This window comes from Podarcis liolepis (genome assembly GCF_965112155.1).
Source record: "Podarcis liolepis genome assembly, chromosome: 3".
NCBI classification, from domain to species: domain Eukaryota; kingdom Metazoa; phylum Chordata; class Lepidosauria; order Squamata; family Lacertidae; genus Podarcis; species Podarcis liolepis.
Genome location: NC_139557.1, coordinates 82,921,326 through 82,993,414, shown reverse-complemented (window position 1 = coordinate 82,993,414; position 72,089 = coordinate 82,921,326).

Genomic DNA, 72,089 nt, shown 5'->3' with positions numbered 1-72,089 from the left:
ATGCAACCATTGTTGTGCAGATGCTCCTTCTAATGCTGAAGGCAGTCGTAAACAACAGTGAAGCATTCTTCCTTTCTGTGCTGATTGGATTCTTGACCTTTGAACATGTTCCTTATGTAAGGCCATGGAACTGGTACAGCAAACAGAACCTGTATAAGGATATACAACAAGAGCAGACTTTAGTAACAACAAAAAGAAACCATATTTATTATTAACAGAGCTCTCCATACATTGTATGCTTGCTATTCATTTCACCCCCGTTTTAAGGTCACTCGTTCTGACAAGTCAAATTCAGTTCAGATCCCTTTTCTTTCCATGCTGGGCACACACAGTTCTTTCATTCTGCATATTTATTTTTCTGTGAGAACATAAGCTTACATCAAACCAATTTAATTCTACATTTTATAATCCTCCTTTTAAATATCGGAAATTGCCCTGCATGCTTAAACTTCAGATACTATCTGTGCTTTTTTTCTGGGGGTACTCAAAGGTACACATTACTAGCAATAACTCCCCCATGTTAAAGTTGTGGCACTTACTGTAACAACTTCAAGGTGAGTTGAAGCACTGGGGCATGATAAATTTGGGGGAGTGGTTTCAGGAAGGAATTAAGTATGTTTGTTTACTTATTTAGTATATCTGTGTAGGCCAGGCAATATTGTAGATTCTCTGGGCAGCTCACAAGTCTAAAAAGAATAAAATACAGTCATTCAGTATCATGAAACAATAAAATGCAGTACAACCCCCCCCCCCCGCTCGCAAAGTAGAGTAAGAAATAAAAACCAATTGGAAGCATAGATGTCTGTTGAATCAAATACCTAGAGCCTGGCTTTTAATATCACACGTTACTTTGCCTAGGTGAATAAAAAAAAGCAGTGATGTGGCACCAAAAATGACAACAAAGGGAGATTCATCTTGTCTCTTCCATGCAGCTAAATCTCCATCTGGGATGCCACCACCAAGAAGGCCTTCTCTCTACATCCTCCTCATTTCATCTGATGGGGGAACTTGGAGCAGGGCCTCTGAATAGGATAGTAGGTATATGCAATTTAAAAATTATATTTAGGTAACCTGGTCCCTAAGATCAAAGCCAGCACTTTAAAATTTCTAGCCCTACCTGAAGATGTGAGGAATTGAGCCTGGGATCTTTTGCATGCAGAACATGCCCTTTACCACTGAGCTACAGTGGTTAGGCTGAGGGAGAACGAGTGACCTAAGGTGATCTTTATGGCTTATAGCCCTGCCCTTCAGTCCAGTGGTGCGTGCTTATTACAGGAGCATTCCGTGTGTGCACATATACGCACAAGAGCTGGAGGTATTCTCCTCTCTTTTGCCTGAATGACTAAGGAGGTAAACATGCAGAAAGCAATTTGGCAAACAGATAAGTCTCTTGGGTTTGGGGCAATGGAACCAATTTGTGAGTCATCTGTTACGTGAAGGAACATGAAGCCAAACTGCAGCAATTAAGAATGAAGAAGAATACTGAGGGGAAGGCGAAGGCCAATACACCTTGTCAAAACCAACTAAGAGGCGATGATTGACTCGTGGAATTAAGGTACTGTAGTAACTTCAGTAGGTTCAGCAGATTTTCTCTTTTTATTCAAGGCTCAGTTGGCTGAAGGTCTAAAGGCAATAAATTCCACTTGTAGTGAATGGTGATAAATAGTTTAGAAATCTTCTGAGTCTCTACTTTGCTCGAGGCATTTGCATTTAGATGTTTCAAAGATCACAGCTGAATACATTTGCTCAGTGTTGGAAAGCAATGACATCATCAATAGGGCACATGAAAACCTAGTATGTAAAACGATTTTCCTGAGAATGGTATCTCCGATAGGAGAAGTTATTAATAACCCTCATTGCTTTTCCAGTATTACCACATTTCTCAATTTCCAATATCCACCAGAAGAAGATGGCAGAGCAGAAATATGATGATGATGAATGCATAGGTAAGCATTTTTTTTTAAAAAAAAGGAAATTAAAGATGACTCACTGCCAGGCGGCTCCCCCCCCCCCCGTAAAAAAATAACATTTGTCTAAAACTAAAACAAGGCCATTAAAAAGCTATTAGGAGAATAAATATCAAGGAAAACAAAAATGATTAGTATAATCATATAATGCAAGACAATTATTTTTAAAAGTTTGCTATATCCTGGAAATATAACATGTAAAATATCCCTCTATTTTTATAAAGGCACTGACATGTCTGCTAAGGAAGTTTATAACAGATGTTGCCCTTTATGAAAATAAGAAAAGCTCACAACAGGAAAAATCAAATATGAGAGAGAGGGAAATATGGCAGGACTGTATCATGTGTTTATTTTTTGGGTGGTGAGGGTGGGTGGGAGAAGTAGTGCTTTCAGGAGGGGATTTATTTCCTGGCACATGTTGGCACCAGTGGTGTCAGTGGAAGATTTCCCCCACAAGGAATTATCAGCTTGAGCGGTGCAATTTTCTTTAAGATTGCAGCAAAAGAGGACTAGGCTGCATCAACAGAAGTATAGTGCCCTGATGAAGGGAAAGAATAGTGCCGCCCTGTTCTGCCTTGGTCAGATGACACCTGGAATACTGTGTCCAAAATTTAAGAAGGCTATTGGCAGGCTGGAACGTGTGCAGAGGACGACAACCAAGATGATCAAGGCTCCGGAAACCAAGCCTTATGAGGAATGGTTGAGGCAGTTGGGTACATTTAGCCTGGGAAAGAAAACTGAGAGGAGATATAAAAAATTCCTTCCAGTAGCACCTTAAAGACCAACTAAGTTAGTTCTTGGTATGAGCTTTCGTGTGCATGCACACTTCTTCAGATACACTTCAGTTTGCATGCACACGAAAGCTCATACCAAGAACTAACTTAGTTGGTCTTTAAGGTGCTACTGGAAGGAATTTTTTATTTTGACTATGGCAGACCAACACGGCTACCTATCTACTGAGAGGAGATATGATAGCTATCTTCAAACATCTCAAAGGCTGTCCCATGGAATATGGTGCAAGCTTGTTTCCTCCTGCTCCAGAGAGTAGGGCCCAAACCAGTGGCTTCAAGTTACAAGAAAGGAGATTCTGACTAAACATCAAGAAAAACTTTCTAACAGTAAGAGCTGTTCAAACGGTCTTCCTCGGGAGGTGGTGGACTCTCCGTCCTTGGAGGTTTTTAAGCAGAGCTTGGATGGCCATCTGCCATACATGCTTTAGTTGAAATTCCTGCACTGTGAAGTCCCTTCCAATTCTACTAGTCCAAGATTCTATACTCTTCAATGCCATCTATAATCATATTAAACATGTGTGCTGATGGTTGTTGTTGTTGGTTGTTGTTGTTGTTAAGCCCTTAAGCATTAGGTACAAAATACATTCAATGTCATTCCCCTTAAAAGTAGGCAGAGGTTGGCAAGGCTCCTTTGAAAGCTAAAAGAGACAGAAATTTTTGTATCTTCAGCCCAGTCTTGTGGAATACTCTGTCAACAGAGAGTCAGCAGGTGCCTTCTGTTTCAACTTCTAGATGCTTGCTGAAAACTTTTCTGTTGTCAGGCTTACGCAGTCAATGAAGAATACATCTTTCCATAATAGTTAGCTGAGCTCTGATTTTATTTTTTTGTATGGTTTTTATTTTGTGCTTTTATGTACAACTGTTGCAAACTGCTCAGATTTTCTTATGAATAGTGGTATAGAAATATTATTATAAATAAGTATTGAGATCTGAGGTATATCTTATGCAGAATAAATGTTAGGTATTCCAGTATATTCCAGTTTTCACCCAGCAGAGATTCAGCAAGAAAGAAAGAAATCTACCATCTACAAATGACAAGTGATTTTATAGTACTTTTATTCTTTTTCCAAAGTGAATATTAGAATCAGGCAGGCCTATGAGCTTCCATTAACAAAGTACTTCCGGGATCTCTGCTTTTTGTAGGGAAGGAGAACATTCCAGAAATTGCTGAAATAATAGTGTTGTATCCAATTGATGCCCTTCTGTCAGTGCGAGGGCATTTGATCCCACTAACAGAAGTATGGAAGAAAATGTTGCTAAGTCCCCCATTGCACCCTATAGCCCCTGAAAATCTACTGTGGAGGATTTCCTACCATTTTGAACATATTTTAAGGAGTTGCTAGGGGCTGCAGGCAAAATTCACTTCTGTTAGTGGATGCTTCTGCTGCAGCCACTGTGCAAGGGTCACCAATTGAATCACCCTCATAGATATTCATGGGTCTTGGTTTCCATTTTATGTTTCTGAACTTGCAAAACTTACAGACAAGACTTTTGGGGTCGGGGACAATAATTTCGAGAGCCCTAATTAACCGGATTAGATGTTCATCTGATGGAGGTCAACGTGCTCCACTAGGGATGGCCTGCAATTGCTCACACCTCTGGTCCTGACTCAAGTACTTCAGACTCAGCTTCATATAAGGGTTCTCATGCTGGGACTACAGATGCAATTTCTCCTCCCCAGACAACAGGACAGCTGCTGGCAGCCAGCTTTCCCTGCTGACCTCTTCCCTCTGGTATTAAGTCTGCCCCCCATGCCTGGCTGCTTTGAGGATAATTAACATTAAGAGGCACTTATGTCAGCTTCTGCTTGAAACACCCACTTGTCTCCCAGAAATCTAACTGTCACATCTGCACCTTGCTCAGCACTGAGTACTCTTTTCAGAGTGACAAGTGGGTGCATCATTTTAATAGCCATGACACAGCAGACAATAAGCCCACCTAAGAACTCGCCGTTTGTGAAATGGACTGGAAGTGCTGCATAGGAAATGTGTTCATTTAGTTACTTTTCCCTGGTGTTGTGTGAGGATTTTGGTGCCCTCCCATGTACCTGAATTGGGAATCCAATTATTTTAAAGATGTGTTTTATTATCACATTTTTGTAGTGGATTAGATTGTTATAAGGTATACATTCTTTGTTTCTTCAGCTTGTAAACCTCCTTGGGGTATTGTAAAATAGAAAGATGGTATACAAATTAAAAGTGATGATGATGATGATGATGATAAACATCACCAACCCCCTTGTGCTATCAGGTGCATGCTATGAAATTGACACTTTTATTAACGGTATTGCATCTGTTCTCCATTTTTGTGCAGGTAGAATTTGAGCGGCTGTTGTCACTTACATCCATAATGTAATTTTTTTTGGGGGGGGGGATTTCTGTTGTTTCTATTCCCAGAAGAAAATAAAATAATGGCATCTCAAAATATTAAGACTACATAGAACTAGCCAGTATGACAGACAGATTAAGAAATAGATGATAAGAGAGTGAAAGAGGATTGGAGATTATATGCGGATTATATACGGGAAATTATTATAACAAGAAAATAATCATAACAGGCTGAAAAAAATATTCAGCAGATGTCATAATGTGAGATTATGCAAGGTAATGAAAATAATTTAGTAGAGTAAGAAAACACAGTTAAAAGAATACTAGATAGGAAAACATGGAAATAGTGGAAGGAAAGTATAATTTAAGATATAGAGGATTTAAATAATCTTGGAAGAATATAGATTTGTATAGATTATAATATAGATACGTTATTATTACTATCATATGTTTATGTTTTATACCTATGCTATCTTTTGTATTTGTAAACAGCCTTGAGCCAAATGGGCTAAACTGAAGTTTGTCATTTTGAGGAGTTGGTGGGATTGAGATTGAAAGCAGTTCAAAGATGTTTTGTTCATTCATTCATTCATCCATCCCTACCTACCTTTTTCTATAGCAGCAGGGACTTGAAGTCTGTTCCACAAATGTAGATTCCCTGTGTGATATTGAACCCTAGAATAGGCTTCGTAGAGCATGTTCCACACTGCAGATGGCTGCCCTCTAGCCCAGGGAGGATAATGTGGACATAGCAGGAGGCAAAGCTAGAGAATGCGCATCCTTGCTCCCCCACGTTGATTTAACTGAGAAAATGAACAGCTGGATGGGACTCTCTCTCTCCCTTCCTCCAAGCAGAGGTGGAGAAAGGAGGGTGCGGTGGGTGTAGTCTGCCCCGGGTGCCATCCCTGAGGGGGGTGACATCGTTGTGCTGCCCCCCGATGCTGCGCCCTCCCGGGAGGCTCATGGCAGTCAGCCGGTAAACCCCCTGGGATGCTTGCCCTGCCTCTGCGGGCAGCTAGCCCTGCCCCCAGGTGCACGCCACTCTGGGTGCTGGAGCAGCAAGCTCTGTTACTACCTCCAAGGGGCTTAGGGCAGCATAAATAGGTTCTCACAAGAACCTTGTCAAGGTTGATACACAGTGGCCGAAGACGGTTGGGCCAGAATTGGAATTCAGGGCTCCCCAGTCCAAGTCCAACACTCTCTAGCCACTCTTGGATAGATTCCAGATTAAAATTTGAAAAGTTGTGGGTATTATTACAGCATTTGCTGTGATTCTGTTTTATGCCTCAAAATAACCAGAGATATAAATGCTTATGTAGAATAATCACAGCAGCTGCACTTTCCCTGTTATGCAATGTCTTTGCTCTCTTTCTTTCTTCTGAACAAGACTGAGGAAATGATGTCAGAAAAATCCCTATTGTGTCAAGCACTAAAGGGCACACATTCACCACTAACCCTTTATTATTTGGTTTTCCTTAAATCCCTCTCATTTCTGAGTCCTCCCTTCTTGTTTTTCCTGTTCCACATTTGGCATCTTTTGTTCAAATTTCTCTTTTTCTTCCTTCATCTCCCCCTTTCTGTTCCTCAATTGCTCACTTAACGCCCTGTTGTGAGAAATCAACATTTACCTGGTGATTTTAAGGTACTCTGCACATTTCTGACTAGAGAAGGTGGAGAAAGCAAATTTTAAATTCTCGCAACTGCATACAGAAATCTACTACTTCAAATTTTGAACACGATTCTAGTTTCAAGTGTGTGTGAAATATAATTTCAGCTCTATATGTATAACCCATGGCAGCTTCTTGGAAACAACTGCTGATACTCCTTCTTCAAACAGGAGGTCTTACCTAATATAGTTTATGCTGGAAGACCTGGTGGAAATCCAAGTTTACTCCAGAACTTATTGGGATAACTTGGTCAAATCAATTGTCCTCAACCACACTTCCCTGTTTATATATGGAAGCAAGAGTAATCTGCAAATAAGATAAATGGGTTAAGAAAATAATGTCTCCTTAGGGTATATGCTGTATGTAACCTGAAGAAAATGAATAAATATAGACTTTCAGGAAACAGACGGATCCAAATCTGGGATATTTGCATAACTGCAGCTTGACTGATTATGGATAAGATATTCCTCTGCAGAACTTTTCTTCTCTAGGGAGGCATAATACTAAGAACCCCCAACTCAGTATGGGCTTAAAACATGAATCTGTACAAAAATCCGGAGATATTGCCTCTCACAAGAGTGCTACTTGTTCCTTTAATTTCCTGTGGAGGACTAGAGTAGAGAAATGTTTTCAATAATTCATCTTCAGCAGTTGTTGAAATACTTGCTTGCTATAAAACATTTTTATTGCAAAAGTGGGTGGCAATCTGGCTAACATACCTTGGGGAGTGTGGGATACATAAATTACGTAAATGATGCCTTGCAATTGACCCATACCTGTTTCAAAATTACAGCCATAAAATGTAACTTTTTCGATGATCAGTGAACATCAGCATTCCACACACACCCCTTTGGGAATAGACCCCTATTTTTATACAATGGATCAGTCAAGATAAAATTAACTTCTGCCATGCTACCGTGTCTTAAAATAATAGCTCAGTAACAAAGAACATGCGTTGGAAGCAGAAGGTGTTGGGTTCAGCCCTTGGCATCTCCACCTTCGAGGATCAGGCAGGGGCAGATTTAGGACTGTGCAAGTGCTGTGGTTGCACTTAAAGCACTTGCCAGGCTTCTGGAAGGAGAGGTCTCAGGGGAGAGCATCAAATGCCTTTGCACAGGGTGGCATATTACCAAGGTCCGCTCCTGGATCAGGAGACAGGTGATGTGAAAGATTCTTCCTGAGACACCCGAGGGGCCAGGGATCCTGCCAGGTTTGAAGGAAACCTCCAGGCCCCACGGTGTCTCCATGGAAACGCCATATAATGGATCCCACTAGGGAAAAAGAAAGAAACGGACTAGCTTGTGTACTTCATGGTGAAGCTGCAACACACCCACCATCACGGGACTCAGAAGAGTGCCCTACTTAGGCCTCAAAGCCTGGCTCTAATGGCATTTCTGGAAATGGATAAGCACTGCACATCTAAGTAGCAAATATGGGCCTAGATGGACAGACCTAGGCATAGCTGTCAATGATTCCCCTTTTTTAAGGGAAATTCCCTTATTCCGAATAGGCAACATCCACACCATACCTAAAAAAATGCTATTATACCACACTAATGACCATGGCTTCGCCCAAAGAATCCTGGGAACTGTGGTTTATTAAGGTTTCTGAGAGTTGTTAGGAGATTCGTATTTCCCTCACAGAGCTGAAATTCTCAGAGAGGTTTAACAATCAATCCCTCTTGTCAAGGAACTCAGAGAACTGTAGTTCTAGCAGGGGCAGCATGAGGGACACATGCCATACTGGCATGCCTGCACTGTCTAATAAACATTGTATTGCTATGTGAATAGTATTAATCACCATTTTGATATAGTCAAAATAAAAAAAATCCTTCCAGTAGCACCTTAAAGACCAACTAAGTTAGTTCTTGGTATGAGCTTTCGTGTGCATGCCCACTTCTTCAGATACACTGAAACAGAAGTTGCCAGATCCTTCTATATAGTGAGAAGGTGGGGAGGGGTATTACTCAGAAGGGTGGTGGGAATGGGAGATTGGCAGATAGCTGAGATGAGCCTGTTGACGACTCTTAACGACTGCAATAGGTCTTACAGGAAAAGGCAAGGGGTGAGAAGGTGAAAAATGGCTTAGTCATGTATAATGAGAATTTTTTTATTTTTTTATTTTGACTATGGCAGACCAACACGGCTGCCTATCTGTAACTGAAACATTTGGATATAGTTCACTTGTTAGTGATTTATGTTACTGTTTATTGCAGGATTCTGCAACCCAGTGCCCTCCAGGTGATCGGAACTACAATTCCCACCATGTCTAACCATTGGAACACCAGCTTGGAGAATGACAATTTGTTAAAAGGCAACACAAATCAGTTGGGTTTTTTTAAGAAGCCTTGACTGTTATACTTATGACAGCAAGTTATCTGATAAAAGAAATAAGTCATACATACAGCTGCCTGTATATTTTTAATGACTTGCACTCAGTTCAAATGGTATCACAGAGGTTATTATGTCTGTGACCCATTTCTTTCAGATTAAGAAAACTGAGGTGTGAATGAAATGACAGAAACTCTTGAACTCAAATTAGATTCAGATGCTTACATTTTTATTGCCTGCCCCAACTCCCAGGGAAGACTCTGATTGACTTCCTTGAGTGTTGCAGGAGGTTAACTGCTTTCATTTAGAGGAAAGAAACATATTTCTTTGGAGTCCTTTTAGTGTCAGATTGGAAGCTCATCATTTAACATATCTACCTTTGTCCCCAAATTGCCTCAGTCCCCAAGGACCAGAAATAACAGAGGCATTCCACATTACGAAGCAGATAATTACTACATCCCAATTTATATGAGATAAATATTTTCAAATGCTTGCCTCTTAAGGATGTGACTTGAGCCCAAGAGAAAATGGATTTACAGAGATAATCAGAAAGAATATGCCCTCATGGTTTTGAAAGAATTCCTTTAACAGAGAGTTCTTATTGTATAACAGAGATTCCTCAGCATTTGAATAGGAAGGCCCATAAAAAACTGATTTTTTTAATATGTTAAAAAAACACCTACCAAACATGGCAGTGGAATGGACTCCCTCAGAAGGTGGTAAACTCTCCTTTTTAAGCAGAGGCTGGATGGCCATTGGTCGTGGAGGTTTTAGCAACTGGAAAGCGAGAATTTAGTGCCCTGTGTCATCAGTATGCAGGTGACACCTAGATCATAGAATGACCATAGAATGATAGAGATCTATTTTACTTTTCCATCAAATCTAGGTGAGGCCATGTCGGTGGACAGGATGAGGGCCAATAAATAAGTACTGTTAGTGGGTAGTTCGTCTGCACAGTAGTGGAGGGGATTACACTCCCCTTAATGGACCAAATAAAAAAATTCCTTCCAGTAGCACCTTAAAGACCAACTAAGTTAGTTCTTGGTATGAGCTTTCGTATGCATGCACACTTCTTCAGATACACTGAAACAGAAGTGACCAGTTTAATAGCTTCATGGTGTTAATTGATCCATCATTGTCACTAGACATACAGGTGGTCTGTGTGGCTTCAGCCTAACCATGTATACTGAGAGTCAATAATAATACCAGGTAATTGTGGTTAGGCTTCCAGCCTGAGGCTGCCATACAAGCTATGATCCTGCCTTTACAGGAAAACCTTTGCTTCAGTGATAAGATGACCCGATAACCTCCCATTTGTATCTCTGCAATACACTGTATGCAGGGCTGCCTTTGAAAATTGCCCAGTTGGTATAGAAAATGTCTCTGAGATGGCTTGGTGACATTGGCCATCACAAAAATATCACAGCAGTGCTTTGTCATCTTCACTGGCTTCAAGTCCATCTATGCAAAGGGTTGTTTTTCAGAGGACTCTGGGACAATGCCATTGCATAGCTGTCGACCTTTCCCCCTTTTTAAGGAAAATTCCCTTATTCCGAATAGGATTCCTTGCAAGAAAAGGGAAAAGTTGACAGCTATGTGTCATTGGGTGCACACTCACTTCATGTGGTATATTGGTGGGGCCTGCTGAGACTCCCCAGAAGTCCATGTAGTAGTCTTCCATATGAACTGTACATGTGGAAACTATGAGCACTCTAGAACACATCTAACTCTCATTTGCATTGAAGGGCTGTGTGGTTTGCAGACTATCTTTCAGGAAAATCCCTGATAATCTCAATGAGAAAATCCAGATCAATTTGCAGCATGCCTCAGAATGCAGTTTAACCTCTGGCCCCAAGAGCTGATTAGCCATGCTCTCTGAGCATTGTGTCAGAAGAAAAAAAGTGACAGAGAAATGAGGTCAGCATTCATGTCTTTGTGCAGTTGTGCATGACCTTTCCGATCTTTAATCCAGTACTAATCATGAATTGCACCACATCTGGTAGCGCATGTTCTTGGTCTATTATTCTGGGATACCTGCTCTTGTGGGCTCTGTGCTTCACATCCTTGACCTCAGTTTGATTTTTCATTGTAGGGAGGCGTACATTTCCCTTAAAGAAGAAAATCATTGAGAATATTACACAAGAACTGGTTTTTAATGATTCTGCCCATGGATACAGTTAGCACTTGGCTACGGTTCTTGAGCATGAGGTAAGTAACTTATGGATTTATTAACAGTAAGAATTAAATGGAGCAGTACCAGAGAACAAGCCGTGTTTCGGTAGGAAGTGAAATACCCCTTCCTGCTGTGAATACACATTCTGGAGTTAAAAGGGGCCCTCGTTGCTGAGCAAGTTTCTTAAATATGAAGAGGGGAGCCATTTTATTGCACTGGGGAATAACCCAAAGATCAACCAAAGCTCAGCCAGTATCATCAGGATATAGCCATATATGATTGTCTACAGTGTGCTAAGGTATTAGTACATGCCACAGAGTGCAACAATCCCTGATTGGCTGGAACTTTCTATAAATGGGAATTCTGGATGCCAAGATCCAAGTTTTGCCAAATACCCTTTGGTGAAAGAACCCCAGCCAAGATTTAAAATCATGATATGTGCAGGAAAGCAAAGCATGGAAATATAGGCTGCAAAACCTTAAAATGTGCTCTTTACAGTGAGTTCCAAAGTGTACCCTTATAATGTTTCTTTCCAACGGTTAGGTTCATGTGCTTCAGTAAAAGTTGCACAGGCGTAAAACTTAGCTTACTTACAAATTGGTGAAAGTTCCTAAATTATTGTATAGGAACTCAAGAGTGGCTTGTGAGAGCCATGTGGTTGAGCGGGAACAAGCAGCTCAAACCTTTTCACACACTGAAATTCTCAGGTAGACTTGGGGAGAACAAAGTTTTGATTACCCAATTCCTTCCATGGTGAGGGAAAATGGACATAGCTAAGTCTGGCAGGACATCTTACTCCGATGTATTAACCCCTTCATGCATAAATTAGACTTAAGATGTTGGTTATATAAGGTGGTTATCCCACATTTTCAGGTAAGGAGAAAGAAACCCTGATCAGAAGAAAATGGCAGCAGCAGTACAGAAGAAACAGTGGTAATAAACAGTAATAAACTGAGTCAAAAAAGATAAATGTTATGGGGATAAATAAAAATATTTTGATCCCTCCCAATTTGACTTGAAAACCAAAGTGAGTGAATGGTGAGCACAGCCAAAACTATATCCCTATATCTATGTCTATATCTATCTATAGTTTGGGATATTAATTACACATTCTGATTCACAGTCTTGGAATCATTCTCCCTCCGCTGTTTACTTATAAATGACCGAGGGTTATTCTTTCCTCAGAAGCAAAACAGAAGCATGTTAAGAGGCTATATTTAACTTGGAGCTCTTTACTCAACTCACTTCAGCCTCTGATTAATTGTTTGGTCTTGGAAAGAATGCAGAATCAAGATCGAGTGTATTCTCTCCACTCAAGGCTTAGGAAGTGCTTGACGTGATTCAAGGCCAGATGTATCGCTATAGTTCGGCTGTTGGAAGATTGGGCTTTTAATGTTTTGATTGATGCTTAAGTGGATTTATTGTATTTCATATCTGAGCAGTAGAATGCCACTTTGGGATTCTGACTAATTAAGGGTAGCTAGTTAAACTGAACAAACAAATAACAAATAGTGCAAAGGCTAGACTGGATGAGATAGGGGAATACAGAATCCAGTCCTAATTCAGCTATGAAATTATTTCTGCTTATTAATATTTAGTATTTATAAATTCCTATGTATTTATTATGTTCATGAATACCAAAGCAAGGTATGATACCAATAAGACACAATAAAAGAATACAGATATTGGGTAAACAATAAAACAGGCAAGAACACACACACAAATATTCACCAAGTGCAGTGAGACAGATTCAGTGGAAAGCCTGGGTGAAAAAAGTAGGCCTTCAGAGGGCACTGAGTTTCTAAGACTCAGGGCAAACTCTGTTTAGTGGGGCAGGCAGGTAGGAGGGCGAGTTCCACAACTGGGATTCCTTCATCAAGACTTGTAATCTACCTCTTAGGCTAACCTATTTGGATTGCTGGGAGAGGATGCAGATGTGACAAATAAAACAGCTGGGGTGAGTTTCTCTTTTTTTTGTCCCTGAGGGCTATGTAGTCAACTTTCCATGGCTGCATGCCAATGGTGGGTGTGGCCAAATGTGGCTGTGGCCATTCACACTGTGGGGGAACACACAGAGAGCTGTGTGATCAGCCAACGTTTGTCAGGGTATCTGCCCTCCTCGCTCATAAAATGATCAGTCTTCTTATGACTACGGAGGGAGTGATTATCAGTTCAGTATTCAGTTCAGTATTGTCTACACTGAGTGGCAGAGGGATTTTAGGCTGGGAGTCTCTTCCAGCCCTACTGGGAGATACTGGGGATTGAGCCAGATGCTCTGCCACTTCCCTGCTGCAGTCCTTCCCTGCCTTCTGCTCTATTCCCTCCTTCGACTGCCTTGTTCTCTCTCCTGCTCTTAGTTCCTCCCTCTGCAATGCTCTTTCACTGTGGATTTCTTAATACGTGTTGTATTTGTTGCTACTAGTTATGATTTTAGTGAAATAAAGAATGAAAAACACATGTTGGCCATGTTCTACCCTGATGCTTACAAGGTTTTGCTGTGGTCATTTCCTGGGAATGGTGAAGAACAACATGGAAACCCTGATTTGCCATTTTGTGGAGAAACCTGATGTTTTTATGACCTTTCAACAAAATTAGGAAGAGAGGTAATTAAGACTACTGGAAAAAAGCACCCCCTCACACACACACACAAACACACACCAGAACCCTTTTTACTCCTTAGAATTTTACTGATAGTTTTACCATACACATGAAAGCAATTGATTCAGCAAAATGTGGTTTGTTTTTTTGGAAACCCACTTATAAAATCACTCTCTGCTTGCCAACACGGAAAAAAAAGTCTTTTCTTCACCACAGTTTCCATAATGACTTTAACCCAATTTTTAAAATTATGGTGAAACACACAGAAGGAAGCAAAGCAAATATTAAAAAACCCCACTTTGTGCAGTCAGTCAGAGATCTCTTCAGATCCATTTTACTCATGGACAGGGGTGAAGGGCCAAAAAAATCAAAGAACACTAACTCAGAAGAGCAAACAAAACCACTCCTTTGAATTAACCATGGGAAATGACAACATACTTTCATTTTCCTGCTTATGAGGAAAGACTTTCAAAACAGCTTGGATAAACTTCTCAAAAAACTACATTCAAAGAATGTAAACCACTAGATGCAAAAGAAAGCATCTAAGTACTTGTATTTAACAGTAGCCAAGTTTAGGAAATTCACTGTAACTTCATCCCTAATCTGCAGCTTTTAGCTAGTGTATATTGTTGCATGTTCATCATTTTTACAAGCAGCAGGAAGTCTCTGTCATGGTGCATCCCCTGATCGGCTGCTATTGTTATTATTATTATTATTATTATTATTAATAATAATTTATATTGTTCCTTTTTTCCAGACTAGGATTCAAGGAGGCTTACAGAAACTAAAACAACACAGGTAAAATACAAAAAGCTAAAAGCATATAAAAGAAAAAAATTCCTTCCTGTAGCACCTTAAAGACCAACTAAGTTAGTTCTTGGTATAAGCTTTCGTGTGCATGCACACTTCTTCAGATACACTGAAACAGAAGTTGCCAGATCCTTCTATATATTGAGAAGGTGGGGAGGGGTATTACTCAGAAGGGTGGTGGGAATCGGAGATTGGCAGATAGCTGAGATGAGCCTGTTGACGACTCTTAACGACTGTAATAGGTCTTACAGGAAAAGGCAAGGGGTGAGAAGAAAAGGCAAGGGGTGAGCATATAAAAGATTATAGTTAAAAAGCAATTAAACTATAATAGAATTAAAACAATATGAAAACTACCTTACCCTAACATCTGAATCAGGATATCTGTGGAAGTCCGGAACCTGGATGTGGGCCAACAAACTGAGCCTGAACAAACTACACTGGGCCATAGCAGCCCAATAGTTTGAAACACAATTTAAAACCCCAGGAGAGTAAAGTGGTCTTCATCTTGTGCCCAAATTACTAGGTATGTGTAATCACTTTGGAAGAATCCCAAATACCAGTCCCAGCCCCCCAAAGAATTCTGGGAGCTGTAGTTTGTTAAAGATGCAGAGGGCTGTTATGAGACCACTATTCCCCTCACAGAGCTATAATTTTCAGAATTCCCTGGAAAGAAAGGATTGATGCTACCCTGAAAATTGTAGCTCTGGGAGGGTAATAAGGATTTCTTAACAACATTCAGCAGCCTTAACAAACTACAGCTCCCAGGATTCCTCAGGGGGTATGACTATTTAAAATGGCTTCATAGTGCTTTAAATGTATGGTGTGAATGTGGCTGAGGTAGATAATTTAACCCCCCTCCCTCAGCCTGACTGATGCATGGCTTCACTTAAGAAAAATAATAATCATATGTGACATTTCTAATATTTGCCATGAAACAGTTGGGATTTATGAGCATATTTGGAACTTCCCCCTCCCTGCTTCAAGTTTTCTTAGAAATAATAATTATGCATGAAACACATTTTTCTTCTCCATCTTTTGCCAGCCTGAGTCCAGAGCAAACCTTTATAACTGTGTGGATGCCAAAGGAAGCAAAGAAACCTGCAATGAAAGGACTAAGCAACTTCTCAGATAACAATTCCAGCTCAACTTTTGGTCGTAAAGTCCCGTTAAATCGAAAGCTACCATGCTTGTGTAAAAGAGAAGTGACAGACCCAAATTACTGGTGCTTTTTATATTCAATTAAAAGCAACGTCCAGGTACTCTTTTTTAAAATAGATGTAAATGTAGAATATGCTGTTCTGTGTGTGCTATTTCCATCAGTATACTTGCCCAGGCAGGTGCATATTTCTGGCTCATGAGTGAGGTGGGACACCAATGTTGGATGAAATCAGGCCACAGCTTTATTGATCAAACAACAGGTAAGCGGGGTTGGCATGGCAGTAGGGTAAGGATCAGTTCCTTATTCCATTTAGCCCAGAGGCAGATTTAAGGGAGCATAACTGGTTTGGTTGCCTTGAGTGTAGAGCCTTGGGGGTACTACAACTATTATGTAGAATGGAAGGTGAGCGGGGGGGGGGGAGGGGGGGAGAAGGAGCACCGAATTTGAGATTGCTGCTGAAATTTGACAACCCAAGGTCTGCCATTGCTCAGTCCTTCTATTTTCCTTGGAATTGGGAAGCCTGGGAATTGGCCAGTGGGTCAAGCTAAGCATCTAGGATCCCACTGAGCAATGAGACAGGGAGATGCCAGCCAGTGGCCCTACTCATGGTTTCAGCATGCCTTGAGCCAAACCTGCCCTCTGGCCCCTTACAGGCCCCTCCTTTACTATGCTGTTCCCGCCCAGTGCCATTTCTGCACAAAGTTGTGGCAAAATTTGTTTTGCAATCCCATAACATGATGAAGCCTTTCACAGAGGGAAAAAGGTGAACCACTACCCACCAACCAAGGGCCGGCTGAGGTCGGGAGGGGAAAAGAATTTATTCCCTAGACCCTCCAAGTGTCACTATCTTTCAGGGACAGTCCTGGATTTACAGAAGCCATTCTGGTTTCTGATTTGATTCTCCAGTGCAGCTCTAACAGAGCAAGAGTGGGTGGGAAGCTGTTGAGGCGAAATGGCTCCAACCCTTCATGAGCCTTTTAAAGGCCCAAGTCCCTCCTCCCTCCTACAAGATCTCACGTGATGATTCCAAACCTGCAGGATCTCATGAAAACACTGTGGGGAGATAAGCCCCACCTCTCAACCACTCTTGGAGATCCTGCCAGGAGTGCCAGCTTGGCCCCGTGACCCATGACTATGGGTGCCATGCAGCGTGCATTGCGCTGGCACTGAAATTTGTGGGTGCCTGGCCCCTTCATGGGGAATTTTGTGGGTGCAGTGAGTTGGTACCTATGGACCCCGCACTGCCATACAAAGTCACCTTATGTTCAGGACTTGCTTTATTGAAACTCCTCTATTTTATTGAGCTATTACCAAAAGTCTTACCTTCCCTGGTAGCAAAGCATTAATGATACAGCTATTTCCCTGTAAGGGCCTGGAACAAAATCTTGTCTCCTTAAAGTATATTCTTTCCTACACTAATTACCAATTACTTTTGAAAATTATATAGACGTGAACAGTGCCTTGTGATGCAAATGTGACATGTCATGTGTTACTCGAGTCACGGTTAATTAACCATATGTGCAGAACCCAGGTAAGTGGTTATGAGCATTTAGCTTTTAGTCCTGCCATGGAATTAACAATATCATTCTCTCCTGCACTTCCCTCCAAATAAAAATAAAACAGGGTGTGTGTGGGGGTGTGTGTGTGTTTTAAAAGTTATGCTCTGCTGAGGCAAAATGTTTTTCAGTGAACACATATTGGTTGATTAGGGAAGAAGGGAAGAGAGGAGAACCAAGGATCTTTGCAAAACGTCCCAGTGAAATGCACACATTGTCACTCTGATATATCCACTTCATCATGTGCTGAGGAGTCATTTGGACAAGCCAGACAGAGAAGAAGGCCCAGCAAACCCAGGAAGCGGGGTGGAATCAGCAGGCAAAACGAATGAGGTGCAGCAAGCATAAAAAGAGATCTACTTATACACGATTTAACTATACTCAGTGCACACTGTATTATTTTATGTTGCCTTTCTCAGTTGTACAAGGGTGTGGCACTTGTCCTGCTACAGTCATTCATTCGTTTTATTTGTATTTCACTTTTCCACACACAAAAAATCATGCTCAAAGGGAAAACAGGAACACATTTCAAGCAAACACTGCTAAAACAATGTCATAATAATATAGCAAAACAACAGCACAGTAACAATTTCATAATAACATAGTAAAACAGTGCTTTTTTGAGGGGGGGTACTCAACGGTATGAGGACATGGGTGGCGCTGTGGGTTAAACCACAGAGCCTAGGACTTGCCGATCAGAAAGTTGGCGGTTTGAATCCCCGCGACGCGGTGAGCTCCTGTTGCTCAGTCCCTACTTCTGCCAACCTAGCAGTTCTGAAGCATGTCAAAGTGCAAGTAGATAAATAGTTACTGCTCTGGCAGGAAGGTAAATGGCGTTTCCACGCGCTGCTCTGGTTCGCATGACCCGGAAGCTGTATGCCAGCTCCCTTGGCCAATAAAGCGAGATGAGCGCCGCAACCCGAGTCGGCCACGACTGGACTTAATGGTCAGGGGTCCCTTTACCTTTACCTTACTCAAGGGTATGCAGTACCAGCACATTCCCCCCCGCCCAAATGTTAAAAGTGTGGCACATGCAGCACCCAATAGCAAAAATAGCAAGGAAGCTTCACAGTTTCACCTCAGTCCTAGAAACATGCCACTTATGCTGTAGCTCCCAGGCCCTCTCCTGCAGCAGCTTCTTGTAAGGCTTCCAAAAGGTGTTTCCAAAGGCTTTTCTAGTCCAACCCCCTGCAATGATGGCCCTATGAGAAGGGACTGTGATCATTCCAAAAGCATTAAGAGCAGAAGAAGAGCCGTAACGGGCCAGATCAAAGGCCCAATCCCAAGCCGTGATCTTTCCAGGAGGCATAGGATGAGGGGGTTGGCAGAGAGAGAGGATGGCCACCAGATTTAAATAGCTTTGAAAAGAAAAAGAGCTGCCACTGTGGTGGAAGATTGTGGCATTTTTATGGTGTGGAAGGAAAAAGGAAGCAGAAAATAAAAAAGAGAAGAAGCCGTTACCACCACAAAAAGCACACCAGCCTCTTCTTTGTGAAATCAGGTGACCCCGAGAACAGACATATACACTTGATGAATGATGAGTGGAGAGGGGGAAGGATGGGTTTGCTACAGCTCTAGATTTAGCAGAACTCTGATCCCGATTACCAACAAATTGCCTATGAAATCTAATAGACAAGCAAGACTCCTTTCTTAAAACCAGCCTTTGTCCACAGTTAGTCAAGCAAGGGCTATTATGATGACAATAGGGAGCACAGGACATAATTAGAAGCACATTGTTACCCCCTCAAACTTTTCCCCAGCAATGTTTAATCCTACTTCTATCATTTCTGCACTCTCACCTTTCTGCATCATTGTTATTGCTGTTAATTTCCAGGTCTGTATCTAGGCATGCCCACTGTATGCTGTGTATAATGCAATCAAACGCTCAATTATAGGGCAAAAGGAGAGAGCGAGTACCCTAATGGCATCACGTGTGCTGTCAGCAGAGAACGGAGACTATAAGTTTCCATAGCATCCTGCATACTTCTAGCTCTCGCAGTGTTTAATGGAAGCTAACGTAATAGGGCAAGCTCAGTGGAGGCCTTGCTGGATTAATAGACGTTGTGAGGCTTCTCTGCAAACACACTAATTTGCTGAATGTTTAAAAAAGAACTGGCCTCACGTGGATGTTGGGCATATTCAAATGGACTTGCACAAGTCAAGTACACACAGCCACAGATACAAGTCAGGTTAGATGAGTCCAGAGTGATCCATGACTAACCTGATCTCATTTTTTGACAGAATTACAAGCCTGGTAGATGAAGGGAACGCAGTGGATGTAGCCTACCTTGATTTCAGCAAGGCATTTGACAAGGTGCCCCATGATATTCTTGTAAAGAAGCTGTTAATTGCGGTCTTGACTATGCTACCACTCAGTGGATTTGTAACTGGCTGACTGACCGAACCCAAAGGGTGCTCATCAATGGTTCCTCTTCATCCTGGAGAAGAGTGACTAGGAGGGGTGGCTAACACCCCAGAGGACAGGATCACACTTCAAAACGACCTTGACAGATTAGAGAACTGGGCAAAAGCAAACAAGATGAATTTTAACAGGGAGAAATGTAAAGTATTGCACTTGGGCAAAAAAAATGAGAGGTACAAATACAAGATGGGTGACACCTGGCTTGAGAGCAGTACATGTGAAAAGGATCTAGGAGTCTTGGTTGACCACAAACTTGACATGAGCCAACAGTGTGACGCGGCAGCTAAAAAAGCCAATGCAATTCTGGGCTGCATCGATAGGAGCATAGCATGTAGATCAAGGGAAGTAATAGTGTCACTGTATTCTGCTCTGGTCAGACCTCACCTGGAGTACTGTGTCCAGTTCTGGGCACCACAATTCAAGAAGGACACTGACAAACTGGAACATGTCCAGAGGAGGGCAACCAAAATGGTCAAAGGCCTGGAAACGATGCCTTATGAGGAACGGCTAAGGGAGCTGGGCATGTTTAGCCTGGAGAAGAGGAGGTTAAGGGGTGATATGATAGCCATGTTCAAATATATAAAAGGATGTCACATAGAGGAGGGAGAAAGGTTGTTTTCTGCTGCTCCAGACAAGGGTACACGGAGCAATGGATCCAAAATACAAGAAAGAAGATTCCACCTAAACATTAGGAAGAACTTCCTGACAGTAAGAGCTGTTCGACAGTGGAATTTGCTGCCAAGGAGTGTGGTGGAGTCTCCTACTTTGGAGGTCTTTAAGCAGAGGCTTGACAACCATATGTCAGGAGTGCTCTGATGGTGTTTCCTGCTTGGCAGGGGGTTGGACTCGATGGCCCTTGTGGTCTCTTCCAACTCTATGATTCTATGATTCTATGATTCTATGATTCTATGATTCTATGATTCTATGATTCTATGACTGTTAGGGCATCAGACAGGAAGTAGAGGCAGCCAGGGTGGGAAAACCACAGGGGAAAGGCTAAAATTTAACAACAACAACAACAATTTATTATTTATACCCCAACAGAATATTAAAAACAAGATAAAACACCAAGCATTAAAATCTTCCCTAAATAGGACTGCCTTCAGATGTCTCCTAAAAGTCAAATAGTTGTTTATTTACTTGACATCTGAAGGGAGGTGCCACTACTGAGAAGACCTACCTGACTGACAGTTGTGTCTTCCTAGAAGGACTGTCTTGTGGCCAGCAGCACACCAGCTAAATGCACGACTATCACTTGGTTTTTTAGCTTTGGTGGGCTCAAAACCAAGTTTTTCCTTACGTACTTGACTGATCACCAGAGAGGAGTAGCATTCTGTGCATAGTAAGTAGATATAAATTTGATGGAGCCACTCTGAAGTAGCTGTGTTGAAGTTCATGGAAGCTTTCCCATTGCCAGATCCTTCAAGGAATAAGAGCACTGTTTCTGGGACAGTGCTTGGCTTCCTCTGCTTAAAAAGTTTTTGCAAAATGTTGGAATTAAACTTCCCTTAAAGGGTGCCTAGTACACAACAAGTTCCTTTCAAAGTTTTAATGAAAAGCTTTTACATAAGGAACATTAAAACAACTACTGACAAGCAAGCCTCAAAGACTTGGACATTTGATCTATAAATAAAATGTGTATTCTCTTATTCATATCAAATCATAAGAAAAGATGGCCCATCTGTTAAGAAGCTTGAAATCAAACTGTTGATGATCAGACCCTAACTTCATAAAGCATCAAGGTTTTGAGTTTAAATACCCCCTTGGGGAACTAAAATATCTTAAAATGTTAATGGTGCATGTAGTATCACTAATGGTATACATTAAAAATAAAATACATAGCTATAAGTGAAACCGTATTTCAAGGAACTATCTAGGATGGAAACTGCCACAAGCTTTGAGAAGTGGCTAGCTAAGGTTATGCTGAAACCTACATTCCTAATTTACAGGATGCTGGACCCTTAATATTGCATGAGAGAACATTTGTAAAAGTGTTCATATCCTTGCATATTTTAAGAAGAAAGTGAAAAAGAAAACTGAAAGCCATTTTCAATTATGTATGACTTTTGGTACTTAGCATGAATGCATAGTTGCTCAGCTGGAATCGTGTTGTTTTATCTATCTGTGGCTCCTGCTGCATATTCAGGGGTGGTACTTGGACATTTGGAATTCATGCATACGATTTAAAAAGCAAAACATTGCTTAGAGAATATGCACAGCCATCACTAGTGATGTAAGAAGGCATCGTTTTTTGTTCTGGCCTGTAACTGTCTCGTGCAGCACTGCTTCCATTCTGCTGCAGTTTGTCTTCTGCCAAGAACTCTGTTGTTCATCTCGTCCCTTGTTACATTGTTATTATGTTATCTCACACCACTTCATTGCGAAAGAAACAATGCAAATTTTTTTTGGGGGGGCACACGCAATCAATTATGTATCGTTTGCAGACTGAAAGCAGCAACAGCAGCGAATGGTATTCACTGGATTGATTTCTATTCCGGGCATAGCACAAATAAGCAAACACTGGCAATTTCAGTCCCCATTTCAGTTACATGGACTATTGCACTACAAGAGCAGTGGTGTTTCAAAATATTTTCAGTGGAAGAATGTAGATTTTTTTCAAGAATGTTAACCAGTGTGTTAGATTTTTCTAACTTCTTAATAGTTCCTTAATGATTAGATTTAAGTATGTGTGTCCCTATATCCATACATTTACTATAATCCAGAGTTTGCCACCATTCTTGGTTTTTTAATCATGAAACTTAAAACCTTTTCATAATGTATGATTTTTAAAACTGGTTTTAAAATATTTGTGTGTGTGTGTGTGTTTTTGTAAATCACACTGACTTATCAGGCAAAAAAAAAGGTGGCTAGTAACTAATAATAATAATAATAATAATAATAATAATAATAATAATAATAGTAATAAATAGGGACTATCCAAAGGGCTGTTTTTCATTTGCAATGTGATACAGTACTGCTATACCAGCAGGTATCATATATAGGAGTGCCTTTCTTAAAAAAAGAAAATCCAAAAAGGGTGATTTCAGTTAATAAAAACAGTCCACTTCCTGAAGAAAAATAGCTTGTGGCTCCTCCCAATTGACCTTATTTGTCGCGAATCATTACACAAACCCTACAGCCTCACTTAATAATGGAGGCTTTTTAAAAATGTGAATGACTGCTTAATTGGCACCTGCTTCATCAGCCCTACTTCTCCACAGCATCTTCTGTTGCTGCATGTTCACACACACACACACACACACACACAGAGAGAGAGAGAGAGCGAGAGCAAGAGAGAGAGAGAGAGAGAGAGAGAGCGAGAGAGAGAGAGAGCGCAAAGAAGTCAGTGCTGAAGGTAACAAGCAACAGCTGCTGTCATGTTTTGCTTGCCTTGGCCTTTTTAAAGAAATGCAACACATTCGTTTCCTGAATTTTTCAATCCCACTCAGGCTGTAACTATATTTGACAAATATTTGAACTGAGTTTACTACACCATGCAAATCTGAAAAACAACAACTGATATTCACTATGCATATTAAGTTTTGCACTACTTTTGTTCTCTGAATGAAGTTCGAGACATAGCAGAAAATATATAACGTAGCTTTATTTCATTGTAACATTGCTGTGTTTGTGTAGTGCCCCCCCAATAATTTTTTATGGATTGGTACAAAATCACTACAAACTACATTTAAAGCACTATTGTGCCACCTTGACTGTCACAGCGTCCCCCAAAGAATCCTGGGAGCTGTCGTTTGCAAAGGGTGTGGAGAATTGTTATTGGAGAACTCTATTCCCCATACAGAGCAATAATGATGATGATGATGATGATGATGATGATGATGATGATGGTGATGATGGCTGGGTTTCCCTAGAGTTCACTGGAAGAGGAACTGGTTGTTTAACCACTTTGGAAGTTATACCTCTCTAAGGGAAACAGGGGTCTCCTGACAGCTCTCAGCACACTTAACAAACTACAGTTCTCAGGTTTCTTTGGCTGAAGCCATGACTGTTTCAAGTGGAATGATAATGTGGAACTTCCAGCAGGTATCATAAAGGTCTTGGTGCAACTCAGCTTCCAATCTGGCCAAGTTATACTGATATCAGAAGACAAAGGGTGAAAAAATACTAGGGTATCCCCATGGCACCTCCCCTTTTTCACAATTTTTTTGGTACAGAGGTGACTGCCTCTTTACCAAAGGGGGATTTCTTTTACCTCTTACTAAAGCCCTGTCACACTTTCAGGTGACAAAGTCTAAGCCACTTTGAATATTCTGTGATATATGCATTGTCAAGTTCCTGCCTTTCCTTTTAACCCCATTCAGTCACCTGCAGGCTATTTATATTTCCTGACTCCTTTTACCAATGCTTCAGTGTCTCTTTCGCAGCATCCTCTCCTTTGTCTTTTCAAAGAGAAAGCTATTTTGTTTGCAACTTAAGAAAGAAACCAAGTTATTCATAACCAATAGTCTTCGAAATCTATGTAAATGGCTCTCAGCTCCATTTTCTTTAAATAACAACAAACCTAGAACAGTGTGAACATTCTCCCACTGAACACAGCAGCATAGCAAACTGGAAAAGCTGGAAGGGCTGCCTTCTTTTTGCTGTTGGTCTTATTTGTTCTCCTGGGAAAATCTTCAGGACACTCCTGCCCTGAAATAGAAACCACTTGCACACCATCTGTAACCTCCCTGGGCTTCACTGATGCACCGCCATTCCATCCACAGTGTTAACATAGGCAGCTGAACCATGATGAACTCATTTTCCATGGAGACTACGTTGTCTCCATGACCCCAAACGCAGGAAACCATCCTTGACACTACAGCACCTACAGGTCAAACCAATGCCCAAATGCAGAAAGTTGGTGCATATTTCCATATCCTGGCTGGGAGTCTTTGTGTTTGCTGCATGGGAACATAGGAAGATCCCTATACCAGACCAGACTATCCAGCTCAGTATTATCTGGTCTGACTAGCAGATGCTCTGCAGAGACTAGAAGCACAGGTCTATTACATCACCAACTACCTGACCCTTTTAAGCTGGAGATCCCATGGGACATTCAGCATGCAAATATGTGCTCTATTGCCGAGTTGAGGGGAAAGGGACCTAGCTAAGTAGCAAAACATAATGCTCTGGATGGAAAAGGTCTCTCCCAGGGTCAGTTGCTAGTCTCTACGAGGACCAAGGCTGATCAGTGCAGAGAGTGCTGAGCTAGAGGAAACTGTTCTGTGGCTCATCCCTGAAAGGTGAAACCCTGTTTTGCCCCAATGCTTGGGCTTCTCTAGGGCAGCAGCTGTTGCAGAGCGTATAGTCCATTTGCAGTATAGTCAGTTTGGGACATGGCTTTTCAGTTTCACCCATCACCATCACCATCAGTCAGTGCCAGATTTATGTATAAGCTAAACAAGTGATAGCTTAGGGCTCCCCTCTCTTGGGGGTCCCAAAAAAAATTAAGGGAAAAAAAACCCTTGGATGTACATTTCCAAAATATAAGATAAAAAACAAATAAAATAAAACTTACATGCAGCAACAGTGTTTCGTTTTGTGTAGGCTCCTATGATGTAAGTAATGGGCCCTGCCTGCTAGCCTGCTCCCTAAAATATCGCTGATTAGATACATATTAGGTCCATAAATTTCCATTTAGCATGTATTCAACAAAAAACAAACAAACAAAAAAACCAGCTACAATTTGTTGTTGACAAATGACAGCTGGACATATAAAGGGCCACATTACCTTCAGTAGCTTAGGGCTTCTTCAAGCCTAAATCTGGCCCTGACACCAGCCCATCCCACTTCAAGAATTTCCAGATACGATGGCCACTTCTTTTTTGCATTTCAAAAAAGAAGGTATGTAGCACCAAAGAAACAGGACAAAAACAGATTTGCATAAAATTTGCATAAGCTAATGCATACGCCAGGATGCACATTTAGAAATGATTATTATAATTTAAGTAGAAATGCAATACATCACATCATAAAGGGGAAGAATGTGATCAAGTTACCTGTATGCCTGTGTCCATGTGCTCACTACTGATAGGCAACTTAAGGCTCTTTTTCTCTTTTCTTACCATGCTTTATCTTTAAGCCAGATAGGCCCCCAAAGAAAGGACAACTTCAGGGTAAATAGGGCACTAGTGGGGGCGGGAGGCGCTGTGGTCTAAACCACTGAGCCTCTTGGGCTTGCCGATCAGAAGGTTGGCGGTTCGAATCCCCATGACGGGGTGAGCTCCTGTTGCTCTGTCCCAGCTTCTGCAAACCTAGCATTTCGAAAGCACACCAGTGCAAGTAGATAAATAGGTGGCGGGAAGGTAAATAGCATTTCCATGCACTCTGGCACTCGTCATGGTGTCCTGTTGTGCCAGAAGCAGTTTAGTCATGCTGGTCACATGACCTGGAAAGCTGTCTTTGAACAAACGCCGGCTCCCTCGGCCTGAAAATCAAGATGAGCGCTGCAACCCTATAGTCGCCTTTGACTGGACTTAACCGTCCAGGGATCCTTTACCTCTAAAAAATAAAACAGGGCACTTGGCAACACCCTATTTGCAGATGTGTAAAGAGGGGGGCAGTAGGACATGCACAGTGCAACCCTATACACATTTCCTCAGGGGCTTAAGTCCCACTGTGCTCAGTATGGGTTGCTCCCAAGTAGTGGTGCATAGCGTTGTGACTCAAGTTAGCAAAAACTCTTCCAAATCCATTTGTGGGGAACTTGTAAAATCTTCATTGCATCCCTCCTCTCCTGCCACCTCTAGAATGCAGCCAGACCAAAGCCGGAGTCAAGCCAGGTTCAGTTAATATAGCTGAAATAATTTTAAACTCATTCCCCCAAGTGTGAAGGTTATTTACTTAACTTTTTTTGCATTTCAGCTTTCCCTGGAGCTTTGCACATGTTATTGTGTTCTTTTAGGTGTGTGACAAGGTGACGGGGTTGTGTGGGCTTGAAGCACTGTCACCAAACAGAGGAAACGTATCTCTTGGGAGTCACTGACCCTGGTGGCAACATTTCAAAGGATGCTGGAAATGCTGTGCTTTGCAGCGTTCCGCAGCCGAGGTGGTACATCATTTTGCAGAAAGAAGAAAGGAAAAATGCACCTATTTTAATTTTAGATGAAGAAGATACACGTGCAGAAATATAGTAGCAAAGAAGCCTAAAAATAATTTTGAAAGCATGGTGCAGAAATCCCTTGAGATGGAGTTAACATAAGAGATAACACTGACTGTCACAGTTAACATTTCATGGACCTTGGAAGGGGCATGTGTTCTCATCCAAAGATGTGTGCATGCAGTTAAGGGCCACTGCAGTCAACTTTTGGGCGTTGTTGGAGCAAAAAGGGGCAAAATCTGGCCTCCTAAGAGCTGTTTAAAAGCTATCACCAATTTTCCATTATGGACATGCACACGCATCAGGCATGCCAGCCCCAAAATATTTTTGTTTCAAGCTTAGGCCAAATGGTGCCCGTCCCTGCTAGGCCCAGCACTTTTTAGTGTTGTTGCACCATAAACAGGAAATGCACCTCTACGCCTTCATCACATTAAAAATAAACAGTTTGCAAAGCAAAGGAAAAAAGGGCATGGGTGGCCAAGGAGCTGCGTAAGTGTGCTTGTTGTTGTTGTTTAGTCGTTTAGTCGTGTCTGACTCTACGTGACCCCATGGACCAGAGCATGCCAGGCACTCCTGTCTTCCACTGTCTCCCACAGTTTAGTCAAACTCATGCTGGTAGCTTCAAGAACACTATCCAACCATCTCATCCTCTGTCGTCCCCTTCTCCTTGATCTCTCAATCTTTTCCAACATCAGGGTCTTTTCCAGGGAGTCTTGTCTTCTCATGAGGTGGCCAAAGTATTGGAGTCTCAGCTTCAGGATCTGTCCTTCCAGTGAGCACTCAGGGCTGATTTCCTTCAGAATGGATAGGTTTGATCTTCTTGCAGTCCATGGGACTCTCAAGAGTCTCCTCCAGCACCATAATTCAAAAGCATCAATTCTTCGGTGATCAGCCTTCTTTATGGTCCAGCTCTCACTTCCATACACCACTACTGGGAAAACCACAGCTTTAACTATACGGACCTTTGTTGGCAAGGTGATGTCTCTGCTTTTTAAGATGCTGTCTAGGTAAGTGTGCTTATGAACATGCATATACATTAGTGAAAATAATCTTTAGACTGCATCTAAATAGTAAAAATTACTTTGCAATAATGTGGATAATAGAAAAAAATGCATACGAAAATGTGTATAATGGGAGAAAGTTACACTAAAATGCTGATGAAGTTCCATGCGGGTTTTTAAAGAATATATACTTCAAAGTGCTGTGGAGATTTGAACTTGAAATGCATGGACTGAACCCCAGCTGTCCCTTGAAGTTCTCCGTATTTTGCAATACAGTTCTCTGAAAAATGCCTATCTTGGAGAAAGATACATACAAACATGTACAGTATGTACTAGCAAAAGTATTGTATAGGACAGTGTTTCCCAACCTTTTTTGGGCAAAGGCACACTTGTTTCATGAAAAAAATCTCGAGGCACACCACCATTACAGCCCCGTGACGTCAGCGCGCAGCGTCACGCCGGGAGGGCCATGAATTGCTAGCAAATTACATAATCACTTCCTTGAGGGCTGGCTCATCTTCTCCGAAGGCAGAACCCCATTAATTAACAGCACAGACTCACACCATAGCCAAGACGAGGGGGGAAAACCTCAGTCATGCACAGTCATGCACATGTGGGGGCTAAATGAGGACGAAGAACGGGCAGAGAGCAGGGTTCAAATCACCCCACCTGGCCAGGACAATCCCTGGGTGCTCCCTTGGGCCACTCGCCTGACCCACCTCGCAGGGCTGTTGTTGCGAGGATAACACGGGGAGAACTACGCGCCCCCGGGAGCTCCTTGGAGGAGAAAGCGGGCGATGAATGCAATGCACGAAATATATGAGAGGCGACCAGGTTTTGCAGGTGAGGGGCCCCCGCCAGCCTCCGCTTCCAACACCCGGCGCAACGACGCCGAAGTTTCCCCCCGGGCTCGGCTCGGGGAGCAGCGCTGCTCCCCCCGGCTCCCCTTCGCCCTCCCGGCTCTCTCTGCCACCCACTGGGGACCCCCCTCACCTGCCAAGTCCGGAGCGCCGGTGGAAGTTGCATGCATGCATGTAGGGCGCCGCGTTGCCATTGCATTGCACTGCACTCCATGCAACGCCTGCACACATGCATTGCCTTGCACGCCCGCCAAGGGGTCTTCCCACGGTCCGATGCGTCCCCTCCAGCGCGGATGCAGCATTGCAAAAATAAAAAAACCCCGACGCAGCCCTACCTGGGGGGCAGCCTCCGCCTCCGCGGGGATCCCCGGGCTCCATCCTGCCGCCCGATCTCCGCGGGGGCGCAGGTAGGCTGCGCGGGGTCTGCGCGGAAGAGCCCTTGCCCGCCCGGCCGCCGCCGCTGCGCTCATTCCATGGCCGGGAGAATAGCGCTTCAAACAAAACGCCAGGCCCGCCAGGCCACGCTGGGAAACGTAGTTCGCGCACCCCGCGTGAGCGCGGAGCCCAAGGGCGAGGGGACTACGGATCCCGGCAGCCCCTGCGCCGGGGACGGAGGGGGAGAGGCCGGGTGCAGGGATGGAGGGACGGGTGGGCGAGCGAGTGAGTGAGTGGCAGCCGCCAAGCCTTGGCCGAGAGCCAGGAAGGGCCTCCCCGGAGGAGGAGGAGGAGGGAGGCGCAGAGCGGGAGGGAGGGAGGGAACCCCAGGGGTCATCTAGTGACGGCGCCCCAATCGAAAATTTGACTTTTAAAAAAAAAATCTTTTGAATTTTTTAATTTTTCCCGCGGCACACCAGGCAACATCTCGCGGCACACTAGTGTGCCACGGAACAGTGGTTGGGAAACACTGGTATAGGAATACTTATATTATGGGAAATTGCTTGCCAAAATCTGTGTATTAGGCAAATTTGCATATTTTATGATATGAGCATGAAAATGTATACAGACTGATGAAGGAAATACTGTGAATTGAATTTAAGATTGGGGGAAAATGAGAAACTGAGAGAAACCAAAATAGACAGATTCACACATCCCTGAGGAGCGAACATAAATCTCCTCATAGCCTCAGGGCTAGTTTCAATGCAGTTCCCACAATTGCAAGAGTTGTGGGCCTTGAAGGAAGTGTGCATGCCCATCTATGGGTTGGAGGCGCTTGGTGGGAGGAATGGGGCCATTCTAGCTGGGAGGAAAGTTTTGTCCAGACTGATTCCCTGTGAGGTGATTTGGATTTTCAGCAAAGTATTTTTTTCTGCTGAATTTCCTTCTCACCTGTTCAGTCCCATACTTTGCTACCTGGCCCCTGGCAATTAAAAGGTTTCCCCTCCTTTGCTGTTTCCCAGCAACCCGAATGAATCCATCTCCAATTGTAATTTTGTCAGTGAAGTGATATTTAGTGGGCTCTGCTCTCTGTCACCACCAAAACCATTGCAAGTAAGGCATTAGGCTCTATCTTCTCAGCTCTGCCACCACTAGGGGTGCGGGAGAAATCTGCTCCATTACATTTTCAGGAGAACTTAATTTGCACTTCCTCAGCCAAAAAGCGAACTGAAACACAGCTATGCTTTGAAAGTCACGCTTCTCCAAATTTCGTGATGAAGATTTACAACCTAAAACTATCCATAGGAATGCATATATTACTGAAAACTATATTATTATTATTATTAGTAGTAGTAGTAGTAGTAGTAGTAGTATTAACATATCCCAACCTTTTCTTCAAGGAGCTCAAGGCAGTGTGCATAGTTCTTCCTCCTCCTTTTATCCTCACAACAACCCTGTGAAGTAGGTTAGGCTGAAAGGCTGTGACTGGCCCAAGGTCACCCATTGAGCTTCATGGCTGAGTGGGGATTTGAACCCTGGTCTTTCATGCCACTAAGCATGATGCCATTCTCATCCTGACAAAACTGACATATTCATTCCTCCCAAGCAGCCACTGTTGCTAAGGAAGAAGTCCATTTCACCCATTACTTTGCTCAAGCAAAGTAGGGAAGAACCTTGAAGAAAAAATGGCAACTGGCCATAACAGAGGGAATATGCCCTCTCCTGCAGTTCCCTGAACCTACTTTCTTCTCCCTCCTAGCCACTGAACTAATACTTCCTCCTCCCCAGAATCCCTCCACAAGTTTTCCACAGGCCCCTGCTTGCGTTTCCATATGATAGAGTCGTGAGATGTGCAATTAAGATGCATCCTTGAGATTCATTGAAAAGAAAGCCTTTCTACATCTTTGCTTTCCTCTTGAAATATCTTCAGCCTGTATAGCATCATCTGCACAAAATGTGGGAGTAATTTATCAGAAAGACCGATTCACCTTTCTTGGTGTTCTGAATGCAAATCAGCTAATAAGAGTTGCAAGAAGCCACACAAGCAAAGCTGCTAGAGTTGTTTTGTTTGGGGTTGTTTTGTTCTTTTTAAAGATACAGCTGATTCAAAATGGTTTCTCTTGGGGTGCATACAGATGTTCCTGCAAACAGAAGTAGGTGTGGACTTTTCTGTGGTAGAATGAGCTTTGCCTTCCTCTTCTTCTTCTTCTCTCTCTCTTTCACACATATATCTCGATCAGAATCTCTCTCACAAAAACTTCAAGTGGACTATGAACTTTGTGTTTCAAAAGCCTTTCATGTTTATGTGCTCAAACACTTGTACTTGTTTTAAATAGGGGGGGGGACCCCATTGTTATTTTTTCACATTTCAAACACTGCTGAGAAGCTGGAAGAGGTGGTTTGGTGACTGACACAAGGACCAGCCAATCTTCTCTGGGCAAAACTAGCTTCTACCAAAAACTGGGGCGGGGAGATGGTTTTCCTTTAACTTTATCGAGGTGCTCAAAATGTGGTCAGTGCACTGCTGCAGTTGGCTCCCTGCTCAAATGATATACATTGATATACATCAAATGATACTCAGGTTAGGAACTTAATTCGTTCTGGAGGTCTGTTCTTAACCTGAAACTGTTCTTAACCTGAGGTACCACTTTAGCTAATGGGGCCATCTTGCTGCCGCCGCACCGCCAGAGCACGATTTCTGTTCTCATCCTGAAGCAAAGTTCTTAACCCGAGGTACTATTTCTGGGTTAGTGGAGTCTGTAACCTGAAGCGTCTGTAACCTGAAGCGTCTGTAATCCAAGGTACCACTGTATGCCCTTCCCAGCTTTCCCCAGGGAACTGTCTTGCATAGAGAAACTGACCAGAATTAATGCCCATTCATCATCTGTGCATTAAGAGTTCAAACCTCCTGAAATGTCCAAATGAGGCTAAATTCCCCACAGGAAACTGGCTCTGAGCAGGATATAATGGGGAGTTAATTCCTGCTTCTTTGGCTGTGCACACCGGTTACCTTCAAGGAAGAAGCACTGGTATGCACCCAAGCCCTGCCCATCAGCTGACATCATCCACCCATCAGAGGAAGTGTCACCAGCTGGCTGGCTGACTGGTAGACATGGTTTTGACCCTTGGGGCGAAAGGGAAACCCTTGGCAGGCCAAGATTTCCCCACAGGCTGCAGGTTTCCCACCTCTGAAGTAGGGCATGAATGCCTACAGCATGATCTGCTTTTTCCAGATAGGGATGCAGCTGGCAAATCAATGCATTGTTTGGGACAAGTGTCTAGAACAATATCTATTCTCAGTGTTCTCAAAATGTATGTATAGAAAGATTTCTTACCGCAGCATTCAAAATGCTGCACACAAAAGACTAAACATAAAGAGAGTTCTCAAAGCCAGGGAAGAGGACTGTATCAACATCTGTTTCTGAGAGTAAAGGATGCAGCTATTATAACTGTCACAGCTGATAGATATATTATAAATAGGACCTAAGCATATCACACCATTTTTTCCCAACATTTAACAGATCCCTTAAAGCAAATAGAGCAGATTTATTAGCTAATCTAAATATTAAAGGACAACTTTACACACTGTACATTTTTAGAATGTGACATGAATTCAAAGCAAAGTTGACCTGAAATTTGCAATCCGACGGATTGCAATCCTATTTCATTAACTTCTTTGCCAGTTAAACCAATGATGTGTGATAAGATCAGTTCTGGCTTGCACTTGAAATCTGCAGGGGGGGGGAATAACACACAACTTACTCTTCAGTAACTTCACACATTTCAAGTCACATTATATGTAAACGAATAAAATAAAAAGAAATATGACAAAGACAAGTGTCGCGTGTTTGTTGTGATATGTAGCAAGGTAATAGTGTATTTACCAGTACAAACTATATTGTTTCCTAACTCAATTAATTTAAAATTAATCGAATGTATTAAGTATGGTTGCATTAATTTACGTTTCATTTTCAGAAAGACAAAATAAATTCGTTAAACAAAGCTAATGAATTATAAAATCAGGAAATCAGGAAGTTGTGCATGGAATGAAGGTGAACAAGTTTATATAATTAGAAATCAGGAACAATATTATTTCATGATACATCTGTCATGATTGTAACGGTACCAAAAGCTTTGCCCCCCCCCACCTGCAGCCATATAAGCCACTCCCCTCACTCTACCACTTCCAAGGAAGGGAGCTATCCCTCGCCCAACAGAACTGGCCACCTTAATGGTGAGTTTCTGCTGCTGACACCAGTCCCAACAAAAGGCGGGAGAATAAGGAGGAACTTGGTGGAGTCCACCATCTGAGGAAAAAGCTTCTCTAGCAGACATCTGAAGTAGACGGGGGAAAGCACCAAAAGGGAAAAAAAGAGAGAGATTGATATGAGCCATTGCTTCTTGAATTCTGAATTTGTCCATCTGTGTCGCCCGAAGCAATGGAAGGAGGCAAACACACATTTCAAAAGTTCATATAATTTATTTAAAACTGAAATAACTGTCAGCTTCAGAAGTTAACTCTTTCTTGGCTGGTCCCAAACCCAACCGTGTGTGTGTGTGTGTGTGTGTATGTGTGTTGGGGTGGGGGGGATTTGAAGGAACTGAATGGAGAAATAAACTAGATGTGATATCTTATTCAGCCGCATCAGAGTTTTCAAATATTATGCATGCAGTCTGCAACCAGCTGATTTCTGAATTGCTCCAGTAGATGAGTTTCATAGACGTTTATTTTCAAATTCAGTTGTCAGCACACTGCCAATTCATAAAACTAACCCTGCAGTAATATCAGCCCATCGCTAAATAGGTTGACAGACTGCACTGCATTTTTTTTATAGTGGATCATTTAAATCATGAATCATTCATAGTCTCACACAGGTGCTGAAAACAGTGCAAAACCTGCTGTCATGCTAGAGAAGGCTGGCACAGGAGTGCAGCAATGGACAGAATAGTTCTGTCCTCTGCAGTAGACCTAATTATATTGGCTTAAGCAGACAAAAGGCAAGCAAACCATTCGTACTGCAGAAATAAAAGCCCCAGAAAGACTATTTTCATTGTATTGTATTTATACGGTGCAAGCAGTAAATATATCAAATAAATTGTAATTTATTCCAACTGGGGGAAAAGCACACACTCAGGTGTGAATCACAACCAGCCAGACTTTTATGCAATAATGAAATATATGTAGCTCTGTTCACCTGATCCCCATCCTTTGTATCTGGAGATAATTAGCATCAGAATAAGTCCCCTCCACTGGGTCTTGTGGAAATCACAAGGGGGAAAATGACTAGCATGGTTCTGTTTTCCCATAATACAAAGCATGTTTGTTGATGGCACTCTATCTCCACTCCAAAAAAAATCTGGCAATAAAGTATTTCAGAAGCCAGCAGGTTGCAAACCCTGCACATAATATTTGGCAGAATTTTCAAATTCCTGTTGGACATAACTGTTTTTTTTGGGGGGGGGGTAAAGATATGCAAGGGCCACCTTGCAGTTGTGATGGGAGCTGTTTCCTCCCACACACAAAAAACCCCAAGGAAAATATTGATTCCCCTTCTCCCATTCCCCCCCCCCCAGTTACAAGTGATAAAAATAGGACATTTGAAAGAAGTTTCTCTCTCTTCCTGCAACACTTAAGCAAGCATTTCATGCTTCTCTAAAGTCCTCTGACTGACTCTAGGGACAGCTTCCAGATGGATCCTTTAGCATTACAGAGTGAGTTGAGTGTGCAACAGACTTCTGAAGTAAATTTTGACATTGTGTTTTAAAATAACAGGGCTACAGCCAGGTCATTCTGCTAGAGATCCCTTGAACCCAATTCAAAGCTTAGCGATATTAGAGATTATATTTGACTGAGTTACTAGACAAGCAACATTCTTGAAATTGGGAAAGAACTTCCAAAAATTGCACACTATAGAGCAGGGGTCAGCAAACTTTTTCAGCAGGGGGCTGGTCCACTGTCTCTCAGACCTTGTGGGGGGCTGGACTATATTGGGGGGGGGGGATGAACGAATTCCTATGCCCCACAAATAACCCAGAGATGCATTTTAAATAAAAGGACACATTCTACTCATGTAAAAACACGCTGATCCCCGGACCATCCGCGGGCTGGATTTAGAAGGTGACTGGGCTGGATCCGGCCTCTGGGCCTTAGTTTGCCTACCCATGCTATAGAATATCTTCAAATATGAAAGCATCATCCCTCCAAAAACAGGCAAGGGGGAAACCAAAATGGGCAGATTTGACCATACCTAATTCCAGGAAGCTGATAAGTTGGCTGGTGAAGCGAGTGCAAAGTTGTGAAGAAGAAAAAATACAAGTGATAATGCACACTATTTGTCCACCTCATAATTAATTTAAGGGAAGAGGGGAGTAAAAACCATTTGCTCTCAGGATTTATTTATGTGTTAGGCATGGTATTCAAATGAGTTTTACTCACAGTAGAGCTATGGAAATGAATGGACCTCACTTAGTTATGTCTCTTCATTTAAATGAGTTTACTCTGAGTAAAACATCACTGAATGCTAGCCAAGATTTCTTATCTACTCTTCAGTATAAGGTCCAGGGTTTCCGTTTGATGCTAGGTCAAAATTGGCATGACACCTGTATGTTGCATAACATTGTTATCCAAACCAAGCAGTGCTAGGCCAGCACTACATATTGCATTCTACAAGGATGCTTTTGGGATGCTATAATGTGGATACACTGTTTGGACAGTGTTCGCGAAGCTACCAGCATGAGTTTGACCAAACTGGGGGAGGCAGTGGAAGACAGGAGTGCCTGGCATGCTCTGGTCCATGGGGTCACGAAGAGTCGGACACGACTAAACGACTAAACAACAACAATGTGGATACTATAGTTTGAAGACATATATAATTGGACTACAATTTGGGGTGGCTCTGGTCCTACTTGGGTGGTCATTTCCAGAGGGTAGTTCTTGGGGAGTAATGTTTGGCTCAATGAAGTCTTCAATGTGGAGTTCCTCAGGTTTTGATTTTATCCCCTGTGCTGTTTAATATCTACATAAAACTGCTAAGCGGGGTCATCCAGAGTTTTGAAGTATGTAGTCAACAATATGCTGACTATTTCTCCTTTACATCTGGAGGTGTGACAGTGGATGGGCTGGACTGCTGTCTTGTCTCTGTAATGGACTGGATGAGAACCAACAAACTAAAGCAAAATCTAAATAAGATTGAGGGACTGTTAGTGGGTGGTTCCCTAGATTGGATTGATGGGAGTTTGCCTGCTCTTGATGGGGTTACACACCCTCTGAAGGAACAGGTACACAGCTTGGGGGTACCTTTTATCAGCTTTGGCTGGTGACCCAGCTGCACCCCTATCTGGACACGGAGACCCTACTTCTGTTGTCTGTGCTCTGGTAACCTCTAGGTTAGATTACTGCAACTCATAACATGTGAGGTTGCCTCTGAAGACAATTTGGAAACTTCAACTGGTGCAGAATTCAGCAGCCAAGTTGCTCACTGGGGCATGAAGGTTTGAGCATATAATGCCAATCCTGGTCCAATTGCACTAGCTGCCAATTAGTTTTCAGGCCCAATTCAAAGTGCTAGTGTTGACCTATAAAGCTTTAAACAGCTGAGAACCACAATACCTCAAGAACTGCCTCTCCCCATATGAACTGACCCAAACCTCGCAATCATCCTCTGAAGCCCTTCTTCATGTTCCTCCTCTGCAAGAGGTCTGGAGGGTGGTAACATGTAGATGTCAGACTAACACGGGCTGCAACAGTCGTTTAAATTACAAATGCCTTCCCTCAGTTTCTGTTCTGTATTACAATGGCAATAAATTCAAATAAATCATGCTGGAGAGGCTCCGTAGGAATTTCAATCAAATGTGTGAAAATGTGCTTAAGCAGACCTTTCAGCTTCTGACCACCTAACAATCAAGATTGGAACTTTTGATGACCTAGTTTGGATCTGCAATCACATGCACATTTTAATTGGGGTTAAGTCTCTTTGTACTTGGTTTTCCTTTCATGGAAACATGCATAGCATCAGCCTGCCTAGAAATAAATGTGAACAGTTGAAGAATACAGCTTTCAAAATATCACTCATTTATTTGTGCATGACACCTTGCCGTAACTAATGCTAATCTTGTACAGGTTGTTCTGGCCTTGACAAAACAGCTGAATAGTGAATGATTCCAGTTTACAAGTACATGAACTTTCTAAGAAGGTTACCAAATGTCACCTTTCCTTTCTAGGTTTTTTTTTAAAAGAAAAACATTTCAACTAATGAGATGTGATGGTAACAAAGCTCTGATTCCTTGTTCAGCGTACCTACAGCAGTTCAGCCATTTTTATTAGTAACACCACGAGCCATCACTGCTATCTGACTTTGCATTTCAATGGTATGTCTAAATGTCATCCTGACATACTACAAAACTCCATATTGGGGGGCTATGCAGGTGGGTGGTATAAATCATAGCAATGAATTCACACAACCCTTCCTTTTCCTAACTCATTTGGGACCATAGATCACTACAAACTGAATGTCTTATAATCTGCTTGGCTCAATAGAGTCATTACAGAGACAGACAATGCTATAGCAAAAGAAGACTAAGGTCCACAGGTCTGGCATATTAGAGGCATTCTCTTGACTTGATGCTCAATCTTGATTACCAACAATAATCCTCTTCCTCTTCAACCACATATTCTGCAGGGATTTTTCCCCTGGAGGTGCCATCCCATGTTCTGGAAGTTGTTTCTGTGTTTACTTAATCTGTTTTAAGAGTAGAATATGCCACAGGGCCTTTTCTGCAGTAGCTCTGAATCTATGGAGTGTTCCCACCAAGGAGGCCCTCCTGGCGCTGACTTTATCACAGGTTCTGTGTCAGGCAAAGATGTTTCTCTTTCCCTGGGAACTTGGGAGTGCCAGTGAATGGATGTTTTCACTCTGAATGTGTTTTTAATATGTCTATGCATTTTTATTACTGCATTGCCGTATTTTATTCTGGTAAATAGCTCACGTTGTGAGAAGTGATTCATAAATTCAGTAAAGGAACTAAGCTAAGCTCCTGAAACAGAGAGAGCCTGACACAAAGGAGCCAGAAGAACCTGCATCACACCACTAACAAACTCAACATTTCATTCGGGACATAAAGGGACAATGCATGCTCCATAGCAAGGCGTGGCACAAACAGTGGGGACTTTCTTAGTGAACCCTCTCACAAAAATGTCGAGGCAGAAAGAGTTTGGGGGTGTTTTCTTCTCTGTGTTTAAGTGCGAGAATTGATGGTTGGTATAAAGCCAGTGCCCAGAAGTTCCATTTTGATGATCTAAGACAAAAGCCCTATGCAGTCATTACAATTAGGGCACTGTAACACATGAGATGGTGCACTGGGGAATGAGTACACTAGTTCTGGCCCCTTTCCATCACTATTTATGTCACCTTCTGTGGGGAGCCTTCTGGAAGCAAAAGGATCCCGACTTCAGACAGTCATCCTCAATGAGGTGGAAAGCAATATAAATGGTGGCAGAGGGAGTGTGTGGGACCAGCGCACTTGATTTGATACCATCCTCACAGGTTTACGCTGCCCTGGGCTATGGCACACACTGCAGTAATATTTGAAATACAGTGATACCTTGTGTTAAAGTCCTTAATTCATTCTGGAGGTCCGTTCTTAACCTGAAACTGTTCTTAACCTGAAGCACCACTTTAGCTAATGGGGCCTCCCGCTGCTGCCGCGTCGCTGCCACACAATTTCTGTTCTCATCCTGAAGCAAAGTTCTTAACCCGAGGTACTATTTCTGGGTTAGTGGAGTCTGTAACCTGAAGCGTCTATAACCTGAAGCGTCTGTAACCCGAGGTACCACTGTATTTGAAATGCAGCTGGCTCCAGCACAGAGGGTGGGAGGTCATTGCAGACATTGGCGTCCATCTTTGTCTGGATGAAGCCACGTTTCAGTTGGTGCAGAATTACTTAAGTGTACTTTGAACCCCTGCTTTCCTTTCAGGGAGCTAAAGAAGGAAGAATTCGCTGTAAGGAAACCTAATGGCTGCACAAACCAAAGATTCATAAACACAGTGCAGGCTACATCCTATATTTTCTCCTTCCAGTGCAACAATACTGATTTTTTTTTAAAAAAAGAAATATGGAAACAAAGGGGCAGGATAGTTGAAAAGAATGCCTGCATTGTTCTTTACCATCAGTCTTATTGGTCCTGACAGGGAAGTGTATTATCACTGAGGAGAGCACTTGGAGAAATTGCTGGATGCCCTAATGCAACTGAGCTCCTTCAGCTTGATGCTGATACATCTGTCTTTATTTTTGGTGTGGAGGCCTTAGTTTGGATAGCCGCTCCTTCCCCGTGCCCCGGAGATAAATGCTCCCTTTCTCTAATGTTCTCAGCAGCGGCCAACTGATTAACCGCACCATATTTGCGCGTAACTAAGACTGAGGAACCATTTGAGCCGTAGAGAGTTTAGTTTGTTTTGGAATGAGTTGGGTCAAATAAGGTTTTTCAAGCTCTTCATCAAAGTTAGGAAGTCTTAGTGAGGCACCTAAGGCACTTTACAAGAGTTGAGTGTACTCTGGCAGAGATCATCAAGAAAACGGTAAACTCAGGTGTCTGTTCAGCGAGGGTGGAAAACACACACATAGAAAATCTAGACTAAGCCTTTTATTCATTACCACGCTGGGATCCAAGTCTTAAATATAGCACTCTTGTTTAATTTATGGTAATAATATTTACAAGGATTCTTTAATACTTCAGACTGGATATCATTCCTAACACCCTAAAATGGGGAAAACATCACATGAGCCAGACTGCATAGAAGGTTTAGAAGCTCCTTCCTTCTATTAACTGGTCCTGTACCTCCCAGTGAATTTATATTTAGCAAATTTTTTTACAGTAAAAAGTATAGACATTTAAGAGATGTACATCCACCTGCAAAAAGAAAGGATCGTCAATTGTGTTAATTATAACTTTCCACATTTACTTTAATGGGTTTTTTAAAAAAGAGAAATGTAGCTGGTAGTAATGAAATGAAAAATGTGTATCTAGTGTTAAATGCCAGTAGCCTTGTTACCACAGCTGTGTCAATACTAGGGGGAGGGGGGGGTGCAGAAAAGTATCCTTTGGCAATACCAGCCACTTTGGAAAACTGTAGGAGTTGTGTTTATATCTATCCTGAAATGTCATGTTGTAAATTTTAGCAAAGGTGAAGGAAAAACTTCAATTGAATCCTTTTTTAAAACATAGGCAGGCTATTCCTCAGTGCTGACAGAGGGAGATTTAATGGCAACATGGTTGCGGGCTGTGCTTTATTGTACAACTCTGCCTTGTTGCTTCTGAGCAGAGAGCTGGGTATCTGCATCAATGCTCATTTCTTGCATTTGTTTTTTTTCAGATCCATTGTTGTGGGAAGCCCCTAAAGGGTAACTAAGATGAAAGAGGAGGGACAGTAAAGCAGCGTGTGATCTACACTTCTGAATCAAATATAACTAGGAGTCTTTAGGTATTTTTTTTTTTAATAACTAGGTTGGAACTTCTCAGAAAATACTTTTCTGATGCATTTCCTGATGTGGAGGGTGCCTAGTGATCCTATAGTTCCCAGGCCTAGCTGAAAGCAACATTTTTTTGTTCCACCTTCAGATATTCCTTCTCCACAAATTGTTGTACTTTCTTTTGAAGTACCTGCACCTGGAAAGCAAACTAGTCCCAGAACAGAAAACATAACATTGTGAAAATATATAGCATTATTTCTATTTGCTGCTTTTATCATACTTGCCACAAGTGGATTTGAAGACCATTCAAAGGATTCCCTTTGAGGCAATGGTGGAAACCTCCAAGAAGCATGAAACATGCCTTATCTCTGATGTCTTTGAACTGTCCCCATTAAAATTCAGGTAAGGTATGGTGAATAAATCACTACGCTTTGCCCTGTTCAGGAGTTCATCCTTCATGCTATTACGAAGTGTGTATGTGTTTGTGTGTGTGTGGCAGGACTGGGGTTTCTGGCCCTACCCTAATTCCTATTTCTTTGGGGAAGATGTGAAGTGAACCTTCTCTCCCTCTCTCTCTCTCTCTCTCTCTCTCTCTCTCTCTCTCTCTCTCTCTGGGAAACCTGATTGTAGTGACTTCTAAATCACATCAGGGGCCTGCATACCTAAAGCAGGCTACCCTCTTCAGACTTTCCCTCCACATATAGATGGTATTGCATGAGAGGGAAGGGCCACAGCTTTTCAATCCCTGGCATCTCCAGGTAGGGCTGGGAAAGACCCCTACCTGGAACCATGGAGAGTCACAGCCAGTCAGTGTAAACAACACTGGCCTACAGAGATGAAAGGTCTGACTCAGTGCAAAGCAGCTTCGCGTGTTCCTGTGAGCGGCAAATGCACAAATAGGCCTATGGTCCTTTAACCAAGATGCCGTTTTCTTGCTATAGCATGTGAATTTCTAATCACACTGTGAAAGTAATTACTTTATTAATAAGAGATGCAACAGAAAAAGTTATATTTTATAGCCAATTAAAAGTAGCTGTAACGTTGTGTTTTGACTAGTCTTGAGGTTTGTGTTCTGAAGTCGTCACATGTAATTATACAAAACAGGTGTTGATCAACTGAACACAGATTGGAGAAGGCAAACAGGCCTTCTAATGTGAGATATTTTTTTTTACTGAATTTGTTTTTTTACTTTATCTTTCTCCGCTCCCAAGTCTAGTACAATAATTAAAAGTCTACCATTTTGAACTGTAGGCAAATATACACAAAATCCACATATACAAGAAGGGATACAACAACAACAACAACAACAACAACAACAACAACAACAACAACAACGGTGATGTTGTCTTATTATTAATACCCCACCCATCTGGCTGGGTTTCCCCAGCCACTCTGAGTGGCTTACAGCATATATAAAAGCATAGTAAAAGAACAAACATTTAAAACTTCCTGATACAGGGCTACCTTCAGATGTCTTCTAAAAGTTGTGTAGTTGTGGAGAGGTCTCTGTTTCCCCATGGAGAAGAGGCTATATAACCAACAATGTGTGGGGGAGGAAGAGAAGCACATCCCACCAGCAACCTTTGGGGTTACAGGCTCCTTGCTGGGAGGGTGACATATTCCCCACACCCATCTTTCTTCCATGCTTCCCCCATGACCACTACCACTAGTACCCCACCACCACCCATGCCCTATGATTCCTGTTGTATCCCCCCCCCCATGGTAATGTCTACCTTTGTAGGAGAAGCATGACAACTATCGCTCTGAAATTGACAGGCGTCTTCCCCTCAGAAGGGGAGATCACGCCTGCAAACTGCATCCAATTCTGACAGGGGAAAAGTTATAGCCATTTTCTTTATTTTTTTGTAAAAGGTGCCATGACTGCAAATCCTTTGTATCTGCTTACAGTTTGATAGAATTGATCCACTCTGAAAGAGCCCCTCTGCCTGTAAATTTCACCCAAAAGAGGGGGTGGGGGGAGTTATGGCCTTTTTTTTGGATTTACATTATAGTGAATGAAGAAAAGAGAACTTTGTTTTATACACAGTGACTCAGAATCAGAACCCATGGCATGGATAGAACTGGAGAGAGCAGAGAACTTAAAAACTGATTTTTTTTTTACAAAATGTGCAAATTCAAACACAAGGCAAGTCTTGGGTCTTGAGCTTACCCCTACATTTTGTATTCTATGCAAACTTATTTAATATGTACGTATATATGATAAATGCCTTTCTCTTTTTCTTTATGATGTAAAAAACGAGATTTCCTGGAAAAAAGAATAAAAACACCAGAGTTAAACCATCATAAAGCTTGCTAAGATGAAGGTGGGCCACCCATGAGATCAGCATTTCCCCCCATACAGTGGTGCCCCGCAAGACGAATGCCTCGCAAAACGAAAAACACGCTAGACGAAAGGGTTTTGCGGTTTTTGAGCTGCTTCGCAAGACGAATTTCCCTATGGGCTTGCTTTGCAAGACGAAAACGTCTTGCGTTTTTTGCAAGTTTGTTTCCTTTTTCTTAACACCGTTAATACAGTTGCGACTTGACTTCGAGGAGCAACTCAGAGAATGCGGTGTGGTAGCCTTTTTTGAGGTTTTTGGCGATTTTTGAAGCTTTCCCAAAACTTTTCCGACACCGTGCTTCGCAAGACGAAAAGTTCGCTAGACGAAAAAACTCGCGGAATGAATTAATTTCGTCTTGCGAGGCACCACTGTACTTATAAAGCACAATCTTTCCAAGTAGGGATATTTTTATCCAGGAAAAGTGATTTACAATCCAGCTCTTCTGAATAAGTCACTGCATTCTGTGTGTGTGCATCTCTATATCTACTTGCTAAAATGGTTGGATGTTATTCCAAGTAAAATGAAAAGCAAATGCTGAGAAGGGAAAACATTCGGGTTATATGGAAAGTTACAGGTCATCCAAGGAGTTACACTGCCATCCCAATTTCTGAGCGCAGTGCAAGGTTCAAATGTCACAGAGAAAATACCTTCCTGTTTCTTCTGGATTTCTTGATTCACTCTTAACTATCTGCCATAACACTATTAACAGCTGGAGGGGGAGGCAAGCACAGATGGTGAAGAAAGAGCCGTGAGTGAAGGGGGGGGGGTTTCCTCATCCTTTGGGAAACTCAACAAATCTCCTGTACCTGGAAATGGGCAGTGTAGTGAATGAGTCTGGGCATAGTGTTATGTACTGAAGTTCTCACCCTGGGCCAGCAGGGAGATACTGTAGATAGTTCAGTGATTGGATAGTTTTAGAAAACTGTTACAGTTACGTTGTACTGGAGCTCTATATAAGCAGGCTGGCTGAACCCTTCAGTTCAGTTCTGTTCTGGCCTGTGAATAAACAAGAGCTGTTTGAAGAATCGCTGTGTCATCTGATATGTTCACCCACAATTTAGCACATTAGGTAGATTAGTTCATTAAAATGGAAATGGAAGCAAAGCAGATCCCTCATCCCTAGCTGGCCTCCAGGCAAGAGGCCCTGCTCCTTGTTCCAGAACTCTATGGGATGAAGCAGCTCCCATGCCACAGCTGTAACATCTTGAAGGCACCTCCGTTTGGGTTTGTCAGGTTGCAGTATTGTTGCCACGAAAGGCATGCATCATCATTCAGTGAGGACAACTGAATACAGGGGCAATGACCTAATATTTTATCAACACTGTCAGCAAGCAACTGCATTTTAGGGAATAACCTTGAGCCTTCTGAAAATGAAGTCCAGACTCATTATTTAGCTGATCAAAACAAACATCTTGGTGAGTGGACACGGGGTCAGTGGAAGGTGAGAGGCGCTGAGTTTTACTGTTAATCTTTATTTCAACACTTCTCATCAAGAAGAAAATTCTCAAACATTTAATTGCCTCTGGAGGAGGCTGGCTCATGGAAGCAGGGACTGCCTTCTGAGGAGTTTTGTCACACTTCTGAAAGAATGGAGCATATTGTCAAATCTACAGGATTAAAGGTGCAATGAACAGTAGTTGCCCAGAATTTGCCCAAGGCGGGAATAAATGCCACAACAACAAGACATGCCACAGAGGTCAGGAAAACAATAGCATTGGTATGGATGGAGCAGCAGTTGGAAATTGCCCAAATTGTGTGTTGTCCTTTTACTTGAAATCTTGCCTGCTTGTCTTTTGTCAGCTCCAGGAGCAGCAGATGTAATGGAGCAGCTATGATGAAGCTGGAAGCTGGAGTTAGGACCTTTGGAGCCATGTCTCTGATTAGAATCAGGACAGCTGGCACAGTTGTTCTGGGTGCAGACCATCTCCAAGCAAAAGAGCCTGCAGGCACCAGCAGTGGTGATGGGACCTTGCCTGGAGCAGGGAGGGAATGAGGAAAAGGCCCCACAATCATAATGACGGCAACTGGTTGGAGGTCTGTTGGTGAGAGACAGAGCATTGTCCACGCCTAAATGCATGCATCATTGATGCTAGGAAGGTGCCTGAGTACTTCCTGGGGACCAGCTGGTAGGGGAGGATCTAATCAAGTTCTTAAATAAATAAATAAAACATTTGTTTTTTAAAACTGATCGTGTTGTTTTTTTTAAGGAAAAAATGTCCATTTAGTGTTAATGAGCCCTTCATTTAATTGGAGAAGAAAGTAACCGAGAATTAAACCCCCCCCCCATTAAATCATAAATGCAACATAGTAAAAGAAGATCATTCAGTTATTTGATCATTTGGTTGCCACAGTGGGAAGTTCATCCATAAATGCAAATAGATGAAACGAGTCGTTCATGTAACACTTGCTGGGGTCTGGGTACCACCTGCTAATTCTGCTGATATCCTATGGAGCATTGACAAAGGTTTTCTTACCTAATTGGTGTGAGATAATAGGTTAACTGAAGGAAGAGCAGTAATATAATCAGTTGTCCAGGCCCTTGATAACGATGAGTTACTTTTCCTGTTTAAATCTTTGGCTACGATCCACAAAGATAATGCCTGTGGTTTCCAACCACTGGTATTTGAATATAACTTTTAGCATCCTGGTATTTATAGCATGCTATTTATAAAAATAAGTGGGTCATAATCAGAGATAGTCTATCTATTTGCTCAAGGTGAAGGGCCTTGAGAGCAGACCTCACTCACAACACAATAAATCTGGAAATACAAAAGAAGCTACTTTATGAATTATAGTTGCCTTCACTGTTGGCTGTTTCAAACTCTCTCTCATAACAGTAAATACATGAGGTTTATCTGTACAAATTTTAAATAGATTTATTGGGTATTAACCTCTTTAAAATGGCAGCCATATATCCACTGATGAACATACTTTTAGCCCAAATATTTATGCTGTACAATGTATCACTGTCTTCTAGCCAAGGATTTTTCACTAGGAAGAGCAAATAAAAATCTGCAGAAATAATAGCATTTTGGGAATGACTTACACAAAATCATTAAAATAATGCAATAACGTGTTTTGTTTCGTTTTTGGGCACAAGGAAAGACAGACAATGTTTGCCTCTTATAAACAGCTGGCAAAAACACCCAAACCCCACTTCCTCAATAAAAAGGAGAGTTATGTTTTTAATTTAGTCTCCTTTTTGCACTTCTGTTTCAAAATAATAAATTCTTGAGATCCTGCTGAAGATATGTAGTAAATGGGAATAGTTTACTGAAAGTTGTACCATGGTGGCAACAGAATCAACACATCATTAAAAGACAGGCAGTGAGCTTGTGGCCCCCCCAAGGACCCCACCAGCATGTGTGAGGGAGTTGCAGGGCATCCTGCTTTCAAACAAATCTCAGATCCAAAGCCTTGGATCCAAACTGGTTGGAATCATGCCCAAATCACCATCAAGATTTCCCAGCATATTTATAGGCAAATGTCGAAACAAAAGGCCCATCATAGTCTTGATTAATAGCACCCCTTCAAATATATGCGTAGAGCACGTGAATGTCGGGGGTGGAAGTGGGGAAGAGGGACTCAGTGGAGCCCTAGTCCCTACTTGTACACCCTCCTTTACTGTAACACCTGGAAAGTTCTTACACCTTCTGTTAAACCAGAGAATGATTTAAATATTTAGGCTAGCTTTTGAAGAACACTTGATAGATAGATTGCATTTTATCCCACCGTTTCTCCTCGTTTAATCCCCACAACAACTCTGTGAGGTAGGTGAGGCTGAGATCTTACATGTCTGCTCAGACAATTTTCTTTCGGTGAGGTACCTCTCCACACCCTGACTGCAATGTCTAGCATGGCTCATCTATGAAAAATACAGTTGCCTGCATGGATTTCCCCCCACTCCCATCCTCACAACAACCATCCTATAAGTAAAATAAGACTTAAGAACACATGAATGGCTCAAGGTCACCCAGTAAGCTTCATGGCTTATCTTGGAAACTGAGTGCGTTACAATTATGAGGGCCTGGGCCTTTAAATGTATTAACCTAATGGTGAATTTAAAACAAAACAAAACAACAACATTTTATTATTTATACCCCGCCCATATGGCTGGGTTTCCCCAGCCACTCTGGGCAGCTTCCAGAAAAATAATAATAATAATAAAACATCAAATATTAAAAACTTCCTGATAAAGGGCTGCCTTCCTGATGCAGACCCTACATGTTTCATGAATAGGGCTAGAAACAACCCTCTAGGGGTATATAGGTGCAAAGCTCTTGGGGTGGTGGGGAATGCTGGTCTTTGTGAAACAATCTTTTTGCTTCCCTCAAAGTTTATTGGATGTTTTGCATGAACAAGGACCTCCAGATTTGTTTAGATATTTTACTTTGGGTGTATGATAAAGGATGTCTTAACCATTATAGATGAAAAACAACTCTTACATCATTGGAGTACAAATGGTAGGTCTTATGCTGTTAGGTAAACGAAGCATCACATTTCAGCTGGTTTGCATGAAAGCAAATGTAGGCAAATGAACTGCACGAGAGCGGTTATATTTCACGGCTATGAACTTGAAACTTTGTTATATGTGGAGAGACCCATCATGGCTCATTTTGGGATATTTTCTTGAAAATTAATTGGATTATTCGGGGAGTATGATACACTCATGGGGTCCAACAAAATGTCCATAACACATTTAAGCGGATTTTTAAAAATCAAAACACATGTGGATGAGGCCCAGTGGGAGCAGGTGAGAATCTCAGATTCTCTTTGTACTTTTTGCAGTTCACTCAATTAAAAATCTTTAACATCTGTTAACATTTCCCAACTTAAAACCACCCAAGCCATCCATTTTTATTTGGAGCCTCTGTACAGTAAGTTTCCATCTGTCTGCTTCTTTGCAATGCACTACAATTAACAGATGACTTGAAATCTCTGTGGTGTTTGCCCCCTCTGATTTCCCCCTTAAATTTAAACTAGGAAGCATCAACGGTGACCTAGAAGAAGTTCACCTTAGGAATTCTTACATGATAAAAACCTTGGGTGCTTTATCTTGGGACAGCTTTACAAAGGGGATATTTTTTGAGCACCTTCAGTGATTTTTAGCACCCATTTTGCTAATGCATTTTTAAGCTGAATACTACTGACATCAAATTTTAAAGAGCCTTTTCCTTATTCCCCACTGAATCCCATATTTCTATTCATAATTAGTCCATGTAGACTGAATAGGGAGATAAGAAGAAGAAGAAGAAGAAGAAGAAGAAGAAGAAGAAGAAGAAGAAGAAGAAGAAGAAGACACAGCAGCAGCAGCAAGCTACTGATTTCACATCACAGATGGGATCCTGATTCTTAAGACATAACAAGCTACAAGGAAAAAAAAAGAAAATTAGGAAAAAAATGTCCCTGGAACAATGAATTGTAATGGGTTGTTATTATGAGTCAACCTCTCCCTGTCCTGTCCGCCAAAGATATAAAAAATAGCCCCACTGAAGCTGAAAGCAAGAAGTATAAACAGTCAATGGAAAGCAGAAATCTGCAATAATAGTGACAATGGAATCCAATGCAAATAGAAAAAAAAGAGATGGCGGTGGGGAGGGGCACATTGAAGATTCGTTGTTGTTGCTGCTGCTGGTATTTGGAAACAGGAAAAAAGACAAATTCCATTCAGGAAACTAAAACATGACTCATTTATATGGGGGAGAGGGTTTTTTCAGCCAGAACTCACCGTAACTCAGTTCTGGCACCTCTCAGGTGGGTACTATTACCATCATAAGAGAACAAGGGAGGCATTCATGGTGAGTTCCGGCACCTCTTTTTCCAGAAAAATAGCACTGGGGAGGATGATGGTTCCCTTTGATCATTTGGTGAAAAAGGCCACATTAATAATTTTTGATGTTATCTCTAATATTATTGGTCAACCACTGAACCCAAACCCAGCTCTGGTGCCTTTGTCACTAGACTCTAGACTCTTTCTCCATACAAAAGGATCTAATTGCTATGCCGATTACTACTGCCTGGTAGGAGGCTGTTCCCCTATTGAGAAGACCGCAGAGGTCCCTCTCTGACAGGATGGCAAGGGAAATGTGAGCTCTATCTCTTTCCAAGCATCTAACACAACTCAGAAGGGTTGTTAGAGGTCAAACAAAAGTTTATTCCTTTGATATAGTATGGTCTCCATATATCAACTATGTATGTAGAAATGGCATTAAGGGAAGACCTTCAGCCACTCATGCTCACTTATAAATTCAAATAATAATAATAATAATAATAATAATAATAATAATAATAATGGAGAGGTTATGCCACCAATAGCTTAAACCTTGACAATGTATTTGATTTTGTCATCTGAAGCTGTCCCAACTCAGTGTTTCTATTAATGTGAGATTGGTGTAAGCATGTGACACTCTACAGATTTCGTTGGAACTGATCAATATTATTTCACGACAAAACTAATCTTATACAGTGGTACCTCCGGTTAAGAACTTAATTCGTTCTGGAGGTCTGTTCTTAACCTGAAACTGTTCTTAATCTGAGGTACCACTTTAGCTAATGGGGCCTCCTGCCGCTGCGGTGCGATTTCTATTCTCATCCTGAAGTAAAGTTCTTAACCTGAGGTACTATTTCTGGGTTAGCGGAGTCTGTAACCTGAAGCGTCTGTAACCTGAAGCGTCTGCAACCCGAGGTACCACTGTATTCCATAAAAAGAGAATTAAGTAAAAATTGGCACTCACCCCGAGTCACACACTTCAACCAATCCAGTGACTTGGACCAAAATCGATGCAACACACAGGATACTGAACCGAAGTGTGTGTTCCTAAGGATGGTTAAAAGCTAAGGATTGCCAGGAGTTACCAGGGCTTGAATGGGAAACTTTTGGTTTTGTGTGCAGCTTCCCTGTGGTGAGTCATTGAGCACCATATGAGGAACTGCACACAAAGCTAAACACTGCTAGTTCAAGTCCTGGCAGCTCAAGACACTATTCCATTTGAATTTATTTTATCTTTGAGCATGCTCCCTAGATGACCCCTAATTGGAGAAACCCAATTTTAAAAGAGTTGTTTGTCTTTTTGTTTTTCTGTCTGTCTGGCCTTGGTACCCAGTGACTACAGCTAGCATGTTATTATTCTTAATTACCTCAGTCAGTGGAAACCAACTGTGCTATAGTTTGGCCCTGTTAAAGCAGAGGTGAAGCTCCCCACCCTCAGTTGGACTGCACCAGGGATAAATGAAATTAATTGTCCAAAAAATTAGTATATTGCAGAAAGGGTCGGCCAAGTGGAAATTCTCTTCACCTTTTGCTTTGAGCATTTCTCTGTACAGAAACTGTATTTACAATAAAGCAACAGTGCCGTTAGAGGAAAATGGAGCACAGCATCCCCGAATGACATTTGTACAGCTGCTGAACAACTGACATACAAGGAGATTTAGGTTTTCTGCTTTTTGCTCTGACTCCTGCAGTTACCAAATGATGGAATCAGAGGTGGTTTTAGGGTAGTGCAATCGGTGTGATCTCACTGCATGCTACGCTGCAGGGGGTGCCCAAACAATGCTGTAGAACATGTAGAACATTTTCATCCCTGAGATGAAATTAGTGGCACTCTACATCAGTATCACCTACTTGAGCCTATCATCCTGGTCAAGTACAAAAATTCTTAGAGGACACACCCAAAATTGCAGTATTTTAAGCTCAGAAACCTTTGAATTTATGTATTACATTTAGGGAAGCCTGAGGGGAAAAGGAAACCCCAAATCAATAAATACAACTAACTAACTCCAATGTCAGGTCTTGAGAGCCAGTGTGGTGCAGTGGTTAAGAGCGGTAGACTCTAATCTGGTGAACCGGGTTCGCGTCTCCGCTCCTCCACATGCAGCTACTGGGTGACCTTGGGCCAGTCACACTTCTCTGAAATCTCTCAGCCCCACGCACCTCACAGAGTGTTTGTTGTGGGGGAGGAAGGGGAAGGAGAATGTTAGCCACTTTGAGACCCCTTCAGGTAGTGATAAAGCGGGATATCAAATCCAAACTCTTCTTCTTCTACTAGCAATGATACTGATTTAGAATAGAATGCCCCTATTTTCATCTGAGGAACTTTGGAGGGCATGCAGAACGAAGCACAAGAGGTGGGGAGGGGCAAAGTTTAGCACTGCAAATTGCACTACCGAAATTTGAGAGCCCCAAGTCTGCCACTGATGGCATGGAAGTGGGCTCCAGCTTCTCAGAGATGAAGTGGAAAGCCTGTCTCTACATTTGAGACCTCATATGAGTGAATGTACCTGTGGCTCCCAATGGCTGCCATTTAATGCCTTCTTGCAATGCTACATAACTGGCAGCCATAATTTTATTTTGCCAGAATGTCATCTGACCAATTTTACCTGATTATGTAGTATTATTCAGAGAAGAATTCTAGGCAAAAGGAGCCAGCTGCTCATAATGTCCCTCTGACTGATGCTTTACCATCATGTAGCATTGCTCTAAGGGTATTATAGACAAAATAAAAAGTGGCTACCATCTTGTGCCTACTTGGAAGCAGCAGGTTGCAAGAACTATGGAGTAAGTTCACACCCATCTTGAAAATTCACTCCATTGCATATAAACTGTTCTTCGTGCAAAAATGATTTGGGAAAATCACTGCTTAAGACTAGGCTGAAGGTCCCTGAGTCCACCACAAAACTGTGTGTATGAATTGAACTTTGTGAACAAAGAATTGATTTTGAAGAATTCAAATCACTTTTCAAAAAGTTGCAGACCCCTAGAGACTGTACTTCTATCCAAATTTTCTAATAGTTGCCTACAGTCTATAATTCAAGATAAACAATCTTCATTGGGGCATGTGATTTAACTGGAGGGCACCAAATCTGTGAAAGGAAAGAGATTGCTAAAAAATAATGAGAGGTCAAGAAAGATCAGGGCAATGGGAAAAAGAAGTGTGAAATAAATGCTGTTATTTGACAATCCTATTGAAAATCCTTTGAAATATCACACACTCTCACCCATGCTAGGCAATATAACATTCTTAATCTAACTCTCTAGTCACATATTTTCTTCCCTTTAAGAAGCAGAAAGATGTAGCTGGGATATTTCAGAGGCTGTGAAGAGCATATTAACAACATTCACTGCTTTGTAAGTAGGAATGTTTTGGTGCAGTAGCCAGTGGCGTAGCGTGGGTTGTCAGCACCCGGGGCAAGGCAAGTAATTTGTGCCCCCTAACCCGTGGATTTGCGCCCCCTAACCCATGGATTTGCGCCCCCTAACCCCCAGATGTCGCGCCTGGTGCGGCCGGCCCACCCTGCACCCCCCACGCTACGCCACTGGCAGTAGCAACTTCTTTTAGAAGATCTACATTTAAGTGAGACTTTCAAGACAAAATGAAGACATCAAATATTAGAACCAAGTCAACTGAGACTTAATTGTGTGCTTCCCAGATAGCTAGTTATGCATGCCTACAGGTACTTTGGGCTCATATGTCTCCAATACCAGTTCCCCAAATCACACAATAAACCAGCTTTGAACTGAAGCAACTTTCCAAAAGAAATTGTGCTACGTTGGTTGAGGTGAGGTTTGTTGTTTACAAAGACTAGAACATGCAACTGGGTGTAATTGGGTGATGGAATCCAAAGGTCAACTTTGATATGTCCATGCCTATCCCAGAGATGGATAAAACACGCCCAACCTGGATTGTGCTTCTTGTTGATGTATTTGTTAAGTAAGTTACATTGCTCTGATAACCGCATCTAGCACAGAAAATACATCGCAATAATAACAATTTAAGTGCTTATGGCTTCACTTCTGAGTACACTCTAGAGTTGGATAAACAATAACCAGCAATTAATTGAAAATGATAGAAAAGTAAAAATGAATCCTGAGGAACAATTTTAGTGCCTGGTTTCAAACAGAAAAATATCTCTGCAGTTCTCCAGAAGGAAATCAAATGACTTTTTTAAAAAGGCCAGTAAACAAATCTCAGAGATGAAACTAAAGTACAGTACAGAATGCCTACTTCTATTACTACAGCAACGATGTTTAGAAACTAAGCTGGTTGTAGTCTATTGGAGTCATGCGACAGGGGTAAGTCATTTTTTAATTGCTTTGTTTTGCTGGCTCTGTGTTCAGTCACGCAGGTTATCTTGACCCGTCTTTTCAACATCATTAATGCTCTGGAGTACAGAGTGTACATTTACAAAATTGTATCGAGACCCCTTAGACACTTCAGATATCCTGTTGCTCATACCTGTATCAGTCACAATGCGTACACTAGGCTAAAAAATTACAATCTGCTGCATGCAAGACAGAAGTCTTCATGACTTCTAACCACAGTACAAAGCAGGTAAGAAAGCAGCTGCAGGAACTTAGTTAAAGTCACTGAAGGAGCTGTTTGTTCTGAAAGCTTATGAATCTTAATATGAATCTCAATTAGAATCACATGACAGGTGAGCAGGAAAACACTTCCTAACCTAACTACCACTGGTTACTTGGCTCCATCACCCTCCATGTTTTTGAAAGGGAAGTTCTGCGGTAGAGAGGCTGCTCTGTTCATTTGAACTTCCTTCATGGTTTAGATCCCTGTGCCTAAATTGCATCCCACCTTGTTTTCCATTTTGTCTCTTCCTGCATTCTGTAGTCACTGAGCAAGCCCAATCCTTGTACCTGTTTATGCCATGGTTCAAATTAGTTGGTCTTGTCCATTGAAGAACAACTTATCCAACAATATAATCCCTACTGAAACCAAGGACTGATGTGGTTGACTTAACTTTTAATTAAAGCAGGTCACCAAATAAATCAGAAGAGTAATTGCCATGTATAACCCATGCTTAAGAGAAGAATATATGCCAGCAAGCAATAAAACACAAATTTAATCAGAACCCTGACAGTAATCTCAGTGTAACATTTAAACTAACCAATTGACCAAATCCACTAAACATAAAACAAAAATGAAGACAAATTAATTCAGGATAGCACCTACAGATAACATTTTCTTTGGGGAGAGAGAGAAAATCAAATTAAGGCTGGCTAATAAGACTGGTGGGAAAGCTTTCTTCTAACTATAATTAAAATGTGAAATAATTCATAAGGAGAAAACAAAAATGTAACAAATCCAAGTTGAAATAAATGATTCTTTGGTAAGTTTCCTTTGTGTTCCAACTTCATAAAGCATCCAGCTCTACTTCCAGTCTGTTGCATCAGTGAATTTAAGACGCATTTCTATTCTTCATAATATATTAGTTGGGCTCTCCATGTAGGAGTAATGTCTTTTGGCACACCATTCATTTTATACAGCATTTAATTCAATTATCTAAGAATACTCACCGCAGACAGGCAATGAACGCAGTGGCATCAATTTATTTATTGACTTCCCCTCTAACGGAAAAGACATTTGTAAAATGCAACCAAGTTTAGCTGTCAAAGAACAATTGGCTAATATTACACAACAAATAATCAAACCCCCTCTTTAGAAAATTATTCTTCCGCACAAAATATATTTTCTATCAGCTCCACTGACAGGATCGATTGCATGCTGGTTGATTTAGCAGATGTCATAGGGTGCTACAGGAGCAGAATAGATGTATTGTATGCCCAGGATGGTTTTGATCCTCATTCAGTCAGCCTGTTTGAAGTGGCTCTTTCACCAGAAAATAAATCATGTGCTGAGCCTTTGAACCTTATCATTGTTGAGGAGAAGTACAAACTGAACTCAAAACTGGAAAACTAGAAACCAAAACTGATAAATTTGGCCCTCTTTATTTAAATGCAAGATTTCTTTTAAAACTGCATTTGGGATTCAACCTGAGGAAGACTTAAACCACTTCCTAATAAATATACTAAGCCTTGGAAATACAGGGAAAAGAGAAAGGGCTGAGGGCTTCTTCCTGGTTGAAATCACAGAGCTATGGTAAAACAATGGTGGCAAGATTTGCTTCTCTGAGAAGGTAAATTTTCAGGGAAAATTCAGCCAGCAGACTCCTGATATAACGTGTGCCAGATCAGCAAGTCAAAACTGGTTCCCAGGTTTAGTCAGTGGGGGATATGGCAAGCAATATTAGGTGGCATTGTGTGACCCCTGGTTGGCCTCATTGTTCTTACTTACTGGGAGCTAGAGATGGTGGTAAGCTTGCTGCAGTGCTAACACATTGGCAGGAGCACTCAATGGGCTCTGCAGGTACGATTGCACCACATCAACCTCGCCTTGTTCCTCTGCCCTCACCTCTTCATAAGCAGCAGCAATGCAACTGACCAGATGTCAGGTCAGTGCCACCGCCACCCCACCCGCTACCGCTAGCAAGTTATAAACCTGGCTATTTGGTTATCCAAAGAGGCATCCAGGGAAAAATGGTCTAGAAGAGACTCCATCCTGTAAACAAGATAAAATTCCCAATATTATTTCCATATCTGATAGATTTTTACCGTAAGGGGAGTACAAAACATTGTAATTACTTCATCAAAGAACTTTACCAGCAGTTCTGAATATTGCACTAATCACAGTCATCAGTCTTATCTAAATACTAAGAGCAAATATCCTCCAGGTGTGGATCATTATGTAGCCAAAAGTGCACAATCCATGTAGAAGGGAAAGTTTTCAGAAGTCTCAGGGAAACTACGAAGCTGCAGAAGTAAAAAGTATTAGAAGAAGAAAAAAGCAGTTCAGTGAAGACTGAGCATGTTCAGTGGCCATTGAATGCTAACCGAATGTTGTATGGTATGTAAGCAGTATATGAATCAATCAATTAATAATCTAGTATTTTTGCCTTTGAGAAAGGTTGCTATTCTCCACGTGAAACAAATAAATTTTTACTTTGCAAAACCTGTAATTTACACAGTCATTCAAATGAGTAGAACCAGCTCAAAGCAGTAGTTTATTACTCAGTGCAGTCCCTGCTTAGTTTGTACCCTCTGCAGAACTACCCTGCAATATGCTGATCAATAATGGCTGTTCTATTATCTGGAATATTCTATTAAGAGGAAATTTATATCCTTTTGTTAGAACCATATGGGAGCATCCTGGGTAGAGGAAAGTCTATTCCTCATGCACTACATGAGGTCCTGGGCTCAAGAAAGATCCCTGCCCAAGACGAGAGGTAGCTAAAGGACAGATGAGAATGGGCCAGATGTCTGACCCAGCAAATCTCAGCCTTATAAAATTATTCTGAACACTTTAAATCATTTAATTTAGATCCTGGCCTTTCTCCCAAAGGAGCCCAGGGTGGAAATATTTTACACCATGGAGAAAAATCAACAGTATTTTACACATCTGATGTATCTGCTCATGTTTCTCCTAGGTAATTCCTCCCACACTTTTGGAGAGATTATATTTTAAATTTATGGCACAATGAAACCAAAACAAAATGGCTTGCTGCTCTTAATTGAACCGAACTCTAACGGAAGCTGAATGTGAGAGAACAAAGATAATAAAACATGTGGTGTGTAGGAGTCAGTTCAGGATGCAAGACAGATGGAGCAGAGGGCGAGAGGGTAACAAAAGAGGATCCTCTTATCTGCAAACATTATTCCCTTTCGTGAAGGCATTTCAACTGGAAAAGAAAATCAGTTTCTTCAGAAGTGTTTCAAAATGATTTTTTGCCTAGCAAAGTATACAAATGGCTGGGGCTGCTGGGTGAGGAGGGAGGATGGAGGAGAGAAATGGTATAACATCTGGATGAATTTAAAAGAAGATTAGGGAAATTTATGGAGGGCAGGGCTATCAGTGACTACGAGCCATGATAGTTATGTTCTACCTCCACTTTGGAGGCAATATGCCTTTGTATATTAGTTGCTGGGAATCACAAATGGTGCTCACGAGATTTCCACAGGATTCTGGTTGGCCATTGTGACAGAATGTGTTCTCCCTAACAGAGAGCACGTGTTGTGGTTGGGGGAACAAGCCACCCTCACATTACTGGGCAGATTTGGAGGAACCCAAGCCTTTAAGTGGTTAAATTGGGTTGCTGGGGAGTTTTGACTGTTGCCAATTTGGAGGAGGGGTCAGAGTCTTTAAATACAGGGGCCAGACGTTGGACGTCCTCTTGGCCATTTTGCATCGGATCACCCGCCCTCCCTCCCTTTAATAGGGTGGTATTTCTTGATCGCTTGACCTTGCTATGCCTGTCATGGGGTCGTCCGCCTTGGAGCGGGGGCCTGGTAGGAATTTTGCCATCTGGCTGATTGGCTGGTGCCATTTGGTTTTTGCCTACTGCGTAGCAAATCGTCACAACTTGTAAGGTTGGCGGTTAGGCATTGGTTAAATTGGTGCTTGGAGGGGTAAGTGCCTATCCCTCCAAATGATGCAGAAAGGGAATTCCGTTAAAGGAATTCAGGGACTTGCCATTCTTTTCGCCCTTGTCCGTGGCGTCGGACTTGGGCCGTGCAAGCCCCACAGGAACATGAGGGTGAGAAGTGAGGGACTGTTGCCCTGCTTCATTTTCTCACCCAATACTTGTTTCCCACGCTGGCTTCCGTTGGTGTCCGGAAGGGCCAGCTCTGTCCTTGAGGGCAAGGACAGATAGTCATAACCAATGCCTAAGCAACCACTCACATTTTTTGTATTTTGAATAAAGCTGTGGCCAAAATTATGCCAAAAACCTTAAACAAAAAATTGATGTATGAAGTGTGAATTTTTGGGGGGATGGCATTGTGGGACTCAACACGCAACTACCACTCAATCAAGCAGGTCTCGCTTTATGTTCTTATTGTCTTACGTAAACGGGCAGGAAAAGGGCGACAGCAAGTCACTATTTGCTGTGCTTTGGGAGAAAATGTCCCCATGCATCCTGTTCCTTCTACAATTGCTAGTTTTGCAAAGAAGTACTGGAGAAATATTTAATGGAAAGAAAGCCCACACACCCACACAACACCTTTGGCCATCTGACAGTGATAAGGTAAGCTTAGCCCTGCAGCAGAATCATAAAGAAATTCTAAAATATCCTGCAAATGAGGCAGAAAAATGCATACCTCTTTCTGAGAGAAGAAAACTTTCAAGAAACTGGAGGGCAGGTTTTGGCACAGCTGAATCTGGTATCTGTTTGAGCAGAGGAATGTACTTCCTCAGAGCACTGACAAAATCACATTTCTCAGTTGCCCTGTTAGAAGGACATCTGTCCAGACAGTTCCTCAAGTACCAGACAGTGTTAATGAATCACTAACAATGTTGTTTGCCTGGAGCTCAACCAGTTACATGTCAGCTCCTTTTACTGAAAGACCAGACCTACTCAGCTAATGCTCAGTAACCTTTAGCACAAAGCATGCAGGATACGGTAGCCTTTAACATATATAACAGAAAGGTTTAATCAAATATGTGCCTGGGTTAAGCAAGAGAGATCTGCCTGGAAAATCCACACAGGCTGTGTGGATGCAAGTGTACATCTCTATGATCATCCACATTCACATTGCTGTCCTTGCCTGAGCTCCACTGATCTCACCGCAGATCTAGCCAGGAATATGTTTTGATTTCCCACTCCCAAGGATTGAAGAATTCCATTGTAAATGGAAACAGGAGCAGAAATTGCCACAATTTGCATGTTTTTCTGAAGTAAAGAATGGACATCACACAAGCGAACAGGGGTGGCCTTCACTATAATTGTTCTTCGGTATGAAAATGTTTAATAAATGATTACGTTCTGCATTGCTTTTGATATTTCACTTCCATTGAAATGCATTCAAATTAATTATGTTATTTCAGACATAGCAGATAGCAAGCTGAATATTGTTGGTTTTAGCAGAAGCTGAACTGTAATGGAACGGACACAGCACTGATTGCAATGAACACAGGATAGGATGGAAAGGAAATTGCTACGTCCTTACACCCTTGACCTCTCCTTACTTGACTTACTTGATCTGAGACCTGTGATGTAGAATACTTTCTACCTATTTTGATAGGAGCACTCTGGTACAGAAGGTAAACACATCTCTCTTGCTGGATGCAAGGGCACGTCCAGTGGAGTCCAGCATCTGCAGAGATCTGATGCAACAAGAGATGTAAATATAAATGTCAGTAAATGTAAAGAAGAAGCCTGACTTATGAGCTAGACTCAGCAGTCCACACACCTCATTCTGCAACCCAGTTAAACCAGATTCATTTGCAGACTATTGTGAGGGATGCATTAACCTACCAGTTTAAAGCAAATAATACTCTCTGCAGGTGTTTGATTATTCTTTAGCTATGAATATTATGATGTCTCAAACCGACATGACTTTCAGCGTTCTGAATAAGTTGTAACATAGCCAGAGGAGTTTTCTTTTCTTACATGTATATGTATCTGTATCTGACAGTTAATAAATTGAAATATTCCTCTGAGGACCAAATTGTTACTGCTACAGCATCTAAATAAGACTGCATTTGTACAAATGTTTCATACCCAGCAATCTGCTGCCTTAAAAATGAGTGATTTTGGTGAAACAAAAACTCAGGCCTAAATCAGTAAAAGCACTCAGATGCCTTGTGAAGTTTATATGGATAAGCATCCGATTCGATTCAACTACTTCCACTTTCTGCAGTGAGCTGACACTGGGGCACATTTCATTAAGAATTCAAAATGGCTCTAATCAGCTTGGCAGCAAAGATAGGTGTTATGTACTGAAGTTCTCACCCTGGGCCAGCAGGGGATACTGTAGATAGTTTTCACTCAGATCCACATATGCAAATAAGGGATTGAAAGTGACGTTCAGTGAATGGATAGTTGCAGAAAGTTGTTACAGTTGTGTTGTAGTGGAGCTCTATATAAGCAGGCTGGCTGAACCCTTCAGTTCAGTTCTGTTCTGGCCTGTGAATAAACAAGAGCTGTTTGAAGAATCGCTTTGTCGTCTGATATGTTCACCCACAACTTAACAATAACAGCATTATGTGGAGGAGGAGGAAGAAGAAGAAGAAGAGGATGAGGAGGATGAGCCAGGGTAAACAAAGCTAAATTGGGGCTCTTGCTGTGCATTTGCACCACATCACCCTGACTGCTCTTTCTTACCTCTCATTTCTGGTAAACAACTGTGACCCACCTGCTGGCTCTGCTGCACTTGGTGAGCCACTTCTGTCTTCAAGGTAGCTGGCAGTAAATCAATTGTAGGAACCAAACAGATATACCTTTTTATTGCAAATGAAACATTGATAAATTTCCATGTAGTCATTTACTGTCCAGATCAAAGGCACACTGAATATACAGTACCTTCTCCCAAAGACTGGGCCCAGGGAAGGAGGAATCCAGCCAGATATTCCAGGGCAAGGAATTACACAAAGTGAGTTTCATCAGAAAGAAGTTCCTGCCCAGCATATCCACCTGGCTGGTGGTGAGATACAGAAAAAGTCTAGGAATTGATCAGTTTATTCCTATTCCATATCAGTTTCACATATGCTCAGACAGAGATCCATTCCATCCTGCCTTTCGTGGATTTATCTTAATTCCCCCAAACTTCATTTGAAATACCATTATTTATTCTTGTTTTCCTTCTTTATCAGCTCGCTGTTGGAGTATCCATGTTCCATTGTGATTTTCAAGGATCCTTAGCTGCTACTTATGCTGCTTGCTGTCATTCTGAGTGTGCCTTTTAAAAGCTCTGTTTAATATTGTGTAATAAAGAAAGCTTTACTTATTAAGTTAGAGTAGTTAAAGTGCAGGCTCATTGTAAATAACATTTTGCTTTTAATCAGCCACAACTGCCAGGGAATAATAAAGTCTATAGTAATGCTTACTAGCTATAGGAATGTTGTTTACTTTACATGGCTTTACATGGCTTTACTTCTTCTCCTGGCATACAGTGGTACCTCGGGTTAAGAACTTAATTCATTTAGGAGGTCCATTCTTAACCTGAAACTGTTCTTAACCTGAGGTACCACTTTAGCTAATGGGGCCTGCATTCCTGTACCCGTGAAAATCTACGAAAACATATATATATATATATATATATTCCACTCCTGTGGAAGACAGGAGTGCCTGGCGGGCTCTGGTCCATGGGGTCACGAAGAGTCAGACATGACTAAACGACTAAACAACAACAAATATATATTATTACATATATCTATAGGCATCCACAGACGGTAGGCTGGCCAGGGAGAAAGGAGGGCAGAACTTTGGCACCTTTAATAGTTCTGTAGGAGAGGGAATTTAAGCCACTGTAGTTTATAACTAGGGATATAAGAAGGTGCCATTGTTTGTTCCACCCTGTGTTTGTTGCACGCAACACTGTTTCCCATGTGTGCAATGCTACATTATTTGTCTTGGTGACCACTTTGGCAAAATTATGTAATTTCTTCTGTAAATAACATTGTCCATTTGTTATTTAACCCCATTCATTTCAATGCATAGGAAATATGGTACAAATGGGGATGACATACCTAATAATTTATGCATCATTTGTGGTCTGGAAGCAGCAACAACAGCAATTGCCAATTGTATTCGCTGGATTGATTTCCATTCCAGACATAGGACGAATTAGCAAACACCAGCAATTCCTGCTCCCATTTCTGTTTTTGTTGGACTTTTGGGGAATCCCTTCTTGTAGGTCAAACTAAACCTGCTGCGCATCCTTCTACGCAACTATTGAAGGTGAAGAAGTCATGTCCTCTTTTTCATCTGGCCACCATAGCAAAAGGCACCAGAGAAGGCTGCTATCTCTTCTTCTACCACTTGGCTCCAAACACTGCCTGCCTTGTGATCACTTTGCACCCACAGCTGCGGGGGAAATCCTTCCCTTCCTCTACTTTACATGGCTTTACATGGCTTTACTTCTTCTCCTGGCATACAGTGGTACCTCGGGTTAAGAACTTAATTCATTTAGGAGGTCCATTCTTAACCTGAAACTGTTCTTAACCTGAGGTACCACTTTAGCTAATGGGGCCTCCCACTGCCGCCGCGCCGTCACTGTGCAATTTCTGTTCTCATCCTGAAGCAAAGTTCTTAACCTGAGGTACTATTTCTGGGTTAGCAGAGTCTAACCTGAAGCGTCTGTAACCTGAAACGTCTGTAACCCGAGATACCACTGTATTCCTCTCCAGCCTGGTAGGAAAGTAATGAGGTTGCTGGGCAACCACTGCAGAGTCACACATTCCTCTAGCCTTGAAAAAATTGCCAGGAGTGGAGCCAGTATGCCAAGCATCCAGAGGAAGTGCTTAGTTTGCCCTAACAATGTGTGGATCATAGACATAACTTGATAGGCCATTTCCGCCCCCTGCTGTGTGGGCCTGATACTGATGTTTCCAACATATGCAGGTTGTTTCATCCTATGCCTTGGGTGGCTAATATGTACCCCTCCAGATGTTGAGCCCCTCTAGACTGATGTTTTATTTTGAATGTATGCTGCAACATGTTCTTGGCACAATAATAGTCCATAAGTAGCGGTCTCAGTCTGCTTTATTAGTTGTTCTGCAATAGTTTTCCAATGATGCCACCATCTTCCTGTCTGGAGGAGCTATAATGCAACAAAAGTGGGGAAATGCTTCCCCCAGCATTTATAGTATGAAAAGTTGCAGGATTAGAGTTACAAGATATAAACTAATTGGGAATAAAGTAGTATGATTGCCCTCAATAATTTGCACAATGAGCAAAAATAGTATTGAAAGTTGAACTGTGTATGATTGCCCTGATAGCATCATAAGCAAAATTATCATGAATACACAATAAAAAGGACATCTGGGGAGGGCATTGTTGGGTTCCCTACTTCCACCCCCATCCAGTATGGTCAATGGTTAGAGATAATGGGAGCTGAAGAAGTCCAGTAACATTTTAGAGGGTGACAGGTTCCCCACCCCGTCCTGTACCTTAAGAGCAGAGAGAAGGTTCAAGGAAGAGCTATACTCTTTTATGTTCTATAGCTAGCTTACTGGCCAGAAAACCCTCTCTCTTCCTCATTGGATTTAGTAGCAGTTGCAGCATGAAGTTTAGTTTATTAAAAGGCTGCTTTTCTACAGTGGGCTATGCCCAGAGGAGTTCATATCAAATAAATAGCAACATACAGCACTGTATCTGAAAAACAATTCATTACAAAACATATCAAACAAATTCAAATAGGACAAAGCAATCTAATCATTTCAGAAACAACCGGCATTGTGCAGGCATGTTTCCTTCCAGCTCACAAATTCTGAGATTTAATTTCTTCATGGAAAAGTGGAAATGGAAGGACAAACTTCAAGCCTCATGGACAAACCATGATGCCTGGAAAACTCTCCTTCAGTACACAAATCTTCCTTCTGCTTCAGTCAGTTTTCTCCACAGGGGACATAATTCTGTACATTTTGGTTCAGATCCATTCTTCTGGAGATGGATGGAAAGACTATTCAGGTTACTGTGCACTGAGCTTACCAAAGAACAACATTTAATACTACAACACTAGAACTCAGGGCCATCAAATGAGGCTGAATGTTGGAATTTTAAAAAGGTAAAGGTAAAGGGACCCCTGACCATTAGGTCCAGTCGTGGCCGACTCTGGGGTTGCGGTGCTCATCTCGCTTTATTGGCCGAGGGAGCCGGCGTACAGCTTCCGGGTCATATGGCCAGCATGACTAAGCCGCTTCTGGAGAACCAGAGCAGCGCACGGAAACGCCGTTTACCTTCCTGCTAGAGCGGTACCTATTTATCTACTTACACTTTGACATGCTTTCGAACTGCTAGGTTGGCAGGAGCAGGGACCGAGCAACAGGATCTCACCCCGTCATGGGGATTCGAACCACTGACCTTCTGATCGGCAAGCCCTAGGCTCTGTGGTTTAATCCACAGTGTCACCCAGTTAAGGACAGACAAAAGAAAGCACCAGTTGGGAGAACTTCTGGAACAACATGTGTGGGGAAGAGAGGGGGGTTGCTCTGTCTGGCAAGCCAAAATGATTGTGCTGATTGAATTATTACCTTAGTGCAATGGTGGGCAAAAGATTCATGCATTACAGGTACCATAAATTACAGGGACCTTCCAACTCGTGGCCCCTTCCAACTCTGCAATTTTATGATTCTGTGATTTTGATTCTATTCCTCCCCAAAACTTGTGGACATCTAATGAAGCCAGGAGTGGAAAGTTGCTTTGGAATCCCCTCCCAGGGAGGTTTACAGAGACCATTGAGTTGGGACACATTACAGGAATGGTTCAGTCTAGGACATTTGGCCATTGCAAGAAACTGGACTTGCTTGCTTACTTGTTAGTTTCCCATTCTAACACTTTGTGAATAGTTGACAGATACAGGGTGTCCGAATCAGAGTTATGATGCCCCTGCATACAAACAATTTATAGCAAGAGACAATGTGGTTTTTCTCTCTCTCTGCTTATACACTTCCTTTTCCTAAAAGGTGTCCATTCTAGCTTGACGTTGTACTGCATAACATTTATTTATGATTCTGAGTTGGCAAAGATGCCATTTGCAGGGCCATTGGGAGAGATTTATTATCACTCTCTGGCTTCCAGGTTGTAGTCTTTCAGCCAAAAATGATCCAAGATGAAGTATTAGTTAAAAGAAGCATGGCCCATTTCTGAACATAGCAAGATGTTAATTTTAGTGTGAAATTTATCGGTGTCAGATTTCTGCTAACAAAGGCTGAATCTTGGGTTTTACTTGGAGACACTGCTGAAGCTGATGCTCTTGTTACATTTCCCAGCTCTCCAAATGCCCCTCTTTGCCCTGTCACCAACTTCCTGGAACAAAGGTGTTCCTGTTTTGTACAAACTGCACTTCATAGTTTCTGTACAGGTGCTAGTGGCAGCACCAGAAAAAAATATGGACAGGAGAAGGCAGATGGGGCAAAGTGAATATAGGAAGACCCCTGCTGGATCAGACCAAAGGTCTATCTAATCCATCATTCTGTTCTCAAAGCGGTCAAACAGATGGCTGTCAAAAGCCCACAAGGAGGACAGTAGCCCAATCTCACTCTTTCATGAACCCCAGCCACTAGAATTCAGAGGTATACTACCTCTGATGCTGGAGCTAAGATATAGCTGTCATGAAGAGTACCCATTGATAGACCTGCGGTCTATGAATTCATCTAATCCACCTTTAAAGCCATCCAAGTTGTTGGCCACCACTACATTTTGTGGTAGTGAATTGCACTGTTTAACCATGTGCTGTGTGGAAAACGTACTTCCTTTGGCCTATCCATTCATCTCCTCTAGATTCTAGTATTGTTAGAAGATGGGGAAACACCTGTCTATTCACTTTCTCCAGCCTATTCATAGTTTTATATACCACTAGCATGACGCCTCTTACTTGAAGACTTCATGTCTGTCCCAGTGTTGGCCTGGGAGGACTCTGTTTTGGATGATGCAGCAGTCATCTCATTCAAGGATGAACCCTCCACACTCCCTTTTATACTGTCTGAGAATGATTTTCTTTGCAGCTGTTCTTGCTCCTTCTCCACCACCATTGCAGGAGCATGCAATTGCAGATAGGCTACAGGCCCTTTAAATATTGGAAGCAGCTCTCCCAGAGGGTGGAAACCCTGAAAGGTAAAGCCAGGACAGGTTTTTAAAGGCTTCCGAGGACTCTAAACCTTTGCCAATGGAACATCTTCTGAAACTCACCTGTCAGGAGCCACAGGGAGTTGCTCAGGGATTCGCCTCACCTAAGACCCAAGCCCCAGCTGAAGATGATAGTGTTTTTTCAAAACTATAATGTCCCAAATGTTGCAGCCTTTCCTTGCCGGTTGTTGCTCCAGCACCTTGGTAATTTTGGCTGACAATTTTGAAAGTGCATTTCTAGGCAGGGGCAAAGAGTTTTGTACCACGTAGTAGAAAGAAAAGCAGCAGTGCATTATTTGGATGTGGAGCAACACTCAGGTTGTGGGGCCGCACTTTTAGCCCCATGCACAAGTCTCCATCAGCAATCTTGTTGTCCATGTATTAATGTTAATACAACAACAAATCCGTTTATTGTGAGGACCATGCCTGTACACAAACATCAACACAACAATAGTTAAAAATATTAAAATTCATTACATACTATGCCAACAAGACCTTCATCCCACAAAATAGAAAGAGAGGGAAAACAAGCAACGAGTTAAACAGACGATGAAGGGGTCTTTACATTGTCATCCATAAATCTTTCCCTGGCTTTCATGGCCTTCATCACAAAAACCGCTACCACATGGGTAATACGTGGGTTTGCATCAACTAACAAAAATTTTACTCTATCCTCAGGTTGTGGGGCCGCACTTTTAGCCCCATGCACAAGTCTCCATCAGCAATCTTGTTGTCCATGTATTAATGTTAATAGCTAAGGACAGATTTATTTTTCATACATTTCTTTATCTACTCTTTTAAAAAGCCATGTATGTCAGTGGCCATTATCAAATCCCATGACAAAAATTGCCATAGATTTATGTTGAAATCTTACATCTAGAACATTGTATGATCTGGAGCTTTTCTGAGAGACACCCTCCCTCCCAATATAGCATTTTAGACTTCAGAAGTATCAGCTGGACATATTGCTGAATCAATAGATTATCTCCAAATAGTACCCTGAATTCCAATATAGCTGCAGTAATTATCTATATCAGTTAGCAGTTGTGGGAAATAAGGTCTTAATTGAAAGTTTAATTAATGCATTCATCTAAAAGCATGTTCTGGAGTGGGAACCACAGCCTTATGAGAAAGCATTCACACTAGCTTAGTTAAACTAGTGTTCCTCCTTTGAACTGCTGGACTCAAGGCTATAGCAAAAAAAGAGAAAAGAATTTGGAACTCCCATCAAGTCCAAAAACATTTTGCCATGAGGGATACAAAGCTGCTTTTTGAGAGAGAGAAAGTAAAGCTCCATGGAAGTCACAGAACTTGTTCCAGGGTACTTTGGATCCTGACCATGAAAAGCCACACTTGGCACTACTTCATTTCTAGGTCAACAGAGAGTTCCGAATTTATAGTTTTGTCATGGAGCAAATGCTCTTGCACAATTATCTTGTCACCTTCTGCAGCAAAGTAGAAAGTTGAGCTCTGGGATGTTTAGATAGTGCTCCTGGGGACACTTGGAAAATGTAGCCACTTCAGCAGACATCTGTCACACCTAATATGGAAATATATTTCTTCATTCTGGAAACAGACACCTTCTCACTTGCTTAAGCAACCCATCTGATTTGAGAGCACCTAAAACTGCAAGACAACAAGGATTTTTTGTTCCTACAGAATGGAATGCACATCGCATGGGATAAATCTTCAACAGAATCCTCAAGAATCCCTTGCAAACACAGTGACTATCATTGTCATTTTCTTTTAAGCTTGCATGGTATTTAAAACTTAAATCTAACACCTAATTAAATTCATAAGGTCCCATTTGCACTATGCATTTAAAGCAGTCCAATAACTCTTTAAGCTACCATAGCTTCCCCCAAAGAATTATGGGCACTGCAGTTTGTTATGGGTGCTGAGAGTTGTCAGGAGACCCCTGTTCCCCTCATGGAGCTACTGTTCCCAAAGTGGCTTAACAACCAATCCCTCTTCCCAGGAAGATCAAGTGTTTTTCTCAAAGAATAGCATTTCATTAGAGTGTATTCAGGCACTCATTTCAAGAATCATTGACTTTATTTTCCAGAATATCATGAGGGCATTTCCCCCCACAGGAGATCTACTGTAGCCATGTGTTAGGAAATGGGAAGGTCATTAGAAATGACTAATAACCCAGTCAGTTCAACTGTACTGATTAAATGCCTTCTTTTAAAAACCTTCTAATAAGTTCAATTTATTTACGTAACTCTTTGTTCCGATCCCATAAGCCAGTAAGCACAGAGCACACACAATCAGGACAATTGTCTTGGTTTCAGAACAAGGGTACAATTTAACCACGCGACCAAGTGTACCGCATTTGCTTAAGGGCCTGTTAGGATTCATGAAGCAATGGGGGGAATCAAAGGACTCTCGGATATGATATGCTTTGTGCCTTAGAGACAGAAAACAAAAATTAACAAATACATACAGTGCATCATTAAACAGAAAACAGAGAGATGTGACCTTGTCAATGGATCAGTGAGTACCCAAAGGGCACTATTAAAAGATATTTACAAAGTGGTTCCATTTTCCAGTTGAAGATAAAAGTTTTGCCTCAGGGCTATGTTCCCTGACATTTATATTAAATTAATACAACTTTTATTTACTTGCTCACAGCCATTGTGGTGCATTTGTATGCTCTAACTAAAGTGGTCTGTTTTTCAAAAGGCCTTCCTTCAGAAGCTACTCTCATGGAACACGAAGAGACAGGAACACATCGTTGAATCAATGTTGCAAAGCCACCCCCATCACAGTGTCCAAATGCATTGCATTCATAAGGAAAAGTCTACCAAGCATTGGCCACTTCAAAGGCTCTGACAATGGATGCGAATCCAGCATTTACCAGTTCTGATCCAAGATTGTCCACTTTGTCAAGCTTTTAAGTGGATGACAACAGAAAAGTGAATAGAATCCCATTCCTTTTACTGCTGGGTCCAACAGCCTCGCATACCTCTTATATCATGCCATCCACCTGTACCATATGAATAAAACCTAAATTTAATTAAAGCTTCTAATCTAATAATGAATTAATTTTCTAACCTATGTGGAGATCTGTGCCTATTATTCGAGCATTTAAATATCCTTGTGCAGGTAATAACCATATTTAAAATTAAAAGCAATTCGCTGTGTGAAGAAGACACAATTAGATGAGAAGTCCTTTATTCCTGCCTCAAATGTTTCATAAAGTAGTATAAATACAGAATTAATCACATTTTAGAAGCGGACTGTGATGAATACATAGGAATACCTGACCATAGTCAATCACATATTGGTTGCCTTCTCTGGCCCCCTGACAGTGGGATGGATCTAGTGAAGTCATTTCACTTGGGCAAGGATTTCTGTTTGAACAACAGAACTTTCCCTCAAAATAAAACTGCTCTGGGGGGTTGTGGGAACCCCTGGAACAAATTTGGGGAAACACATGGAGGGATATGTGGGAAGAAAAATTCCACTGCACAAGCGGAAGTCCTTGTGATAGCAAGGTGAGTTCACTGGACATAATCCAGAAACCCCAATTATCTTCTTCCCATGGTCTAATGTATTGCTTTTGGGCAAAGCCATAACAGACCCTTCCTTGGACCAAGCCAACACTTGTCTAAGGTGTTCTTCCATCCCCACAGAGATGCATCTAGCATCTTCATTCTATAGCTTCCATCACATGTTGAAAATGCACCTCTTTACCCTGGCTTTGCAGGTTCAGAGTATGTGTGGGGGGTATACATTTTCTATTTTATTTAATCAATTTGGCACTGCTTTATTTTTAAATTGTTTTACATTAATAATAATAATAATCAATAATAATAATAATAATAAATAATAATAATAAAAAAAACTGATTTATGTCTTTTACTTGTTTTTACAGTGGTACCTTGGGTTACATACACTTCAGGTTACAGACTCCACTAACCCAGAAATAGTGCTTCAGGCTAAGAACTTTGCTTCAGGATGAGAACAGAAATCATGCTCCGGCGGTGCAGCAGCAGCAGCAGGAGGCCCCATTAGCTAAAGTGGTGCTTCAGGTTAAGAACAGTTTCAGGTTAAGTACGGTCCTTTGGAATGAATTAAGTACTTAACCCGAGGTACCACTGTACTTGTATGAATATATTGCTCTAACCTGCCCAATAACCATCTGATAAATAAATACAGCGGACGCTCGGGTTGCGAACGTGATGCATGTTCACAACCCACAGCGTCTGCAACCCGCAGCGCTCCGTCTGCACATGCGCGGGTTGCGATTTGGTGTGTCTGCACATGCGCAAAGCACAATTTAGCGCTTCTGCACATATGCGACCGCTGAAACCTGGAAGTAACCCGTTCTGCTACTTCCAGGTTTCAGTGGTCCGCAACCCCAAAAAACGCAACCTGAAGCGTCTGTAACCCGAGATATGACTGTACCCCATGACTTCAAGTGGAAAAGAAAAATGCTTATTTAGAACAAACTAGCGTGGAGAGCCTGTTCCATGACCCACAGCTGACCATGTGTACAGGTGGGTTAGACCACCGAGTGAGTAATTATCAATAACTGCTCACAGTTAGCACTCTTCAGACACCTGTATGTGAGGACTTACGTTAGACACATTTGGTACACATGTTGTTTCTTCCACCTTTTCCAGAGAGCATCATTTTCTATTACTTTGTATTAAACTGGTGGAGCGACTACTGAGAGGGCCCCCTCTGCTGGTTTCAGCATATGGGAAGGTTTGTGGGGAAGGAGGCAGTCTTTCAGATACTTGGGGCTTGGTGTCCATAGGGTGGCAGGATTAGTCAGGCAGCATTCCCTGCCCTTGTTCTTCATTTCCCCCTCAAGCCACAACCTCCTAAAGCAGCAGAGTCCTCTGAATAGATGAACTGCTGCAGGACTAAAGCACAGCTCAGTGCCCTTTTCAGAAAAGCAGTTCTTTCATCTGCTTGCCCTCTGAATGGCCGGGCTCCTGAGACAGAGACATTTTTATGGCATCCCTAGAGAGATGGGCATCTAGGTCACAATGACTTTGGTGGCTGCATGCTTCAAACAATTTGGAGCTAGCCTTCGCCTCATTCATATTGTTGAGCTGTGAATATCTGCTATCCATCAGAATGTTTTATTTCCAAATTACAAATATAATATACACTACAAAGCATACATTTGTGGCACTCCAAAGCTTGTTAGAGTATGTAATTCGAAGTTACTTATTTCATATCTTAATAGCACAGTAAAGTGCTCCCTTTTTGGAACAAAGAGCATTTGCGATTGTTACATTCAATTTTTCAGACAGATGTGTGAGAAAAAGCACCTTTAACACCATACTAAGAGTCCACAAAATCTCATTTGCACCTTTCGATACCCACTTTACACTGGAGTCTATACATTTGGTATATACATTAACATGCCTTATGGTTTTATGTACCTTATGTTCTATATTTGTTTCAAAATTTGATAGAATGCTTTTCAGTACTGTACATGGAGATTCACTAGTTTGAAATTCAAGGACAAAATCATCTGAAAGAATCAATAATCCACAAATGTAAGCTTTTAAGTATTCGCCAAACTGCTATTGCTGGATATATTAAAAACAAATAATGTGATAGGATCGGTTTTAAAATTAGATTGCACAAAATTACCAATTCCACTCTATGAAATTTAAATGACTCAGCTGAATTGCATTGGATATAACCTATTTGGATGTGGAAAGCTCTGGCTGTACAGCTTCCAGTAAGGTTTAGAGGTTTGTTTTTATTAAGAAGTAGATAAATCAGGTGAAATAAATACTTTAAAAAAAATATCTGCTGGACTACTGCTACTTTTATGTGCTTATAATTAACAAATCAATTGACTGGTAACATTTCGAAACTCCTTTTTTGAAAAAAGTTTTCAAATTCATCTTATCAAGCAAATTGTAATGTTAATCTCTTTTGTGCCATGAAATTTGTAAGAAGAAAAGGATAGTTTATGCCCATTTGCCCAGGGGTCCTGAATCAGGGTGTCTCACTCTGGACTAATCTGCTGACCATCCACTCTGCCCTAGCTCTGTAGTTTGGAGAGTGGGGCTTAATTAGAGTTCAACATACATCTGAGAAGGGGCAGGGGAAGCAAACACTCTTTCACCCGGCCAAGAGCAAGTGGGGATAATTCTGTGGGTGCTTCTTTGCAGGAGCAATCTGAACCCCGCAGAAAGGAGAGTTAGATGGCAGACTCCTTTTTCAGTTTCCCCATTCTATGCCAGCCTTCTAAACACTGAGCCTCTTGGGCTTGCTGATTGGAAGCTCAGTGGTTCGAATCCCAGTGACAGGGTGAGCTTCCGTTGCTCTGTCCCAGCTCCTGCCAATCTAACGGTTTGAAAGCACACCAGTGCAAGTAGCTAAATAGGTACCGCTGTGGTGGGAAGGTAAATGGCGTTTCCGTGCGCTCTGGCACTCGTCACGGTCCTCTGTGCACCAGTAGCGGTTTAGACATGCTGGCCACATGACCGGCTCCCTCGGCCTGAAAGTGAGATGAGCGCCACAACCCCATATTCACCTTTGACAGGACTTAACCGTCCAGAGGTCCTTTACGTTTATGTTTACCTTATTTGATGCCTTACCCTTTGACAGCCATGGATTGCTCTGGGCCTTCCAACCCGATCAGTTTGTGCCTGACTCCTCCAACACACAAGTCCCTGTGAAAGTGCCTTATTTGGCTCAGGACTTGGCTGAATCCAGTGCAGAGCCTGAATTTTATACCCTTTGAGTGCCTTAG